Genomic DNA, 72,089 nt, shown 5'->3' with positions numbered 1-72,089 from the left:
TTATTTTGAATTTTGTGGATATTTTTTTTGGTTTAGAGTAACTTTTTTATTTGTAGGTATTGAGAATATTTCATGTTATTGAGGAAGTGAATATTGTGTTTTTAAATTATACATTAGAATTTTATAATTATAAAATTAAAAAAATTCCAATTAATTAGAAAAGTTGATCAAATATTAAGCTGATTTTCTGTTAAAAAGTTTAATCACATGATTATTATTTTTTAATATTTAGAAACCAAAATATTTCTATTCTATATTTTTTTATTTATTAATTTGTAAATAAATTTTAAATTAGTTACAAAAATTGATCATTTAATAAAATTATTATAGTTATTAAATTTTACAATTTTTTCTATATTTAATATCATTTTTTTGTTAGCCATCCGTTTTTTATTTTTATTTTTAAATGATCTGTTAATTTTGTTCTAAATAGTTTTTAATTTAATAAAATAGTGTAGTTATTACATTTTCAAGTATTAGGCCCTAGAAAAAAAAAGAAATATTGTAGTTATTAACAAAATAGTATATAGTCTTTATTCTTTTAGGTGTAAGCTAAAAAGATTGAATTATATAAAGAGTGTTACTTGTGTTTAGTTGTGATTAACTCTTCTAAGATATATAATAATTAGATTTTGTAACATATTTGGAATAAAATTTGAAGTGTAATTGTATTTTATTAATTTGTAAATAAAATTTAATTAATTATGAAAAGTGATCAACTAATAAAATTATTGTAATTCTTAAATTTTGTAAGAAATTTAAATATTTAATATAAATTTTTTTGTTAATCATCAGTTTTTTATTTTTATATTTGAATGATCGTTTCTTTTTGTGATGTTTTATAATTTAACAAAATAGTATAGTTGTTATAGTTTTTTTATATTAGACTCTATAAAAAGAGAGTAGTGTAGTTATTAACAAAATTTTGTTCTTTATTATTTTTTATAGATGTAACATGAAAAGGCAAAGTTATATAATGAGTAATAAAATCTGTTTCATCAATTCAGATATCTACATTGCATTTGTAACTCCAAGAATATCAGCGAACTATTTGGGCTTCTAGATCCACATAGGACGCTAATTTCTACCAAACCTGCCGAAGTTATCCAGTCATATATACAAAATAAGTTGGATGGAAATTCAAAAAAAAATTACTTTGGACCATTGTTAAATCGGTAAGTACATGTTTCCTTCAAGGTTTTATAGTTTTTTTATATGTTATTTTGTAAGATTTTTATTTTAGTGATTCTAACTCTTTTGTTTTGAAACTACAACAATCATTGGTAGTGATTTGTTATTTGTCCCAAAGATAATGATATCTTTTGGTTTTGTTCATTAACAAACCTCCCCAAAAAAATATTAAGGTCATACTTGAGGGGTAAGAAGCCTAAATCAAGATATATCATTTATAGTTTATTTATGTACCTTTTAACTTTATTTTTATAACTTACTTTTGTTGAAATTTCTTTTATCAGAGATGTTGAAAAATATGATTTATTAAGAGCTATTAAGAATAAGAAGCCTAATTGGAATATTGTCAAGGTAAGTGAGTTGTTTTGTACTACTCATATTTCTTTACCATAGTTGTACTACCCATAGTTATGCATATTTAATGGTTAATTTTCTGTACTACCCATGTTTCTTTACCATAGAAGTACTACCCATATTTATGCTACAATTTCTTTTACCATAGCTTCATATTTAATGGTTAATATTTTGTACCACTGTGGGATGAGACTGCATAATGGCTTGTCAATTCGAAACCTCCCCTAAGAGAATGCTCATTTGGATCAACTTAATGTTTCCAACATTATAAACTTAGGGGACAAATATATCCACGATCAATGAAATTCATCATACGCCTTTATTTCCTTAGGTAACATAGAGGATATTAGGAGATGGAAAGTCGAGAACAACGAAGAGTGTTCGGTTAAAACTACATATCGGGTGTGTGATTATGAACTAAACATTAAAATTAGAAGAAGATGGGACCTTATTTGGTGTCTCCAGATGCCTCATAAGTTCAATAATTTTTTATGATGTGTTTGTCGGTGTTGCTTACCTACTAGACTCACTCGACGCGGACTGTCCAACAGAGGTTGGGTCTACAAATTGTAGATAAGTGTGGCAACAGTAATATAGAAATTGCATTGTTATTCTGTCGTTTTGATGAAGATCAAACCAAATAATTTGCTATATTAGAGCAACAACTTTCGATTTAGCTGTAAGATGTGACTGTGGTTTCTTATTTCCTTCCTTTCTACAAGAATCTCATCTAGAAGCACATGTTTTCGCTCTTTGTGCTAAAGACTTAATATTTTTTAGTTCATTTTTATGACTTAATTTTCAATTTATAGTTGGAAAATAATATTATAGTTGATGGATAGACTTTGGTACAAGGATCACTTGATTTAACATAGTTATAACATTGAGTATTATTAATTTTGAATCTATTAAATCTCTTTTTATAGATGCATAAACAATATTGTGCAATTTGCATGTTCTTTTGATTGGCAAAAACCAGGGGGTGAGTCTCCTTTTGATGTCTGAGTTTATTCTAAGATAATGGTATTTGTCTATAACATCCATTTGAAATTTTTCTTGAGAATTGTTGCTATGAACATTTGCAACCAATATATTGTTGCCTATGTGATCTATGCTGAGTCTTCTTTTGATGTCTGAGTTTGTTCTGAGATAATGGTATGAAGCTCTGGTTTGACATTTGTCTATATATAACATCCATTTGAAAATTTTCTTGAGAATTGTTTCTATGCACATTTGAAACCAATATATTGTTTCCCTTGTGATCTATTGGAGGAAATGAAGAAAGATCTTTCTCTAGCATCGGGCTAAAAAATTAATCAGTAGATTGGTTAGCTTCTCCATTTGCTTTACATCTACTTCCTTAACATGAAATCTAAGAATATTACGTCATATGAATAAAAATTGATGTTGAAGGAGTATAACAACACTTTCATGACTTGGTTTATTGAAAGAGTTTCTAGAGAGAGTAGACATCAAAGACAATTAAATGGAGGTCATATATGCCTAATTTAATGTAATAACTTGGAGTGCATATGACATTACTAAATTTTTATTCTATACAAAATCAAAGGACAATCATAGTACCATACAAAATAGTGGTATTATGGTTGAAGTTAAATCCATGTACATCTCTAGTTCCAAAGATAACAATCTTGTACTAGCATCTAGAGCATACATTGGAGTCATTGAGGAGATTTTGTAGATTGATTATGTTATTTTTAAAGTGTCTTTATTATAGTGCAAGTGGATTGACAATAACTCTGATTTAGAAACCGATGAATTATGATTCACACGGATTGATCTTCGAAAGAAAAATTATATGAATAAAACATTCATCATGGAGTCCCAAGAAAAACTAGTTTTTTATGTCACTGGTACTTGTAACACAATATGATTCATTATTCTCTAAGGAAAACATATTCCTGATAGTGATGAAAATAAAGATTTAAATTTCGATATCCTTTCTTTCGCAACACATGTATGTCTCTCATCCGAAGAAAATAATTCAGACGATGTGCATGTTATTCGTCATGATCATCAAGAGGGGATATGAGAAAACTAGTAAGTAAATATTTTATTTCACTTAGTAATGCATATTTATTCAATTTGCTTTATTATTCTTTTTATTAATATTTATATTTTTCCAACATTTAGAGATGTCGAAGGATACCCTATGTTGCATGATTTTAGAAGTAAAAGTAAAAAAAAATTAAAACCACTGAAGTAAGTGTTATATGATGCATGTGATTGATATTAAAGTTAGAAGTTGTTGTTGAAGATTGGATTTTGAATGGTGTTGTTGTTGTTGCTACTGCTGCTAAGATTAATGGTTTAAAGATTTAATGTTGTTGTTGTTGTTGATTATCCTAATTGATTTTAAATGTAGTTCAAATTTTAGGTGCTCAATGACCGATTAAAAATCACATACAAGAATTTTTGGATGACCTAGAAGAAATTGCATTTTTGCTATTGATTTTGTTTACTAATCATTTATTTTAATTTTGTTGTAACATTACAAGGTGTGTGCCATTTTTTATTTGCAATTAGTGAAAATAATGAATATTTTTTGTATAATATTTTTGTTTTAGAAATTTTGTTTGTTAAATGGACAAAATGTACGATCTTTCTTTCTATTTCAAAATTGGGAACAAAAGATTTTGTAATACAAATTAAAATGAAATTACATAAAAATTTAAATAATAATTATTTTCTCTCGTTTAAATAATAAACTAAGATAATAATATTCTTTATTACCTAGATTTTCTTATAACCGGAATAAAATGTAGGGCGCACCATCCAAATTTAAAAATATTAAAAATATAATTATTGTGGATCGAATAGATGATCATTAAATTTTTTCATTGGGAGGAACCTCGACCGAAATAAAAGATGAAGCATATTTCATGTTGCCTTTCGCTATCTCAAACCGAGATTAACCTGAAGTAAATGGGATTTTTTTGTTGTAGTGTTACTTATGTAAATGGAATAGAATATATATATATATATATATATATATATATATATATATATACTCTTCAAAGCACACATGATATTGATATAAAGAGACGTAAAACAAATTTACATACATAAAACAGAAGACGTTCACTCGTCAAAACATAACACATATACAAAATAAAATTAAAATGAAACAAATAGTAGGAAAAAAAGCAACCTTTTCAGGACTGAAATAATCCATGTTCCAAGTTGGCTTGAATTGTCCTGTGCCTTTTCCATTTTGGTCATGATCTTCTTTAGCAAATCATAGAATGAAGTGGAACTCTGTTATTAAGGGGTTTGATAATTTCACTTGGAAAATCATCTAAAGTAATTGGATATGGCTTCAAATCTATATATTCACTAAATATAGACATTATGAAAATCTTGACTCGAAATTCTTTTATGAAAATGTAATAAGGATGTTTGTAAATCTCCAACTCTTTATGTCCTTTTTATAGGGATACATTTCAAATGGAGACACATTCTCATAAATAAAATTGACAATTTGATTAAATTTAATAATTTATTCTCTTTTCTATGCTACCCACAATATGTTATATTTGTATATTTTATTTTAATAAAAATATTTGTAATAATTTATATGTCATTATCTATTATATATAAAATATTAATATTAATTTCTCTATTATACTTTTATTATATTTATTATTTTTGTCATATTATTAATGAAAAACAGTGTTATAAAATAAAATAAACATGTTCTTTTCTTGTTCAAAGTTAACTCTCTTGCAAGATGGCAATTAATTTCAATTCGCATCTCATTCACATCATTTATATGTTTTTTGGTATAAACATGATATTCTCTGCTTATGATTGTAAAACTTTATAATGCCTTGAGTGAAAAATTAAAAATAAACCTAAAATTAAAACTTTATCTCTGCTTACAATTGCAAAAAATAAATAACTATAACAAATTATTCCTTTTTTTTAGAAGCAGCAATAGGGCTATATATAAAAAGGTGAGAGCAAGATTTGACACAAAAAATCTCAAATAAAAGAGTACAAATGGAATTTAGGCCACTGAAAAATAAAGAATATATGACTTTAAATCTTAAAAACAATTGTACAAAAAGTCAAAAGCTTATGAAAGAGACGGTAAGACACTGCAAGAAAATTGTGTATAGCGAAGAGTTTTTTTCTGTGGGGTTAACCACCTCACTAGAAAACATACTTTGTTGAGGAAATTTTTGGCAAATCAGAAATCCAAAAAAAAAACATTATTTATGAGGGGATATCCCTCATAATGAGAAAAAGATAAATAAATAAACAAGTGTAAAGGAGTCAACCATCGCAACACATGTGTTGGAGAACCAACATTTATTCAAATGTTTTAGGGGGTAAGTGAATGAAGGTTTACAAGGGGTAGCCCCAAGCAAACTATCACGTTTGTATTTTGGAGGGGATATATATATCGCCACACAATAGGGGATATAATTTTCTACCCTATTCGGTGAAAAGTAGTTGTGTCATCTGAACTACTTTGAATCTTGTGAGACGTTACCCTTAGTAAACTTTGACTGTTGAGTTTGCGAGGGATGCCTCCATGTAGTACCCTTGTGTTTTTGGTTGGATTCTGGTACAAATGATTTGTATCATAGATGTTTTATTGGCTGGGTTTATTCGAATCATTTTCCTGATGTTTCATCTCTGACATAATTGATTCGAATCAAATTTTATACTTGATTTGAATCATAACGCAGATTTTGTCAAAATGTTATTTTTGATTTCTTCATAACTTATGTGCCGTAACTTGGATTGGAGTAACTTTTCTTACGTTGTAAAGCTAACTTAGAGTCCTATGACTTAGTGGAGACTATGGTGTTTTTTCATTTCTTACCCATATATTTATTCGTTACGGTTGAATATTCAGACCTGAGTTGTTTCGATACGCTAGAATACAAAGTGGGCATTTATGACTATGTTGAATGCTATGAATATATATATATATATATATATATATATATATATATATATATATATATATATATATATATATATATATATATATATATATATATATATATATATATATATATATATATATATATATATATATTTAAATTTATAGTGTTTTTCTAATCATTTTAAATATATATTTATTATGTCAAACATTTTAAAAGAATCACAATACTTTTTTATCTAAGTTTTTACCAAAAGTAGATTTATTGTTTTTTAACTAAAAACATATATTATAAAATACACTTAGCTCTAAATTTTTAATATATACTTTAAATATTTTTTAAATATTTACTGTTAATAATTTAAAACAGATTTATTATACAAATGTAATAAAATATAAATTTATTTAAAAATGAGAATTAGTTCAAAACAAATACACTAGAGTAACTAAATTAAAAAATATAGATAATATATTTAAAAGATATATTTTGGGTTTTATAATTTTTTTCAAGACAATTTTTTAAATAAATTAGTTCATATTGAAAAAATAGATTATTTGTTTGTAAGAATGTAATGTAATAAAAATATAGTTTGAGTTATTTTCTTTGTATGTTAAAGAATTAATTTTGTTGTATGTTAATAAAAAATAATTTGTGGTATGCTAGTTTGTTATTATCTTGGTATTAATAAATTAGTTTTGTTGTATGCTAGTTTGTTGTAGGTTTGTTTGTTGTCTGCTAATTTGTTGTAGGTTAGTTTGTTGTATGTTTGTTTATTATTATCTTGGTATGTTAATAAATTAGTTTGAATTATTATCTTGGTATCTTAATAAATTAATTTATTACCTTTGTTGTATGTTAGTTTGTTAATTAATTACTAAGTTGTGTTTTTACTTTAAATGTATGTTATTTGTTAGTTAATATTTTTGTTATCGTTAAATATATATTAGTTATTTGATTTAATTGACCAAAATTAAAAACATTGGTAAATAGATCATATCCCCTTTTAAAAATTCAAATGACAACATTATTGTTCATTTGCAGTATGAAATTTTATCAGTACTACCATATTTTAAGGAAGGTGTTAAAGTGTTTATCACATTGGCGTTTGTTCATGAATGTTATTGAAATGAAATAGGAGTAAAATGTACGTGTTTAATGTATGGTTGCAGATATAAAATTAGTGATCCAAAGGAGGTGAAACGTCACTTGAAGAAAGTGGGTTTTAAGAAAAATAATTGGGTTTGGAAATCTTACGGAGAAGAATTGTCGCATGTTGAACCAGAGATAAATACAGAGGCTTTAAGAAGTCAATTTCATATGCAATACAAGGAACAATTTAATCTAATAGATGAAATGGTCGGTGATGCATTTGAGGTGAATGTTGCGTATGACGAACTTCAAGATTTTGATGTGGAAGAGCTCCTGAATAAGAAAGCTCAAAAGTTTTATTAGGTTTTGAAAGAAATTAATAGGCCATTGTTTGAGGGGTCCTCAAACTCTAGACTATCAATGTGTGTGAGACTATTGGCTGCTAAGTCAAACTAGAACGTATCTAATAAGTTTTTGAAATTCCTTGCTAAAATGATGTTTGATGCTACTTTTGTGAAATAAAACATGCCTACAAAGTGCTATGATAAGATGAGAATGGTGTCATAGTTGGGGTTAGAAGTAAAAAAATTGATTGTTGAATTGAAGATTGCATGTTGTTTTATGATAATGGATTTGGTACAAATGATGGATCATTGGAGGAATGTGAGTTTTGTAAGATTCCAGGGTATTTAGCTTGTGGTGAAGTCATATATTGAAAGCAAAAATGAGTGGCAGTCAAACACGCATTCTATTTGGAAATAATACCCATATTGCAGCAAAGTTGATTTTGAGTTGATTTTTGTTGGAAACGTTGTTGTGTTGATATTATTATTATGTTGTCGACAGTTTAGAGTCGTGTATGCCATGTACATTCATATGCATTAAGTCGGAGCGTTGCTCACACCACGTTGGCCTGGATTGGCAAATTTTAAGTTGAAAGTTGAAGGCTTATGCCTTGATGCCCACTAAAATGGCAATGATTTTAAGTTGGGAGTTTTACTCCGAATGGTACCACATGCATGACGAGTCGAGTCTCATTAGAGTTGCATTATGTTGGTTTGTTGTATGTGTATCAGTGGTATTGATCTGGAGTATGTATATGAGTTGTGTTGATATTGGGTGATTAATGAGTTAAATTACTTAACATAACATGATAAATTATAATGTTTGTTATATCGATTGAGGAACTCACCCTTACAACTATTTTTCAGGTAACGAGCAGTGAGTGAGTAGAAGCTAGTGCTTGGAGTCTAGTGTAGTCTCCGTTATGGGTCATGCTCTGATAGATGTAACGTCGGGACGGGATGTTTCAATTGTTTTGTTGTCGGTTGTTGAACCATTTTTCATGTAATATGTTATACGCTTTAATTGGTTGACATAATTTCTATCCGCTGCGTAGTTTTGAAATCTTTTATGGTTGATATAACAAAAGAGCATGACAGATGTTATTTTCGAAGATGTGACACCCTTGTTTTGTGTATTTACTCTGATATATACTTGTTGCTGTTATTAAATATTTGGGGTATTTTAGAAGGGTGTTACACTTTGTGCTGTTATGTATTGCATTCATTTCATTTACTGTTTGCATTTAATGTGTGCATTGATGTTTGCATTCATTCATATTCATCTGCTGTGCTGGCTGTGTTTCTCTGTTTGGGGTGGGAGTTACTCGAGGTAAAAGGCCCAATACCCAGGCTATGAGTGAAATCTAGGAAACCTAGGAATAGAGTGATTCATGGGAAGCGGGTGGTATGCGCCACTTAGCGGAACATTGATATCACGAGCAGTTCAGACTCTGATGGGGTATTATCGGTGCATACATCTGGTGTGCACAGGATGATATTCTTGAAAGGGTTGTTTATCCTGCGTTTCTCTCGACCTTACCCTGGCCCAGATGACACCCGTGAGTGGGAGGGGATCATTTTTACAGGTACAGTTGCTGACTTGTTGGTGACTTGTTGGTGACTCTGGGTACTGATGGTGACTGTGAATTATGGACATTTATTTCTGGGACGCCGAAGTTCTGTCCGTGGTTTATCAGCGGGTTCCGTTTATTTCGGATCCCCGGGTCGAATTTGAGAGTACCTGTTCAGAGGATCTGGCTGTCATCCGTTCAGCGGATATTCCTGTGATGATGATGATGTAACCTCCGGTTCCGTTTACTTCGGAACTTCCCCAAGTCGGATTTGTGGTGACTCAGTTGACTGTGACTGGTTCAGAGACTTATTGGGTCTACAGATGACTTGGTGGCACAGTGGCCTGCATTCATGCATTTGCATCATATCATTTCACATTCGTCTGCATTCAACTCATGTCTGTCCGTGCTCAGGGTCCATTATTTTTAATTGAGACTCAGGTTGAGAGACATCCAGATGTCAGAATGCTGTTAATAAATTTTATCTGTCTCGATGAAACCGGAATCAAAGGACAGAATATTCCTAGTACGGACAGACATTGCATGTGTGAGTCATACTAACCCATTTGCTGTTTTGTAGGTGTCAACCGGTGCGCATAGCTCGTTTGCTCAGATATCCTGCTAGGGGCAACAAATCCAAACTGATGGATCTTCCCAACACTGACATCCTTGAACTGAAAGAGATGGTGAGGGATTTGTTCAGTATTGTGCAAGGGCTTGCCTTGGGGTAGAAAGCCATGGCTGAGAGATTGGAAAAGATTGAGAAGTGGCTGATGGTGGAGAAAGTTCAAGGAAAAGCTCCATCATCCGAAGTGACAAATCCCTCTGACTCTGTAGCAAAGGAACCCTCTGGCGGTGGCCTGCTCAAAAAAGAGGTTGACTCAAGTGGTGTGCCAGTAAAGAAGGAACGTGGTAAGGATCGTTATCACCCTTATGTTGCTGCTGTAACCGCCCCTGTTGGTAATCCACTTGTACCACCGCAACAACCACCACCTCAACAAAAGGCACCGAGAGCTAGGAGCCAGGTGAAGAAGAAAAAGGAGGAGCGTCAGTTTGAGGAACCACCTGTGACCTACACCCTTCTGTTCAGGAGATTGAGGGATTTAGGGTTAGTCCGGCCAAGGATTTTGATTCCCATAGCACAACAGAAGAGGCATGCACACTATGATGAGAATGCCAGGTGCGAGTTCCATTCTGAGGCACCCGGACACAGTGTTGAGGGTTGTAGGGCTTTCAAGCATGTCGTCCAGGACATGGTAGACCCCAAGACCATCAGCATGGCACAGATCATGGATGAGGATGTCAACCCTGTACCCAGGAGGGGTCCTGTAAAGATGAAGATGGTGAAAAAGGTCAAGAGAGGAATGGGGGTGACTGAGGAAGATCAGTTAAAGGTTCCAATGGCCGTGGTCCCAAAACCTCTGGTACAGGATGGAGCTTTCCCTGTTGTTGATGATTGTTGTGCTGCCATTGCCACAGAGGGGTGTATAGGAATGAAAGATACGACCCAGGGGATGAAGGAAGGGGAAATGGACAGTGAAAAATCTGAAATGCCCAGTCAAGCAATCAAAACCATCAAGGTGGAGAATGCTGTTGTTGAGAAAGAGAAGAAGCTGTCCATTTCTTCTTATAAACAAGCTCTAGAGGTGGTGAAGAACAAAGAGGCCCGAGGCTGGGGCAGGATCATTGACATAGTGGTAAAGGCAGACATGTTCGGGATTGGCTATCCAGATCACGAGTCGTCTAGACCAGGCAGAGGACGTCGTCCGCCGTACATCTTTGTCAGTGCAGGAATGCTGGATTCTGATCATGCTCGTTCAGTGAGTGAAGAGACCGACCGAGACCGCGAGCTCGAGGCGTGGATAAAATCGTGCATACCAGAGAATTGGAAAGCCTCCAAGATCGCCACTGTTACCCATCCGGAAGAATAATATTTCTGTGTTTCAATTTTGTTTGCATGAAAGCCATACGTTTTGCCCGAAACGTAATGGTCCATTGTAAGGGCCATCTCATGTGTTTCATTGTGCAACATTTTGCATCAGTAATAAATGGATGTTTTGTGATTAAAAGCGGTGTTCCCTGTTTTCCACTTTTTGCAGTTTTAAAAAAAAATAAAAAAATAAAAACGGCAATGTTTTTATTCTCTTTCCTTTTGATTCATTTGGTACCAACCACAAACGTAACCATTCTCCTGATCTCATTGATAACAATTCGGTTACACCTCTGTATGACTTCGACAATCCGATCTATCATGCCGAAGAAGAAGGCGAAGAAGATTGTGATCTGCTGGAATTAGCCAGGTTGTTGAAACAAGAGGAGAAGGTGATTCAACCGCGCGAGGAGAAGGTCACGACTGTCCTCCAGTGAAGCAGAAACCGGTGCTGAAAGATGAGAACGTGTGTGGACTGTCGAGACATGAATAGAGCTAGTTCGAGAGATAAGTTCCCGGTACTTCATAGTGATGTATTGGTTGATAATATTGCTCAGTTCTCGGTGTTTACCTTCATGGATGGCTTTCTGGCCAAAATCAAGTGGAATTGTCGCCAGATGATATGGAGTAAACAATGCCCATCACACCAAAGAGTACCTTCTTGTTATAAGGTGAAGAAGGAGGCCGGTACCACGGATCAAAGGGCTACAGTGACTTTGTTTCATGATATGATTCATCGTGAAAGCAAACGCCATGTTGAGGACATGATGACAAAGTCCCGAGCAAGAGAGGGGCGTCCGGTGGACTTGATCAAGTTGTTTGACCAGGCTGAGACAACCCGGACTATTGAGTCCAAATCAGTGCACTTATGGAGTGTTGTCCGTCAAGCTACAGAGGCTTGTTGTGAGCAGATAAGAGGAATCGAGGTCGATCCTGAAAAAAAAAGAAAAAAAAATAAAAAAATAAAAAAATGCAGGAAACGCCTGAACAAAAAGAGATCAAACGGTCAGGTAGGATAATGATTGCCAAGGGGCATTGGAAAAAGAGTAAGTTGCAGGAACCTCTGATTCCGTTAATCTGGTATTTGACAACCCTCGAAGGGTCTATGAGGTGTGTATTGGGTCATCATGACGAGTCTTGTCGAAAAGAGCATGCAATTTACCTAAGCAAAAAGTTTATCGACTGTGAAACAATACACTCACTGCTCGAGAAAACTTGATGTACTTTGGCATAGGCTGCTCGCCGACTGAGACAGTATGCTGATTCATACCACTTTGTGGATGTCCAAAATGGATCTAATCAAGTATGTGCTTGAAAAGACAGCATGGACCGGACGGGTTGCGAGAGGGCAAATGGCGTCAATTGAATACGATGTTCGGTATACCTCCCAGAAAGCAATCAAGAGGAGTACTATATGATTATCTCGTCCAGCAACCCATTGAGGATTGTCAACCAAGGAAGTCTGAGTTCCCTGATGAGGACATCTCGAGGTGCTCAAATCGAAAGATTGAGAGTGACCGATCCCGGAGGAGGGGCCTGACCCTGAATCCGAACGGATTCTGATGTCTGATGGGGGAGAGTTTAAAGAAAATGAGTTAGTGCTTCCCCGATAACTGTTGAATGCACCAACGACGGTGGCTGAGCACAAAGTTTGTATCCCGGGTGCCGAACCTCGATGCGTACGGTTACTGGGGCAATGCCTTTCTCACTCAGATATGGGTGGTACTACCATTTGAGACTCAGGTTTTGTCATGGGGTCCCGTTGGACGTAAACTTGAAAAAGGATAAGTGGATAAGGACTCCGTATGACACGTTGAGCCTGACCGAGGAGAAAAGAGGCTGACAGTTACTTGTCATGGGGCAGTTGTACCCAGTGAATGAAGCGTGTTGTTGACCGAAGAGTGCGACCTCGTGCGTACCGTGTAAGAGAGTTGGTGTTGAAAAGGATCCTTCCTCCTCGAGACGATCGTGGGGCAAGTGGATATACAGTCATGAATCCCCAGCATGGTCAAGAAAGCTTTCTCCGACAGAGCTTTGTTCCTGATGACCATGAGTGGCGAGGATTTTCCGTCCCCTGCAGATGCGGACGCAGTTAGAAAATACTTCGTGAAAAAGAGACCCGCTGGACAAAAAGAATAAAAGAGTCCAGGCAAAAAAGGGGCATCCCGGCGAACCAAAAAAAAAAGGGGAGAAAAGGTTCGGGCAAAAGTTAGGGATAATAAAAAAACTGTACACCCGGCAAGTCGAAAACCCCACAAGGGCGACTTGGGCAAAAAAGGGTATCCCGGTGGACTGAAACCCGAAAGGGCGGTCCAGGCAAAAGAGGGATTGAAACGAACAACTGCGTCTGGCATGATCGTTTGTGCTTTGGTTAAGACATCATAGTTAGTCTCCGACTGAGATCGAATCAGAAGCGTCTTGTTCAGAAGGCCGAAAGTGCAGAAAGTCTTGAGGACATATGGGGTATAACCGAGTTGGAACCCGATGAGATCACGGTTTCACATTGCCATTAGGATAGATTTTTCCTTTTGTGCGCAATCACCTCTTTCCAGGGTTTGCTTCCTGTGTGTTGCTCAATTCTGAGCCATCCTTTTTTGTTTCAGTCAATAAATGCGTGTTCAGTCAAATAGTTTTGTTTTTGTTTTCATTACCGCTTTGATTACGAAAACATCCGTTCGTTTTGATAAGAATAGTTGCATTTTGAAACATAGAGGTCCCTTCAGATGCATGTTTATAAGATTGAAATCTGGAAATCTTATTCGGAAGTTTGAGTGACCTAGGTGTTGAAATATGGGGCACGCCTGGAGCACGCTTTTATCTGACGATCTATTGTGCAAATACTGTTAGATATCTTCATTCACCGGCAGGTTGTGATATGAAGCCTTTTGGAAAAAGAGATCCCCACATAATCCGACTAGGGGCAAAGTGGTTAGACGAACAGTGAAAAGACGGTGAAAGAAGGACGACGATCCTGGAGGGTTAATCAAGAAGACTCTTCAAAGTCTGAGGACTGGAAAGTTTGTATAAATCCCAGGAGTTCGATCTTTGTGAAGTACAGAGGTGCCGGGAATATAAGGTGATGAATCTGAAAAGTCCAGATAAGTTTGGGAGTTCTCAAAAGTGGAAAGTCGACACCGTAGTGGGATGGTGAACACTAGGGTTCGACGCATCGAAGGGCGGACCGTGTCCGATAGGTCGTATTTCCCCAATGGGTTTGAGAGGGTCATCTCCCTAGCAGATTCGAGATCGGTGCCTCCTCAGCAAGCCTGAAGGTTACCATATCCCCAGCGGAGTTGTGATTGTTTTCCAAGGCTGAAGCTGTCCTCCCAGCAAAGGTTGTGTTGATGGTTTTCCCTCAGCAAGGTCCACAAGCGGATAGGGTTCGGGGCAAACCATCCCCGGTAGAGATAAGCATGGGTTGCCTCCCTTAGCAGGGTAATATCCAAGCAAATTAGGTTCGATAGAGGTCATCCCCAACAAAGGTTGTCTTTCCCCAGCAGCGTGGAAATGGACGTGGTAAATCCTCAGCACAGTTCCTGGAGCTCCCCGGTGTTGTCTCTGGAGGAGACGTGTGTTTTATGCATTCATCATTTAGATAAGCATAGCATATTGCATCACTAGTGCATAGCATTTCCATGATCATGGGGCATTGCGCTGAAAAGAAACTCTCATGCATCTGCATTGCAAGCATATCCATTAGCCCTTAGCCGTGGTGACCGAGAATGGATTGTTGGAAAGAGTTTAGCATCGCTTGGATCGATTTTAGAATTGGGTCCCCCAGCAGGGTTGAGAGAAGTGTTTCCCCAACAAGTGACTCTTTAGTCGAGTGGGTATCCCCAGCATTGTTACTCCCCGAAGTTGGCAGCATCTTGCAAGCCTGGATCCATTCCCCTAGCAGATGTGGGTGTGTCTGATCTCTCCATGTAGAGTTAACCCCTTAAGCAGAGAGTGTCTGTCATTTCCTTCTGCGCTCCCCACTGAGTTATATCCTCGTGGATGACGGTTGCTTCCGTTCCCTCCCCTTGGGATGGGTTTTCCCTATTGAGTTTGTTCCTCATTAGGATGTCTTGATTCAGTTTGCCTTTTCGGATCGATCATGAATTGGCTTCCTTGTGGCTGTCTCTTGTGTTTCCCTGGGGCATAAATGAATAGTTGCTCACTAACCGGCACTCATTCATCTCATCCTCAGCGGAATTTATGGGCCTCTACCTTACTACTGGTAGTTGTAAGTCCTATTGTTGTGGTTTTCTACCTACTACCCGGTAGTTGTAAATCCTTTGTTCTCACTCTGTCCCTCACCAGATTGTTTGTTGGCCTCTACCTACAAACCGGTAGTTGTAAGTCCTATCTTTGTGGTTTTCTGCCTACTGCTGGTAGTTGTAAAATCCCACTTTCTTCCCCTTGGTGGAGTTAACCCTTCGTGCTCATCCTATCGATGACTGGTTACTTTTCTGCGGTCTTCTACCCACTAACTGGTAGATGTAATACCCTCTTTGCAGTTATGAGTACCCAGTTTACGGTATTGATATTCCTTTCCCCTCTTGGATACTGGCCTTGATCAAGCAGTATTGTCCCCAGTGGGTCTTCCCCTTCCCTTTGGGTATTTGCTCCGAGTTAGCAACTTTATCCTCTGATTGGTCATCTTTTGCATATCTAGTCCTGGTACCCTGATGCCTTTCTTTTCGGTCGATTTATCCATTTAACAACCTGTAACCCGGTTATGGATAATCTTCCATGCGAGTCTATTATCTACGTTTTGATGGCTATAGATAATATGTCTCATGCGCTCTTGGGTCGAAGTCGTCCTCCCCAGTCGAGTAAGATTCATATTCCTTGTGGAATCGGATGTCCATCCTCTAGCAAGACTGCTTTGCTAGCCCTCTTCAGGATGTTGAGTGTTTTGGAACACAAACCAGTTCACGCTGTGGTCGGTCACCTGTTTTCTGCCTACAACCCGGCATCCTTGGTGTTCCTTCCTGTCTGCTCGCTGTTGTGACCTTGATCCCCAGTGAGATCCCCTGCAAGTGTGTAGCCTTGCCTTGACACATGCAGATGTCATTATCCTGTCAGCACCCGCGTGTGTTGTTTCTTTGGTGTCGGTAAACACCATCTTTCGGTGCTTTCCCAGTCATGCGTAAGTGTCTGGTCTTTTTTGATGTCAGTCAACATCATCTTTCGATGTTCGTAACGTCGTCCTCCTTCCCTAGTGAAGAGTCCTCCTCTCCGTTGGTGTCGATAAACGTCGAGTTTTTCCCGATCATCCATTGATGATTTGGTTGTGTTCACTCTCCCTAGAAGAGTTCTCCTCTCCGTTGGTGTCGATAAACGTCGAGTTTTTCCCGATCATCCATTGATGATTTGGTTGTGTTCACTCTCCCTAGAAGAGTCCTCCTCTCCGTTGGTGTCGATAAACGTCGAGTTTTTCCTAGTCGTCCGATGACGTCTAGTTGCTTATTCCTTACAGATCGTTTGGTAGTACCAGATGGTTCCCCTCAGAGTTCTCCTCTCCGTTGGTGTCGATAAAAGTCGACTTTTTCCCGATCATCCATTGATGATTTGGTTGTGTTCACTCTCCCTAGAAGAGTCCTCCTCTCCGTTGGTGTCGATAAACGTCGAGTTTTTCCCGATCATCCATTGATGATTTGGTTGTGTTCGCTCTCCCCAGAAGAGTCCTCCTCTCCGTTGGTGACGATAAACGTCGAGTTTTTCCTATGCGTCCGTTGACGTCTAGTTGTTATTCCCTGTAGATTATTTGGTAATACCAGATGATTCCCCATGCAGTATCCTCCTCTCCGTTGGGGTCGATAAACGTCGAGTTTTTCCCAGTCGTCCTATGATGTCTAGTTGTGCCCTTCCCCATGCGGATTTACCTCTCCGTTGGTTTCGATAAACGTTGAGTTTTTCTCATTCGTCCGATGACGTCTAATTGTATACCCTATTCCCAGTCATTCATTAATGTCTGGTTGATTCCCAACCAGAATCCCCAGTAGACGTCCTATTCGGTTTCTGATTGTGGTGCCTTTCCCTCGTGAAGTGGCTTTCTCCTTCTCCGTTGGTGTCGATAAACGTCGAGCTTCTCCCTTTCGTCCGATGACGTCTGGTCGAGTCTCCCTTTCGTCCGTTGGCGTCTGGTTGAGTTTTCTCCTTCTCCGTTGGTGTCGATAAACGTCGAGCTTCTCCCTTTCGTCCTATGACGTCTGGTCGAGTCTTCCCATTCATCCGATGATGTCTGGTCTCCTTCTCCGTTGGTGTCGATAAACGTCGAGCTTCTCCCTGTCGTCCTATGATGTCTGGTCGAGTCTTCCCATTCATCCGATGATGTCTGGTCTCCTTCTCCGTTGGTGTCGATAAACGTCGAGCGTCTCCCTTTTGTCCGATGACGTCTGGTCGAGTATTCCCAGTTCATTCATTAATGTCTGGTTACCTCTCCGTTGGTTTTGGTAAACGTCGAGTTTTTCGGGGTCGTCCCAGCTGATTCACCTCTCCGTTGGTTTCGGTAAACGTTGAGTTTTTCCCATTACGTCCGCTGACGTATGGTTGTATCCTTTCCTGGTTATCCCCAGTAGAGTTGATTTACCTCTCCGTTGGTCTTGGTAAACGTTGAGTTTTTCCTAGTTGTCCGCTGGCATCTAGTTGAGATTTCTGTTCCCATTCATCGTGTTGAGATGTCTGGATGTGGTTGTGCTTTTGAAAGAAGAAAAACGAAAAATTCCCAGCAGTGTGCAAATTCTACGGTTCTTGGTATTCAATCCCTGTTTACCCTTAAAGTCTGACAGTCGTTGCTCTCATCCGTTCGGGTTCCCAGTTGATTGAATAGGGGCAGTTGTAGCACCTCAAATTTGCACCCTACCATTTGTATATGCATTTCATATTAGGTCATTAACATAACATGGTCCACTGCATAACATTGCATTGTCCATTTGCCCAAGTGCAAGCCCACTGACAAATTAGGTCAAACTGGTCAGGAGAATCAGTCAAACAAGCAAGCATGTGCCATTTCCATTGAGACAAAGCCCTAGGGTTGATTTATCAAGTTCATATGGTCTAAGGATCATTGTGAAGTGGTTTGGCCAAAGATTGGATGATCAAAGCTCAACAGTCAAGCTGAATTTCTTCAGAAACCATAGAAAGTCAACTGTGGTCAACTGTGGTCAACTGTGCCTGATTTTATGGATTGGAAGGTGTGAGATGGTTTGAAAGGCCTCATTCATGTCCATATAAGTCTCATTTGACATATCAAAGACCAAGGTTGAAGAATTGGAGGTCAGACAAGAAGTTTCCTAAAATGGCAGGTGACCTGTAATTTCAGCTGCCCAAAATGGAAAGTTTTTCTCCCCAAAGTTACTTCATCATAAAAGCTTCAAATGGAATTTTGCCCAACATGAAAGTTGAAGATCTTGATCTCACCATTCCAAAAAGTCCAAGAACTTGAAATTCCCATGTGTGGTTGGCAAGATATGATCCATTCATTTTCCAAAAATGCCCAAAATCAAAGTGCCATAACTTTCACATGGAATGGCCAAATTGGATGGTTTTTCTTTGAGAAAACCATATTTGATGTGTAATTTCATAATCCATCATCACATTTTGCCAAAAGTCTTCACATAAAAAGGTCAATTTTCAAGTGCAATAATTAAAAACCAAGGGCAAAATGGTCCAAATCTCAAAATACATGGAATTTTGGCATGGGACTTTTTGCAACACCTTCCAAATGGCATTTTTGACTTGTGTGAATTGAGTTTAGACTGATATGTGGACTGGTTTAAGAAAGGGCATTTTGGCCAAAGCTTGAAAATTGCACTTAACACTAATCCTTCCATTTTGCTAATTTGGATTAATTTGTGATTAAGGCATTGGTATATATTGCTAATTGTAACTGTTTTCAGTAATCACTAATCATTTTTCAAGATCCAAACAGAAAAATTTCACAATTCTCTCACTTTTTTCCCCTTTGAACTTTCACTTTTTTTCATTTTTTCATCAAGAATTCGTCAACCTTTGTGGCTTTTGGTAGTTGAATCTTCATCTGCAGGTAGATCCAAGGAACTGTTGCAAGCATTGGAGCAAAAAGATCCATCAAAATCGCACTGTCCAAGTTGATCAAAGGCACAACAGTCGGAGAATTCAAGAACTTGGAGCGTTGTTGAGCTGGATTTCCACTTGCATATTCTTCCTGCGCCAGTGAACTGCATCTGTTTTCATCATCCCAAGCAAAACGAGCACAAATTCATCAACTGCCACCATTAAAGGTTGGAAATCAAACTTCACCATTGCTTGAATTAGGATAGGGATTTGGTAGAGTATTCATTGTAAAGTAGCATAAAGCTTGTATCATGTATTTTCGTGGTGTATTGGCTGAGAAATCTTGGATTCAAGTTTAGATGCAAAAACTTCTTTCAATCGATTCGCTTCGTACGTGAATTTCTGGACGATTTCATCATGATATTTGGAATGTACATGCTTAGACCTTTCTATCCATATAGAGTTTGTGTATTTTGGTTGAGATTTGAGCATAACCGAATTCTGGAGAGGATGAACGCGAGGAACAGCGAAGAACATCTAATTTTCTGGAAAATTTCGCTATTTGATCCACTGCCATGGCCGCGCATTCAAATTTGGTGTTTCCCTCCGAATCCAGCGAATAGGAAGCTGCCAGCGTTTTAAGTGATACGGCTGCGTTTTTGGCATGGCTGAGGATTATTACGAAAATGCCACAGACTTAATTCATTTCATAATCCATTTTAAATAAATATTTCAATATTTCATAAAACTTCAAAAAATCCAAACAAATTCAATTTTAGTCCAAATTTAGTGGGAATTTTGTGTTAGATTCCAAATTGTCTCTAGTTTTTTATAGGCATGGTAGTCCAAGTTGTGCTTGGTGAATTTTTGACTTTGCATATTGATCTTTGACTTGTGTGCTTTTTGTGTATGTTTCACCATTTAATTCATGAAATACTCACACATTATCCAAATTAAATGAAATTTCACATGCTTGTTGTTGACTAATTGCTGGAGGTTTTGATGTATAGTTTGTGAATTTTGGATTTATGGTTTGCAAGTTATGATGTGTACAAGTTGAGTGTGACAATTTGTGTCACACTAGGTTAGGTCAATTTCATGATTTTATTTGATATGCCTCTGCTTTGCCAATTGACCTCAAATTTTGCATGTGATCTCCTCTGCATGTCTAGTTTTGCCATGAATTTTTGTAGGAATTGTTGAGCCATTTCCTATTTGATGGGCATTTTTGATTTCTGTTTAGCATTTTTTGGGTTTTGCTTGAGTGATTGACTTTCATGTCTTGTGAAATGCTCATACCATATCATATGAATGTGAAATTTGATGGAGTGATTCCTAACATGTTTGAGTTCACTTTGGCCTTGGTCCCATTCATTTCTCATTTGTTCTCACTGTTTTACAATTGATTGAAGTTAATGAACATTTTGTGACCTAGTTTAGGGTGTTTTTTGCATGCCATGACATGTTGAATTTAATTCCCCTACTTCCACTAGTCCAAATTACATGAAATTTGATATGCTACTCATTGAATATGTCCTGTTTAGAATAGAATTTTTGTGGAATTTGTTGAGCTGTTTTGATATTTGTTTGGATGTACTCATTCTGTTTACTCATTTGTGGTTCATATTTGCTTACTTTGAGTTAAATTGTGCATAAATTGAAATTAGTGCATAGTTTGGATGTGAGGCCAATTGGATCCTCTTATTAATTGAATTACCTTGGTTTTGACCAATTTTTACTTGCTGTTTCAAATTTTTCATCTCTTTGGACCCTAGTCTTGGACTAGTGGTCTTGTGCTCTCACATTTGAGATTTGTTTCAGGTTAATAGCACAAATGGCCTATGCTTGATGGTGTGCCTCCATTGGAGTTGACTTGTGGATTGTATATAGCTGATTTTGACTTTTTTTTGCAGGGTTTGACACTTGAGTTTGAGCCTTAATAGCTTGCACCTTTGTGCATCGGCTTGTGTTTGTCTATATATAGTTAACTGTGAACCATTTGCTGTTTTGGTCTTGTGATTAGTTTACTGATTGTGTTTGATTGATTCCAGGTACCATAGTTGCTAAGATTGCTTTGCTTTGCTTGATAAGCAATTTTCATTGAGGTATAATATTCTTGTCTCCATGTAGTCTGGAAGACCTGGCTTGTTATTTAGCCAGGCAACTGTCTGAAGTCCCTCTTTCGGGGCAATGTTTGTGTTTGTTTATTATTGTGCTAAGCAGGGAAGTCCTTCATAAAGGAAAATTGGCGGAACCCAAGGGATATGCAATCTATCCCCCGCTATTCTGTTGAGTCGTCCCTCTGCTCACACTGCTTGTGTTTGATGCATTGGGACACAAACCCAAGATCTTGTATAGTGTACAGTTGTGTCTGTGTCTTGAGCGTAGAAGGGTTCCCTCATTCTGGACCCACGCTCCTTTGTCTGATGCTCTCTCTGACCAGAGATAGAAGCAATGAGGCACACCCCTCATATCCTTTCATCTGCTTCACCTTGACCCTCAATGTCAAGGTTAAGAGCAACTCTCACCCGATTACAGTGTCTGTTTGTTGAGGTTGATATGACCCCTAAACTAAGACTTCACCTTTGTTTGAGCCCCACTTGTTGTGTATATAGTGTGTGCATGCTGTGTGCTTTAGATTGATTGCTTGTGCTTTCTAGTCAGGTTAGTGTGGCTTGCTTCCTGTGCAAGTCATGTTTAGGTTTAGCTCACTTCCTGTGTGAGATAGGTAGCAACCTTAACTTAGGGATGATTTTGCATGATAACATCTAGGCTCGAGTCGTAGTCTCCCTAGTTGTGTCTCCCTCTGTTATCTGGTTAGGCTAGCCTTGTGTCCCTTCGTAGGGGAACTACGTCGCCCTGATCCTCATACCAGATGAGGTACGTAGGCAGGAGATGAGCAGATCTCTCCGGGCGCCTGTGTCTTTGTTTTGTGTTGTTGTGTGCTTGGAAGCTGATGTAATTCCATCGAATGGCGTTCGGGTTCCAGTGTGGGTTTGATTGGTTCGGATGCTGATTTAAGTCCAGTGATTGGCATTCAGGCTCCACATTTGCCTCCTTGTGTGTGTTTTTGGTTCGGATGCTGATGTAAGTCCAGTGATTGGCATTCAGGCTCCATGTTTGCCTTTGCCTGTGTTGGTTTGTGTGCGTGTTAGCCGAGCTACGAATGCTCTGATTCTCCTTCGTCCAAAGGAGATACGTATGTATAGGATGCGACATCCTAGCGAGCATGTGTCGTCTCCCCAGTCCGAACTACTTAGACTCTGATATCTATGCCTGATAGACTAAGTAGGCCCAGGACGCGATGTCCTGCCGAGTCAGTCTCGTCTGTTTTCTTGTGTTTCTTTCAGCCAGTATGTGTGTATGTTTGAGAAGTGTTTTAGCAACCATTTTCCTTCCTATTGTGCGTGGATCCCGTCGAGTACGACGGATGCGTAGGGGTGCTAATACCTTCCCTTCGCATAACTGACTCCCGATCCCATTCTCTTTGGTCGCGAGACCATGCTTTTTCCAGGTTTACTCTGAGCATTTCCTTTCCCTCTTTTGGGATAAATAACGCACGGTGGCGGCTCTATTGTTCTTGTTTTCCCGCCGGTTTTTCGCGTAATGCGACAACATGCATGCGCCATCACACACACACACACACATATATATATATATATATATATATATATATATATATATATATATATATATATATATATATATATATATATATATTGTCGCAACCCGAAAAATACACGGTATGCGAAAAAACAACCGGCGAAGAAAAAGATGACAGAAGAGTCGCCACTGTGCGTTATTTATCCCAAAGGAGGGAAAGGAATCGCTCGAAGTAAACCTGGAGAAAGGAAAGGAAAAGACAAGGTCTCGCAACCAAATCTTGGGTTCGGGAGTCGATTATGCGAAGGGAAGGTATTAGCACCCCTACGCATCCGTAGTACTCTACGGGATCCACTCTTATTGTTCTTGTCTAAAGGGTGTGTGTTTATCTAATGTACTATTTACTAAAAGGGTCAAGAGAAAAATGACTCGCACAGATATCGCATCCATTGCATACGTATCTCATCTGAATATGAGAATCAGAGTCTTCGTAGCTCGACTACCTATGGGTGAAAGAGATGTGTGCTCGCCAAGGCATCACGCCTTATGCCTACATATCTCATCTGGAATGAGAATCAGAGCATAATGTAGTTCGGCTAACTACGAGAGTAAGGGTCTCGATTGCAACTAGGGCAAGAGAAAAGGAAGGTCTCGATCGCAACGAGGGCGAGAGAAAGGATCGCAACGAGGGCGAAGACAAACAAGGATTAGTTGTTAGTCGTTAGTCAAACTCGGCAAGACCTCGCATCTTGTGCCTACGTATCTCATCTGAACATGAGAATCAGAGTTGACGTAGTTCGGCTAACACGCACACAAACAAACACAGGCAAACGCGGAGCCTGACTGCCAATCACTGGACTTACATCAGCATCCGAACCAAAACACACACAAAGAGGCAAACGTGGAGCCCGACTGCCAATCACTGGACTTACATCAGCATCCGGACCAAAAACAAACCCACACTGGAACCCGAATGCCACTCGATGGACTCATATCAGCTTCCAAGCACACAACAACACACACAAGGGGGTTGAGACACAAAGGTTGAAAAAGAAAAAAGGGCCCGGAGAGACCTCGCACGGTCTCCTGCCTACGTACCTCATCTGGTATGAGAATCAGAGCGACGTAGTTCCCCTTCATAGGGGTTGCCATCTGAATATGGACTTAGAAAGGAGGACACCAGTTGTGTCAAAGGAGAGTGGGCAATGTGTTCACGTTCTAGCAGTAGGTGTCGCAGCTCGCTGAATCGAGTCTTAGGCAGTTACCTCTTTGCAATAGGACGGACTACATGCCACAAGATCGGAGACGCTCGGAAAGGTCTAGAAGTGGGGGAAGCTCTGCCCTAGAGTTGTCATGCAATATGTACTTAAGTGTTAGGATTTACAGATGGGAATATCTACCTAATGTTAGCATGCAAAAGAATAAGGGAATCCTACCTATGTTATCATACAAAGGGTTCTATCTAATGGGTGCTACCTAATCGGAACAAGAGTTGACGAGTGGAGCAAGGAGAAGTGTTAGGGATAAGGGTAGATGGCGATGCATGAAGCAATCGACTTACAAGGTTGATGGCGATGCGTAAAGCAATCGACTTACAAGGTTGATGGCGATGCATAAAGCAATCGACTTACAAAAGGGTGGATGAATACGTGCTGGTTCTGTTAGGTTTTGAAAAATGATTACTCGACGTTGGATCGAGGTTTTGATCTTGTTTTGAAATGGTTATCGAATGTTCATTTTAATTCTTGTATTAACAGGTGAATAAAGAATGAAAGAGTAATTTTTATACATTTCATGGGAGAGGGGTACATTTGTTATGAATGGGAGTTGTTCATGGCAAACAAACAATAATAATACATGCCTCATACACCATACAAGTAGGCCACAGTTAATCAAACAATTAAGATATAAACAAGTATATAATCGAATCAAATGATCGAAGAATGAAATAATGAAGTATTAAACAATGTATGAGTGTAAGTGCAAGGGACATGTCTCATTGTAAGGAAGCCCAAGAGTAAGCTATGTGAGGTTGACGGCGATGCTTAAAAAGCAATCGACTTACGAGGGTGTGAAAAAAGGGCTCGATATTAAATCGAGAAAAGTATGATTTTTATAAGTTTAAAAAATGGTTTTGCATGCATGATGAACTTAATAGACAACAAATCTATGATAATGAAACTATGAAAAATAATGAAGCATAAACATAACAAAAAAGGATATTAACAAAATACTAAAAGAATAAAAAATGCTAAAAGAAAAATAATATAACTAAAAGAAATAAAATGCCAAAAAAATGCCACTTGTAACACCCTTCTAAATACCCCAAATTATTATACTTAAAATAACAATATTTTCATCAGAGTAATTATGCCCTGAAGGGTGTCACACAATCATTTCATAAAAATCATTAAAATCTCCTGTCATGCTCATTTATTTAAATCAAAATAAGGTCTTTTGCATAATTCGCAGCGGAATCAATTCAACATCAATGTAAAACATGTAACACTATACATGTAAATCAATCAACAAACAATATCAAATTAATTAAAACATTCCCTCCCGATGTTACATCTATCAGAGCATGACCCGTAAGAACTACTCTAGACTCCAAGCAATTGCTTCTACTCAACTCATTTCTCGTTACCTGAAAAATAGGTGTAAGGGTGAGTTCCTCAATCAATATAATAAGCATTATAGAACAATATGTAATGCCAAGTAATTAACACATTAATTCACCCTAATCAGACTACGCATTCAGCAACAGCAATATTCGTTCAAATATCATACTCAACAGTAGATTCTCAACCATATTCAACATCAATAACACAACACACAATACACATGTAATACTGGAATACATCCATTCATATTATATGCCATACATTCATTATGCAATGAGACTCTATGCATGCGGTACCGACTACTTGTGAACATATAGTTCAACCTCACCGTCCAAATCCAGGCACGGCTACCAAGCTCACTAGTCCCACTCATTTGAGACATAGTGACTCACTCACTAATTCCTCACCATGGGAATTAGCTACCACCCCAAATGGGCCATGAAATGCACGCTAATCACCTAGCATGCAAACATCAACAACAACAATCAAAATGATTTACTCACTAATTCCTCACCATGGGAATTAGCTACCACCCCAAATGGGCCACAACATGCATGCTAATCATCTAGCAATGCAACATCAACAACAATCAAGAATAGACACATGCTCACACTCTAAGCCATAATACAGTCTATTCACAAACGTATACATTCACATCATCATGTATACCATCACACATTATCAACATAATTAATCACAAAAGCACATCATATCATGCCACATAATCAACCACAGTATTAGCCCGCTCTACTAATACCTATACCACTCAAAACAACGGGAAATGATCCCTACAACATCATATCTCAGCTAAGTACATCACTCAGCCTAAACAACCAAAAACTGCACAACAACAGTTCAGGAAAATCCCAACTCTGCCCATACGCGTACTGTCCATGCCATACGCGTATTGCCCAAACCTGGCCAACTCCATACGCGTAATGCCTACTCTCTTACGCGTATTGCGCATTTCCTCGCCCAACTCATACGCGTACCACCTATCCCATACGCGTACGCTACGCGTAACAACTTCCCATTACGCGTACCAACAGAGACCAATTCACGTTCAAAATGCCATCTTTTCCACCCATACGCGTAAGGCTTCCCCCCATACGCGTACCAACATCTCATACGCGTATTGCCTAGGGCCATACGCGTATGACCAGAGACCAAAGCTCTCAGATCTGCAATGGCTTTCTCTGCTACGAGACCTATCCAATTCAACCTTCTACAGTCCAAATTTCACACACAATTCATTCATATCATCTAACACGAATCATACACTTTCGATTTCACAAATTTCTAACCTTTCTACCTCTAATTCCTACGAATTTCGTCAATTATAATCCAAATTTTCGTTCATCTCAAAAGTTCACAAATTCAACATATATCATCCAATCAGAGGTAAAACAATGGTCTATTACTACCCAGTACATATCATCCCATAATACCCGTTAATCGATGATAAACCCCCCTTACCTGAGTAATCCGGCAAATTCCGCAGCTTCAAGCTCCTCCTCTTCTCTTGCTCTGCCTTTTGCCCTTTCTGCCTCTTTTCCCTTTTCACGTGAAAACCTTTTTCCAAAAATTGGGACTTTTTATTATTCCAACTTATATACTCCAATAATATTATTCCACTAAATAATTATCCCAATAATTATTATTCCAAAATAATAATAATAATAATTCAATTATTTAATTAAATCAATAAATATATTATTAACTTAATTTAAATAATTATTATATTATTATCGGGGTGTTACAACTCTCCCCCACTAAAAGAGTTTTCGTCCTCGAAAACATACCTCAAACGAACAACTCCGGATAAGACTCCTTCATTTGGCTCTCAAGTTCCCAAGTCACATTGCCACCTGCTGGTCCTCCCCAAGCTACCTTCACCAAGGCAATCTCTTTACCCCGCAACTGCTTCAACTCTCGATCCTCAATCCTCATAGGTGATGTTTCAACAGTCAGGTTATCTCTCACCTGTACATCATCTACTTGGACAACATGCGACGGATCATGAATGTATCTCCTCAACTGAGACACATGAAAAACATCACGCAAATTCGCAAGCGACGGCGGTAAAGCGATACGATAGGCTACCTCTCCTATCCTCTCCAAAATCTGATAAGGACCAATAAATCGAGGTGTCAACTTCTTCGACTTCAAAGCTCGACCAACACCGGTTATCGGAGTAACACGAAGAAACACATGGTCTCCCTCTTGAAACTCAAGTGACTTCCTCCTCTTATCATGATAACTCTTCTGACGACTTTGAGCAATTCTCATCTTATCCTGAATCATCTTAATCTTTTCTGTAGTTTGCTGAACAATCTCCGGTCCAACTACAGCACTCTCACCGGACTCATACCAACATAAAGGTGTCCGACATCTCCTACCATACAAAGCTTCAAACGGTGCCATACCAATGCTCGAATGAAAACTATTGTTGTAGGTAAACTCAATCAAAGGCAAATAACCGTCCCAAGCACCTCCCTTCTCCAAAACACAAGCTCTCAAAAGATCCTCTAACGACTAAATCGTCCTCTCAGTCTGACCATCAGTCTGCGGATGATATGCAGAACTCAATCTCAGCTTAGTTCCCAAAGCCCTCTGCAAACCTTCCCAGAACTTCGATGTAAATCTAGGATCTCTGTCCGAAACAATACTCGACGGAATACCATGCAAACTTATAATCTTCTCAATATACAACTCGGCTAATCTCTCTAACGGATAATCCATTCTGATCGGAATGAAATGAGCCGACTTTGTCAATCTGTCAACAATCACCCAAATGGCTTCAAAATTCTTATTTGTCCTCGGCAAACCAGAAACAAAATCCATACTGATACTATCCCACTTCCACTCTGGAATAGCCAACGGTTGCATTAGCCCAGACGGCTTCTGATGCTCAATCTTCGACTTCTGACAAGTCAAACAGGAATACACAAAACTTGCAATTTCTCTTTTCATTCCCGGCCACCAAAATAACCTTTTCAAATCATGATACATCTTCGTAGCTCCAGGATGAATACTCAAGCCACTACGATGTCCTTCCTCCAGGATACTCTTCTTAAGCTCAGTAACATCCGGAATACACACCCGATCACCAAATCTCAAAACACCATTCTCATCAACTCTGAATTCACCACCTTGACCTTGATTCACTAAAGTCAACTTATCAACCAAAAGCATATCGGATTTCTGACCCTCTCTGATCTCATCCAAAATACCACTTGTTAACTTCAACATTCCCAATTTAACACTATTGTGAGTACTCTCACACACCAAACTCAAGTCTCTAAACTGCTCAATTAAATCCAACTCTTTAACCATTAACATAGACATATGTAAGGATTTCCGACTCAACGCATCAGCCACTACATTTGCTTTACCCGGATGATAATTCAAACCAAAATCATAATCCTTCAGAAACTCTAACCATCTCCTCTGTCTCATATTCAGCTCTTTCTGATCAAACAAATACTTCAAACTTTTATGGTCACTGAAAACTTCAAATCTTGATCCATACAAATAATGCCTCCACAACTTCAAAACAAATACCACAGCTGCCAACTCTAAATCATGTGTCGGATAGTTCCTCTCATGAACCCTTAGCTGTCTCGAAGCATAAGCTATAACCTGCTTATTCTGCATCAACACACCACCTAAACCCAACAATGAAGCATCACAATAAACCTCGAATAGTTCCGACGAACTCGGTAATATCAGAATAGGAGCAGTAGTTAACCTTCTCTTTAACTCTTGGAAACCTTCTTCACATTTTGAATCCCAAACAAACGCTTGCCCCTTTCTAGTCAACATCGTCAACGGTAACGCCAACTTGGAAAATCCTTCAATAAACTTCCTATAATAACCAGCCAAACCAAGGAAACTTCGAATCTCAGCAACAGACTTAGGAGCTTCCCACTTAGATACCGCTTCTATCTTAGAAGGATCAACAGCAACACCACCTCTTGAAATCACATGACCAAGAAAACTAACTTCTTCTAACCAAAATTCACACTTAGACAGTTTAGCAAATAACTTCTTTTCTCGCAGAACTCCCAAAACCACTCTCAAATGTTCGGCATGCTCTTCTTCAGATTTCGAATACACCAAAATGTCATCAATAAACACCACAACAAACTGATCTAGATACGGATGAAAAATCCTATTCATATACTCCATAAATACTCCAGGCGCATTAGTCACACCAAAAGGCATTACAGAATACTCATAATGTCCATACCTCGTTCTGAAAGCAGTCTTCTGAATATCTTCAGTTTTCACACGTATCTGATGATACCCAGATCTCAAATCTATCTTGCTGAACACACTCGCACCAACCAACTGATCCATCAAATCATCAATCCTCGGCAAAGGATACCGATTCTTGATCGTCACTTTATTCAGTTGCCTGTAGTCCACACACAACCTCATAGTACCTTCTTTCTTCTTAACCAACAACACTGGTGCACCCCACGGTGACACACTCGGACGAATAAATTTCTTATCCAACAGATCTTCCAACTGACTCTTCAATTCAGCTAGCTCAACAGCAGACATACGATAAGGAGCCATCGATATCGGTCTAGTACCAGGTACCAAATCAATTGAGAACTCAACTTCACGCTCTGGCGGCAATTCATTCACCTCTTCCGGAAACACATCAGGAAAGTCACACACCACAGCTAGATCGCCAATCACCAGTTTATCTTTAGCCTCCAAAGTCGCTAACAGCATAAACAACTCTGCCCCATCTGCTACTTCCTCATTCACCTGCCTCGCTGAAAGGAACAAACTCTTTCCTTCCTCAATCTCAGGGAATATCACAGTCTTATCAAAACAGTTGATATAGACTCGGTTAAACACCAACCAGTTCATACCCAAGATAACATCAATCTGCACTAACGGAAGACACACAAGGTCTATCCCAAAATTCCTACCAAAAATACTCAAAGGGCAACTTAAACAAACTGAAGTAGTAGTCACTGAACCCTTCGCAGGAGTATCAATCACCATACTTCCCAACATCTCAGATATCTCTAACTTAAGCCTCACAGCACAATCCACAGATATAAAAGAATGAGTCGCACCTGTGTCAATAATAGCTACAAGAGGAAAGCCATTAATATAACACGTACCTCGAATCAAACGATCATCTGCAGAAGTCTCAGAACCCGATAAAGCAAAAACCTTGCCTCCTGACTGATTCTCTTTCTTCAGCTTAGGACATTGTGGACTGATATGACCCAACTCTCCACAGTTGAAACAAGTCACAGTCTTCAACCGGCAATCTGCAGCCAAATGACCACCTTTTCCACATTTGAAACACTTCTTCTCATTACTGGTACACTCATGGATACGATGTCCAGCTTGACCACATCTGTAACACTTGGCAGGAGCACTAGAGTCTCCCCCACTAGGCCTCTTCATCCCACTCTGCCTCTGAAAACCTTTGCCAGCTGCATACGGTTTTCCACGATCAATCTGATTCTTGCCTTTCCTATCAACTCTCTGCTGATAGCTCTCAGCTCTGGTCTTGGAATCCTGTTCAAAAATCCTGCAACAGTCAACCAAATCAGAAAACACTCTAATCCTTTGATACCCAATAGCCTGCTTGATCTCGGGACGCAACCCGTTCTGAAACTTCACACACTTGGAAAATTCCCCAGCAGCCTCAGCATAGGGAGTATAATACTTCGACAGCTCTGTGAACTTAGCAGCATACTCCGTAACAGACCTGTTACCCTGCTTCAATTCCAAGAACTCTATCTCCTTCTTTCCTCTGACATCCTCGGGAAAATACTTCCTCAGAAATCTCTCTCTGAACACAGCCCAAGAAATCTCAGCATCTCCAGTAGTTTCCAACTCAGTGCGGGTAGCAACCCACCAATCATCAGCTTCTTCTGACAGCATATGTGTACCGAACCTGACCTTCTGGTTATCAGCACACTCAGTTACTCTGAAGATCCTCTCGATCTCCTTCAACCACTTCTGAGCGCCATCTGGATCGTATGCTCCCTTGAACATTGGAGGATTGTTCTTCTGGAACTCACTCAGTTGACGAGCAGCTCCCATTCCCATAACATTTGGATTCCCTCCAAGTACTCCAGCTAGCATACCCAGAGCCTCAGCAATCGCAGCATCATCTCTACCTCTTCCAGCCATCTCTATTCTGAAAACCCAAACAAGCTAAACAATAAGTACTGATAGGGTTACACAACACCTATCCCGTACAGGGGAAACAGAATAACTACGACTCGACACGACCGACTATGCTCTGATACCACTAATGTAACACCCTTCTAAATACCCCAAATTATTATACTTAAAATAACAATATTTTCATCAGAGTAATTATGCCCTGAAGGGTGTCACACAATCATTTCATAAAAATCATTAAAATCTCCTGTCATGCTCATTTATTTAAATCAAAATAAGGTCTTTTGCATAATTCGCAGCGGAATCAATTCAACATCAATGTAAAACATGTAACACTATACATGTAAATCAATCAACAAACAATATCAAATTAATTAAAACATTCCCTCCCGATGTTACATCTATCAGAGCATGACCCGTAAGAACTACTCTAGACTCCAAGCAATTGCTTCTACTCAACTCATTTCTCGTTACCTGAAAAATAGGTGTAAGGGTGAGTTCCTCAATCAATATAATAAGCATTATAGAACAATATGTAATGCCAAGTAATTAACACATTAATTCACCCTAATCAGACTACGCATTCAGCAACAGCAATATTCGTTCAAATATCATACTCAACAGTAGATTCTCAACCATATTCAACATCAATAACACAACACACAATACACATGTAATACTGGAATACATCCATTCATATTATATGCCATACATTCATTATGCAATGAGACTCTATGCATGCGGTACCGACTACTTGTGAACATATAGTTCAACCTCACCGTCCAAATCCAGGCACGGCTACCAAGCTCACTAGTCCCACTCATTTGAGACATAGTGACTCACTCACTAATTCCTCACCATGGGAATTAGCTACCACCCCAAATGGGCCATGAAATGCACGCTAATCACCTAGCATGCAAACATCAACAACAACAATCAAAATGATTTACTCACTAATTCCTCACCATGGGAATTAGCTACCACCCCAAATGGGCCACAACATGCATGCTAATCATCTAGCAATGCAACATCAACAACAATCAAGAATAGACACATGCTCACACTCTAAGCCATAATACAGTCTATTCACAAACGTATACATTCACATCATCATGTATACCATCACACATTATCAACATAATTAATCACAAAAGCACATCATATCATGCCACATAATCAACCACAGTATTAGCCCGCTCTACTAATACCTATACCACTCAAAACAACGGGAAATGATCCCTACAACATCATATCTCAGCTAAGTACATCACTCAGCCTAAACAACCAAAAACTGCACAACAACAGTTCAGGAAAATCCCAACTCTGCCCATACGCGTACTGTCCATGCCATACGCGTATTGCCCAAACCTGGCCAACTCCATACGCGTAATGCCTACTCTCTTACGCGTATTGCGCATTTCCTCGCCCAACTCATACGCGTACCACCTATCCCATACGCGTACGCTACGCGTAACAACTTCCCATTACGCGTACCAACAGAGACCAATTCACGTTCAAAATGCCATCTTTTCCACCCATACGCGTAAGGCTTCCCCCCATACGCGTACCAACATCTCATACGCGTATTGCCTAGGGCCATACGCGTATGACCAGAGACCAAAGCTCTCAGATCTGCAATGGCTTTCTCTGCTACGAGACCTATCCAATTCAACCTTCTACAGTCCAAATTTCACACACAATTCATTCATATCATCTAACACGAATCATACACTTTCGATTTCACAAATTTCTAACCTTTCTACCTCTAATTCCTACGAATTTCGTCAATTATAATCCAAATTTTCGTTCATCTCAAAAGTTCACAAATTCAACATATATCATCCAATCAGAGGTAAAACAATGGTCTATTACTACCCAGTACATATCATCCCATAATACCCGTTAATCGATGATAAACCCCCCTTACCTGAGTAATCCGGCAAATTCCGCAGCTTCAAGCTCCTCCTCTTCTCTTGCTCTGCCTTTTGCCCTTTCTGCCTCTTTTCCCTTTTCACGTGAAAACCTTTTTCCAAAAATTGGGACTTTTTATTATTCCAACTTATATACTCCAATAATATTATTCCACTAAATAATTATCCCAATAATTATTATTCCAAAATAATAATAATAATAATTCAATTATTTAATTAAATCATAATTCAATTATTTAATTAAATCAATAAATATATTATTAACTTAATTTAAATAATTATTATATTATTATCGGGGTGTTACACCACTCATGAGTATTGAACCCACCCCACTCAAGAATAAGATACTACCCTTCTCCACCAGACCACTCATCATCAGTTGTCATCTAGATAACAGCTTAAACATATAAACCAGACTAGATTGGAATAAAAAAACAAAAAAAGGAACATAAAATAACAAAAATGAAGGTCTGTTGGTTTCTTTTTTAATGGGGGTAAGTTAAAAATATGAAAATAATTATTAACTAAACCTAAGAATTCTAAAACCTTTAATATTTCTGAGAACCTATTTTATTTAAAAATGAAATAAAATAAATAAAAAAAAATAAAAAGGAAATGATTTGGGGGAGGGCACGAAATCCAGGTTTCGTTTGTCTTCCTCGCGAAGACAGAGTTCTTTCTCTCTCAAACTCTCATCGCGTCTCTCCTTCACGTCCGCTCACTCAAAATCACTCGTCCCCAACCTTTACTCTCTCCGTCCCTCAATCGTTCCTCACCTCGGTCATCGTTTTCAACGAACTCGCCTTCCTCAATCTCTCTCACTTCTCACAACCTCAAACCCAAAGACGCGACAGTAAAGAGATTCAGAGGGAAAACAAAGTGGTGCTCACCTTTGGATGTGATTCGGCGGTGGCAGCTAGCTTGCAATGAGCTCTCTTTGTTAGGTTTCAAAGTTCCCCGCCGTTTTTTGCAAAAAGGTTCGTCCCCTTTATCGTATTAGGTTTTCTTTTGGTGGTCGCCTCCTCCTCTTTCTGTTGCTTGCCTCTCACCTTCTTTCTCTCACCAACTCCCTTCCCCTTTTATGTTCACAGATTAGGGTTTGAAAAGGTATCTTTGATGTCCAAAAGAAGCGTTCCTGCAGAATTCCTTTTTTGATGCTCAGAATTTGGTCCATCTCGTTTGATACTTGGATCTGGAACAGGTAACCTGAGCATGTGCCTTCCTCTTTGTTTTTGTCTCTATGCCAAATTGGGATATTTCTGAAATTTAACTGCCTTGCTGATTAATCGTACATTTTTTACTGCAGTGAATTTCTTGTAACAGGGAGGTTGTGGATGCTGCATTTGGCCTTGCGTTGGTTCTACAATGTTGCTGCAGTAACCTTTGCTCATGTTCTTGTTTCGAAGTAGGTCTTCAACCTTGCTATACAACATTGATAGGCATCACAACATATCCCAAATCCAATTCTACAGCTCTCATCAACTTCTCATTAGTTAGTACAGATTCAAATCTACCTAAAATGGTTCACATTTACATCCGAGACAGAAGGCGAAAAGCGCAAATGAAGTACACAAGTTGTTGGCATTGCTTTCCCGTATTGCTGCTAAGAATGAGCTTGAGCATGCTCAGATTTGTGACTGTACTCGTAATCAAGATGAACAAAAACACGCTCGATCTCAGGCAAGAGTTCGAGCTTCTCTTGCAATGATTCACCAATATCGTGAGCCTCTTGCAAAGGCCTGCCTGCTGGTAAGACGATATCAACCTCCACAAAGTAGTGAGACCCAAATGTGTAAGCCCGGACAGTGTCGATGTGCCTTACAGCCTTGTGGTGGTTCCAGCAAAGGTATGTAAGTTTCTGAAGATACTCTGGTGCAGCTGATCTTCCAACCAAGGAATTCACATTTTCCAACACTGTCATTGACCATGAGCGAATTATGTATAAAGCCCGAATGATAGCACCGACCGGATCCATCCAATCATCAAAATAATTGGCCAAAAGTGCAGCAATGAGACTGATCAAATTAGTGATCACATCAAAAAGTGATCTTGAGCATGAGCCTTAACAATCTCATTAGTGAAAGAGCGACAATAAATCATCAGCATGAATTTCACCAAAGTCAACTGAGAGCATGATACCCATAACCCAGCACTCCTGATCCCTGGTCAAGTGGAAGTTATTATCAGTGTGTATTAATGTGCGGACGGACTCCAAAATTATTTGCAGTCCTAGTGTTGCCATGACAGAGGCAAAAACAAGAATTCCCAATGGTTGCATCCGCTTCTTTCCAATAGGGTACTGATCAAATTTGCTTTACTCATCACCAAGTTCTGTCATATGCTCTTCAAGGTACAGTTGGGAGTCTACTGGAGAATCGTTGTGGTATCCATCACGGTATGATAACCGTTGTCCATGGTGCTTCGGAGGGCGTAACTTAAAGAATGGTGGTTTAGAGGTTGTTTCGAAGTTGTCAACTCTGAGGTACGAACTTGTTAAGATGGTTCATCTGCAATTATTGTCTCTGTGCTTGGTGAAATTGCGTGGCTGTTGAACTCGAGAGGCAGCAATATCCCACATTCACCTATTATGTACTTCAAAGACCAAACTGTTTTGCCGTAAGAGCGGGGTTCATACTGGTCATGGCTATGGTGGACAGTCACCTGCTCTTTGTAGGCGTGAGCTTTCTATTCAATCGTTACAACCTCCTTCGAATGACAGCCTTGCTGTTATTTGCCATGCTTTAGCGTGTCGCTGGTATACAACTCGGTTCAACGGTGCGATTTTGGTACGGCTCAAGCACAACTTCGGTACGATTTAGAGTTTGTTTTGTGTTTTAAATTGAAGTCAGCTTGTGAACATTGTGCCTGCTGCTAACTTTGTTGTTTGTTGCAGGTTCTATTTGTTTTGTTGTGTTGGAGAGCAGTTGTCACGAGTTTGTTACGAAGCAACTGATGTTTAAGAGTTGCGAGGCTTTTCGTATGCATCAGAGATTGCGGTATGACTCCATTTGTGGGAGGATTCCAATAAGGCCACACAATAACGTCAAAAATCCCAAAAGAAGTAAATCATAATGGTAAGAAGATGGTTTTCGCAAATTGAACTCTTTCTGTTGAGAAAGCTGAGATGCGACACTATGATCGAAGTAATAAAGTACGGCGATCATAGGTGCTGGTATAAATGCTCCGATTATGAAAACAACAGGAACTTGAACCATATCCTTAACAACCGTCCAATTGTCATAGGCACCGGGCGACCACGGATTCGGGCTAAAGAGGCGTCTCGGAATACCATTTGGAACACTTGCAGTTGGCATGTAGGACACACCTGTCCAAACTAGGACCATAAGCGGCACACCGTAGTCGGCTATAAGACTACGAAGCCAACCACTGCCAAAGCGCCATGATCTCGCTTTTCTGCTTTTTAATGCGGTGAGGAGAAGGCCAAATGAAAGGACCAAAGCAAACATCCCATTAGCAAACCTCCACGACGGTAAAAACTCAACCGATTTCGTATCTTCTCTCTTTGGTATGCGGAACTCATCCACAAGTCCTTTGATAGCTTGATTTAAGAAGCTTATGAAGAATTCTCTGTCGTGTAAGCTCTTTTTCTCTTTGTTAGGCTTTGCTTTTGTGGCAACAAGTACTTTAACTGAGTCTTGACCATCCACCTCCTTTGTGTAACCATCCTGACATCACCCTGTGCCAATCTTGACAAAGCAAAATGGATCTGTTAGTTCTTGTTGAATGTGACCGTTATGGACAGAACCTTTCTTGAGATTGAATTTAGGAACTTCGAGGCCATCAAATAATGGATTGGATCCATCTGATATACCATAAGGTTTGTTTGAAGTAATTACAGTTATATTCATATACTTCATTTTAGCAAATTCATTTTCTCCTTTGTTTCTATTAGAGTTCCTCATGATTGAAGCTGCTACACCAACTGTGAAAGAATCCCACATAAAATATCTCGTATAAAAATTACTGTCAAACCAAGTATCGCGTGTCATTTTCAAGGACTTGAGACTGTATTGTGCTTCGTACGTGTCTTGACTCTTTTCAAATTCGTCGAAGAATTGTTCATTGGTGGGGATTGTGTTTTGGTGTATCACGATTTTCCATTGATTATGATGTAGCAGTGTTAACTGATGCAAATTGTTGGCAATGCTGCAGGATCGGTGCCGACTACAACGCTCAATTGCGTACTGGTTTGAGGTAGCTCCCGTCATAACAAATGGTAAGCTTCCGAAAGCGGTTTCGGTTTTGATCACTGCTCTGGTTTGATGCCTATTCCATCATGGGCGAATTCCATCGGTAAACCGGCAAATTAATGCATTTCCTTAAACTCGTTTTGTTCCCGCAGGTTCGGCGATTCCCTGCAGAGTAGCTCTTGGTCATGAGTTGGCATTTTATGCAGAGTTCACACATGTTGGATTATTTAACCAAGGAGCAATAACTAGCAATGGTATTATTGGACATCATGGAACTTGCATAGGCGGTACCTGCAAGTCTGATACAGGGATACATGGTGATTTTAACTTGAACAAATTTGAGGATGGTGTTCTGTCATCTGCTGCAGTAGGAAGTGTTTGATATGGTTGGTCGCATCATCGCTTCTGGATGGAATCAGTACAGAGAGATCTGTGGTAGCTAGCTGTGGAAACTGATAGTTGATATCCTTAGCAAGTTTGAGTCTATTGGCCCAAGATTCAGCGGTTGGACTACCTATCACACTGCAAATCCTCCGACTTGAAAGTGACGGACATAAGACCATTCATTAGATGCTGCAAAACCTTGTGCTCATCTTCAGAAGAGAATAAAGCAGGATGCAATTTGTTTTCTGCAGCCAACACAACCTTTAGTTCTGTATCTCGACTTTCAATTGTTAATGAACCTGTGTGTTGTTTTTTCAATCTTGGAGATAGAAGCACGGAACAGCTCCAAATGAGTGCAAACGAGATTAACAAGATCCCTTATCAAAAAATCAATCAAATTTATATTTCTCATGCGTCCTGAAATTTCACCAAGTACACCAATAATTAGTTGCACCAACTCCTCAGGAGCCTCTTTGTCCGGTGTTAAGCGAGAGTACCAAAGACCTGTTACCCACTCAGAAACCAGATGTCTAGTGAAGTGATCAATTGCATCCTCAACAACAGGTGAATTCACTTTTGCTCGCCACTCAAATTTTGCAACTGCTTTAGGATTCTCGGTAGGCTTCTTTGAAGACTGAATATTGGTGGAGCTTGATTTATTGTTGTATGCTGCAGCTTTTCTAGCTTTTTCTGTAGCTTCCTTTATTTGTTGCCATTCTGAACTGGTATTTTTATAACAGCTGCTTCCTCTCTCGGAAAAGCATCAGCACTCCCTTGGCCATTGAAAAAGGCAAAAAAAAAAAAGACAACACCTCCAGAATTCACGGTTACCTCAAGAGCTTTGTTGATTTCATTCTCAGATTGTTCCTTGCTACTGCTGTTATGTTAGTTTGAATTGGATTTGTATCTTTTTTTGTTTAGAGTATTTCAATAGGTCATATCGTAGTGACGTATGTAATGTGACATTGGTATTGTAACTTGGTTGAGCAAGAAGTATGATTGAAATTTGAATGTATGGTTTGAATATGTAACAGAAAAAAATATACATTGAAACAGCAAGCATTTGATGTTCCACCAAATTTCCACACATCATTAGCCCCAGTTTGTTTCCATTCACTATAGGATTTAAGGGCCAATACACCATTCCCAATCCTCGATGATTTTTCCCCTTGTTCTAGATCAGAAGCTTCAAAGATAGGAATTCCAATTTCCTGAACAGCCACTAGAAAGTTCCTAACATTTTCAAAAAATACTGGAATGCCGATGACGGTGCTCCATCAAGGATTAACCCAGAATCAACCGGACTCTCCACAACCTTACATACAACAACAAGTTGAACCTTGCTAATAACATTACAAAGAATGATTCCACTCCTCAAACCAAGCCTAAACTCTTCCTCAGAAGGCTCCGCCGGTAAATCCTTAGTTGCAACAATTCCAACCATTTTCCTCAACCACCCCGCGGCTTCATATCTTCTCAATGCAGCTTCTTCTGATTTTCTAGATTCCAAATCAAGATCTTTGAGATGAGTGCCATGTTGTTGAAGAACATCCTCAATAATAGATGTAACTTTATGAATGAATTTTCAAACATAGAAAGATACAGATTCTATTCTTCTTCATTGTAACCTTTTCCTTAAATCGATCATTTCCCCCAAATGCAGTCCTAGAGCCTCTTACTCAATTCTTACGCAAAGCAAACAAAACTCAAAGATGTGTAAAACATATCGCTACACCTCCTTTTACACAATTTGATCAAACACATGTTTATGGGTGTAAGCTCTTTAACGCAGCCTGACCAGTTATTACACCAAAGTAATAACTGATTTTATCACATGATAAAGGATTCCATGTCCTGCTTGACCAAGGGAAAATAATCACTCTATCTCAAGACAATACGACGAGGCCCAAAGGTTTGTGGAACAGCAGGTGATAACAAGTCTCAGCGAAACAAGTCGGTGGATGGATTTATGACCAGATGAAATGATCATGAAAAAAAAGAATGCAAACGAATGGTTGATGAAAAAAATTCAGGGCCAAAATCGGGGTATGACAGTTGCCCCTATTTAAGCGTCTTCAACTAGAGAATATGAAGCAGGATGTTCTTCACATGATCATAGTGGGAGATGGTTAAATACTAAGAAGACCCGGATTTTGATCATGAATCCCTATGAAACAATGCCTGTCAGCATCGTCAAAGAAGCAATCTCAAAAGAAGAATCCGTCTGATACGGTGAAAATCGGACTGAGTACCGAAACAGAAAGTTGACCTGAATACCAAAATAAATGGTAACACAGGAATACCCATGGCCTGAACGCCGCACTAAGCATCAGAATATGAGAGTATCAATGTTGGTCTGATCACCGGAAATCTGGTCTGAACACCACTTCGGTCTAGATACCGGAAACTGGCCTGAATGCCACAAGTTGCATCGACTTGATCGTCGGAAACTTCTTCGATCTGAAAATCGGAAACTAACTTGAATGCCACTTCGGTCTGGATACCAAAAAAACTGGCCTGAATGCCACTTCGGTCTGGATACCGGGAACTGGCCTGAATGCCACTTCGGTCTGGATACCGGGAACTGACCTGAATGCCACTTCGGTCTGGATACCGGGAACTGACCTGAATGCCACTTCGGTCTGGATACCGGAAAAAACTGGCCTGAATGCCACTTCGGTCTGGATACCGGAAACTGGCCTGAATGCCACTTCGGTCTGGATACCGGGAAAACTGGCCTGAATGCCACTTCGGTCTGGATACCGGAAAAAACTGGCCTGAATGCCACTTCGGTCTAGATACCGGAAAAACTGGCCTGAATGCCACTTCGGTCTGGATACCGGAAACTTCTTTGATCTGAAAATCGGGAAAGACTGGCTTGAATGCCACTTCGGTCTGGATACCGGGAAAACTTGGCCTGAATGCCCTAAGTACATCGACTTGATCGTCGGAAACTTCTTCGATCTGAAAATCGGAAACTGGCCTGAATGCCACTTCGGTCTGGATACCGCCTCGGTCTGAACACCGGAAAATTCTTCATGTCTATCAGCAACGGCGAAGATAACAAGACAGTGATAAATGAGCCGGCACGCATGCCAAAGACCCATGCTGGGGATAACAATCGAAAGATTGACCAAAGAGTGCATGAGATATATTATCTATAGCCGTCAAAACGTAGATAATACACTCGCATGGAAGATTATCCATAACCGGGTTGTAGGTTGTTAAATGGATAAACGACCGAAAAGAAAGGCAACGGGGTACCAGACTAGGTATGCAAAAGATGACCAATCAAAAGAGGATAAAGTTGCTTACTCGGAGCAAGTATCCAAGAAGAAGGGGAAGACCCAATGGGGACAATACTGCTTGATCAAGGCAAGTATCCAAAGGGGACAAGACTATCAATACCACAAAGAGGGGATTACATCTACCGGTTTGTAGGCAGAAAACCACAGAAAAGCAACCAGTCATCGACCAGGATGAGCACAAAGGGTTAACTCTGCTAGGGGATGAAAGTGGGATTTTACAACTACCAGTTAGTAGGTAGAAAACCACAAAGATAGGACTTACAACTACCGGTTCGTTGGTAGAAGCCAAAAATTCCGCTGAGGATGAGATGAATGAGTGTCGGTTAGTGAGCAACCATTCATTTATGCCCCAGAGAAGTACAAGAGACAGCGAACAAGAAGCCAATTTAGGATCGATCCAAGAAGGCAAACTGAATCAAGACTCATCCTAATGAGGAAAGAACTCAATAGGGAAAACCCATCCCATTATGGAGGGAACGGAAGCAACCGTCATCCACGAGGATGTATCTCGGTGGGGAGCGTAGAAGGAATGGTGGACATTTTCTGCTTAAGGGGTCGACTCTATATGGAGAGATCAGACACGCCCACATATGCTAGGGGAATTGAACCAAGCTTGCAAAATGATGCCAACTTCGGGGAGTAACACTGCTGGGGATACCCACTCAACTAAGGAGTCACTTGTCGGGAAAACACCAACTTTTCAACCATGCTGATGAACCCAATTCTGAAGCCGATCCAATGGCGCGATGTTGAACTCTTTCCAACAACCCAATCTCGGCTGATCACCACGGCCTAGGGCTAATGGACATGTTTGCAATGTTGATGCATGATTTTTTTTTGTTTTACACAATGCCCCATGATCGTGGAAATGCTATGCACTAATGATGCAATATGCTATGCTTATCTAAATGATGAATGCATAAACACACGTCTCCTCCAGAGACAAACACCGGGGAACTCCAGGAACTGTGCTGAGGATCTTATAATCACGTCAACTTCCACCCTGCTGGGGAAAGACAAACCTTGCTGAGGATGCACTCCATCGAACCCGAACTGCTTGGAGATTAACCTCCTAGGGGAGGCAACCCATTCTTATCTCTACTGGGGATGATTTTCTCTGAACCCGATCCGCTTGGGGATCTTGCTGAGGGAAAACCATCAACACAAACCCTACTGGGAAGACAGTAACCTTCAGGCTCGCTGAGGAGACACTGATCTCAAATCTGTTAGGGAGGTAACCCTCTCACACCCACTGGGGAAATACAGCTTATTGGACACGGAACACCTGTCGAGTCGCCGAACAACGGCCTTCATCATCCACCTACCGTGTCGACTTTCCACTTTTGAGAACACCCAGACTCGCCTAGACTCCTCTGATTCATCCCACGAAGATTGAATTCCTGGGATTCATACAAACTTTCCAGTCCTTAGACTTTGAAGATGATTAATCCTCCAGGGTCGCCGTCACAACTCTGTCACGGGCTTTTCACCATTTGTCTATCCATTGCCCCTGGTCGGGCTCTGCAGGGATCTCCTTTGTCAAAAGGTTTCATACCACTACATGCCAACGAATGAAGATATATCTAACATCACCTGCACAAGAGATTGTTAGATAAAAGCGTGCCCCAGGCGCGCCCCATATTTCAACACCTAGGTCACCCAAACTTCCGAATAAGATTTCCAGATTTCAATCTTATAAGCACGCATCGAAAGGGACGTCTATGTTTCAAAATGCAACTATTCTTATCAAAACGAATGGATGTTTTCGTAATCAAAACGGTAATGAAAACAAAAACAAAATTATTTGACTGAACACGCATTTATTGACTGAAACAAAAAGGTGGCTCAGAACTGAGTGACGCACAGGAGACAAACCCTGGAAAGAGGTGATTGCGCACAAAAGGAAAAAAAATATCTATCCTAATGGCGATGTGAAACCGTGATCTCATCGGGTTCCAACTCGGTTACACCTCATATGTCCTCAAGACTTTCCGCACTTTCTGTCTTCTGAACAAGACGCTTCCGATCGATCTCTGTCGGAGATTATCCAAGTCATATCTCAAGCACAAACGATCATGTTGGACGCAGTTGTTCGTTTCAATCCCTCTTTTGGCTGGACCGTCCTTTCGGATTTTCGATCCGCCGGGATACCCTTTTTTGCCCAAGTCGCCTTTGTGGGGTTTTCGACTTGCCGGGTGTACAGTTCTTTTCTTTTATTATCCCTAACTTTTGCCCGAACCTTTCTTCTTTTTTTTCTTGGTTCGCCGGGATGCCCCTTTTTGCCTGGACTCCTTTTTTTTTTTTGTCCAGCGGGTCTCTTTCACGAAGTATCTTCTAACTGCGTCCGCATTCCCAGGGGATGGAAAATCCTCATCATCCGTGGTCGTCAGCGACAAGGCTCTGTCAGAGAAAACCATTTTTGACCACGAACGGACATTCATAACTGTTTATCCACTTGCCCCACGATCGTCTTGAGGAGGAAGGATCCTTTTCAACACCACATCTCTTCCATGCTACCCACGAGGTCGCACTTCTCGGTCAACAAAACGCTTCATTTACTGGGTACAACTGCCCCATGACAAGTAACTGTCAGCCTCTTTTCTCAACCAGGCTCAACGCGTTATACCGAGTCCTCATCCACTCGCCCTTTTCTAACTTCTCATCCATCCGGACTCTTTACAATGAAATCTAGCCTCCAGCAGGCAAGATCACTTCCATCCCATACCGCATGAGGAAGGCGTTGCCCCAGTAGATGCACGTACCAAAGTACGACACTCAGGATACCAACTTCGTACTCAGCCACTATCATTGGTGCGTTCACATGTTATCGGGGAAGCACTAGCTCACTCTCTTTAAACTCTCCTCATCAGACATCAAAACCCGTTCGGATTCGGGGTCAGGCCCCTCCTCCGGGATCGGTCACTCTCAATCTTTCGATTCGAGTACCTCGAGATGTCCTCATCAGGGACTTCAGACTTCCTTGGTTGACGATCATCAGTGGGGTGTTGGGCGAGATAACCATACAATACCCTCCTCTTGGTTGCTTTCTAGGAGGTATACTGAATATCGCATTCAGTCGACATCACTTGCCCTCTCACAACCCGTCCGTTCGATGCTAGCTCCTCCAGCACATACTTGATCAGATCCATTTTGGACATCCACAAGGTGGTATGAACCAGCATACACTGTCTCAATCGGCGAGCAGCCTATGCCAAAGTACATCAAGTTTTCTCGAGTAGTGAGTGTATTGTTTCACAGTCGATAAACTTTTTGCTTAGGTAAATTGCGTGCTCTTTTCGACAAGACTAGTCATACTGACTCAATACGCACCTCATAGACCCCTTAAGGGTTGTCAGGTACCAGATTAGCAGTCGTTTCTTCCCCGGAAGGTATCAAAATCAAAGGTTCCTGCTACTCCTTTTTTGTCTTTCCATGCCCCTTGGCCGTCATCATTACACCTGACCGTTTGATTTTTTTTTTTTTTTTTTTTTTTTTTTTTTTGCAGGATCAACCTTGATTCCTCTTTCGTTCGCAACATGCCTCAGCAGCTTGCTGGACAACACTCCATAAGTGCGCTAATTCGAACTCAACAGTATGAGTTATCTCTACCTGTCAAACAACTTGATCCACCGGATGCCCCTCTTCTGCTTGGGACTTTGCCATCATGTTATCAACATGGCATTTGCTTTCACAATGAATCATATCATGAAACAAAGTCACCCTAGACTTCTGATACTTGGCACCGGCCTTCTCGATACTGAACGACATCACCTTATAACCAGAAGGTGCCCCTTGTGTGATGGACATGGTTTACGTCATATCATTTGGCAACAGTTCAATCTGGTCTCGGCCAAGAAGCCATCCATGAAGATAAACTGAGCATTATAATCAACTAATACCTCGTTGTGACGTACCGGGAATTCATCTTTCAGATTAGCTCAGCTCACGTCTCGACAGTCCACACACATTCTCATCTTTCAGCACCGGTTTCCGCTTCCCTGGAGGACAGTCTTCTCTCCATGGTAACTCGTGCCTCCACAACATTGGTATCTTACCTTGGTGTATCTAGATACAACCAGGCGCACATATACCATCCTGTTCTTGACTTGCCTCTGAAGCGGCCTCAATATTCGCTTTCTAACCTCGGCGGTGCTTGGAGCAACAATTCTGAGCAATCATCGTGCGGTTGAATCATCTTCTCCTCTGGTTTCAACGACCTAGCTAATTCCAGCGGATCACAATCTTCTTCGCCTTCTCCTTCGGCATGATAGATCGAATTTTCGAAGTCATACAAAGGTGTAACCAAATTGTTATCGATGAGATCAGGAGGGTAATCACTTTTGAGGATGGAACGAGACAAGTTCAAAAGAAAAACGAAAAACATTGCCATTTTTATTTTTTTTAAACTGTAAAAAATGAAAAACAGGGAACACCGCTTTTAATCACAAAAACATCCATTTATTACTGATGCAAAACGTTGCAAAATGAAACACATGAGATGGCCCTTACAATGGACCAGTACGTTTCGGGCAAAACGTATGGCTTTCATGCAAACAGAATTAAAACAGAAATACTACACTTCCGGATGAGCGACAGTGATGCTTTTGGAGGCCTCCCAGTTGCCTGGTACGCACGATCAGACTCCAGCATGATCAGAATCCAGCATTCCTGCACTGACAAAGATGTACGGTGGGCGACGTCCTCTGTTTGGTCTAAACGACTCTTGATCTGGATAACCAATCCCGAACATGTCTGCCTTTACCACTATATCGATGATCCTGCCCCAACCTCGGGCCTCTTGGTTCTTCACCACCTCTAGAGCTTGTTTATAAGAAGAAATGGATAGCTTCTTCTCTTTCTCGACAACAAGAGCGCTCTCCACCTGGACGGTTTCGATTGCTTGACTGGGTATTTCAAGTTTTCCAATGTCCATTTCTACTTCTTTCATCTTCTGGGTCGTGTCTCCCATCAATACACACCCCTCTGTGGCAACGGCCGCACAACAATTATCAACCACAGGGAAGACTCCATCCTGCACCAGAGGTTTTGGAACCACAACCAGGGGAACCTTTAGCTGATCTTCCTCAGTCATCTTCATTCCTTTCTTGACCTTTTTCACCATCTTCACTTTTACAGGACCCTGCCTGGGTACCGGGTTGACATCCCAATTCATTATCTGGGCCAAGCTGATGGTCTTGGAGTCCACCATGTCCTGGACGACATGCTTGAAAGCTCTACAATCCTCAACACTGTGCCCGGGTGCCTCAGAATGGAATTCACAACTGGCATTCTCATCATAGTGTGCAGGCCTCTTCTGTTGTGCTATGGGAATCAAAATCCTTGGCTGGACTAACCCCAAATCCCTCAATCTCCTGAACAGAAGGGTGTAGGTCACAGGTGGCTCCTCAAACTGACGATCCTCCTTCTTTTTCTTCACCTGGCTCCTAGCTCTCGGTGCCTTCTGTTGAGGTGGTGGTTGTTGCGGGGGTACGGGTGAGTTACCAACAAGAGTGGTTACAGCAACAGCATAAGGATGATAACGATCCTTACTGCGTTCTCTCTTTGCTGGCACACCACTTGACTCAACCTCCTTTTTGAGCGGACTACTGTCAGAGAGTTTCTTTGCTACCGAGCCAGAGGGATTTGTTACATCGGATGATGGAGCCTTTCCCTGAACTTTCTCCTTGATCATCCAGCTCTCAATCCTTTCCAATCTCTCAAACATGGCTTTCTGTCCCAAGGCAAGCCCTTGCCCAATACTGAACAATCCCCTCATCATCTCTTTCAGTTCAAGGATGTCGGCGTTGGGAAGATCCATCAGCTTGGATTTGTTGAGTCTGACTGTATGTCTGAATGGAAGAACTATGCGCACCGGTTGACACCTTCAAAACAGTAAATGGGTTAGTATGACTCACGCATGCAATGTCTATCCGTACCAGGAATATTCCTTTGATTTTGGTTTCACAGAGACAAATAATTTTTCATCAATAACATTCTGACATCTGGATATCTCTCAACCAGAATCTTAATCAAAAAGTGGACCCTGAGTACGGATAGACACGAGTTAAATGCATATGAATGCGATGCAAATGTATGAATGCAAGTCACTGCGCCACCAAGTCATCTGAAGACCCATTCTCTGAACTAGTCACAGTCATCGGGACTAAGTCACCATAAATCCGACTTGGGGAGTTCCAAAATAAATGGAACTGGAGATTACATCACTATCATCACAGGAACATCCACTGAACGGATGACAGTCAGATCCTCTGAACAGGTACTTTCAAAATCAACCCGGGGATCCGAAATAAACGGAACCCATTGATAAACCACGGACAGAACTCCGGCGTCCCAGAAATAAATGTCCATAAATTCGGCTGAACCAAAGTCACCATCACAGCACCACTGGCAGAAACCGTATCTATAGAGATCAAACCCTCCCCTCACTGGTAGGTTCTAAGAACAGAAGTTTGTCAGCTTCAGCCCTTCAGTCGAGAATAATACGTTTACCACTGAAGGCTTGGCATTATTACGGGATAAAAGACCTCTGCTGACTCCCCTCAACAGGATATCCTAAAGCAAGTTCCCAGTCTCGGGGTCCTCGGATTGAGCAGCGAGAATGTGCCCACCAGAGCTAACACAAACGCATCTCGGAGGAGAGGCCTCGACTGAGTTCTCGGGAAATGGTCACCAGAGTCGACGATTTCTAGAGGAATATCTGTCATTATGGAACACCCATAGGACAAAATATATCCAACAGAAACCTCGTTTGGAATGTGGGTCTCATGAACGACTTAACGTAGCAACATACCACGCAAGCCTCATGACTATCCACTCTAACACCTATGTGTACACTCAAGCCTGGGTAGTGGGCTTATCTCTCATAGAACAGTCCCAACCCAACAAACAAACAACCCACAGAACCCACAGATACAACAAACATATGTACATGAATGCAATAAGATAAAGCAGGTAAATGCAGAAAATAAATAACTGTACAGAAGAATAAACACCCAACAAACAAGAAACCTACAAAAGCTAGGAGGGACTCGCTTAGGGAAACTAGTCCCTAGCAGAGTCGCCAGCTGTCGCAACCCGAAAAATACACGGTATGCGAAAAAACAACCGGCGAAGAAAAAGATGACAGAAGAGTCGCCACCGTGCGTTATTTATCCCAAAGGAGGGAAAGGAAACGCTCGAAGTAAACCTGGAGAAAGGAAAGGAAAAGACAAGGTCTCGCAACCAAATATTGGGTTCGGGAGTCGATTATGCGAAGGGAAGGTATTAGCACCCCTACGCATCCGTAGTACTCTACGGGATCCACTCTTGTTGTTCTTGTCTAAAGGGTGTGTGTTTATCTAATGTACTATTTACTAAAAGGGTCAAGAGAAAAATGACTCGCACAGATATCGCATCCATTGCATACGTATCTCATCTGAATATGAGAATCAGAGTCTTCGTAGCTCGACTACCTATGGGTGAAAGAGATGTGTGCTCGCCAAGGCATCACGCCTTATGCCTACATATCTCATCTGGAATGAGAATCAGAGCATAATGTAGTTCGGCTAACTACGAGAGTAAGGGTCTCGATTGCAACTAGGGCAAGAGAAAAGGAAGGTCTTGATCGCAACGAGGGCGAGAGAAAGGATCGCAACGAGGGCGAAGACAAACAAGGATTAGTTGTTAGTCGTTAGTCAAACTCGGCAAGACCTCGCATCTTGTGCCTACGTATCTCATCTGAACATGAGAATCAGAGTTGACGTAGTTCGGCTAACACGCACACAAACAAACACAGGCAAACGTGGAGCCTGACTGCCAATCACTGGACTTACATCAGCATCCGAACCAAAACACACACAAAGAGGCAAACGTGGAGCCCGACTGCCAATCATTGGACTTACATCAGCATCCGGACCAAAAACAAACCCACACTGGAACCCGAATGCCACTCGATGGACTCACATCAGCTTCCAAGCACACAACAACACACACAAGGGGGTTGAGACACAAAGGTTGAAAAAGAAAAAAGGGCCCGGAGAGACCTCGCACGGTCTCCTGCCTACGTACCTCATCTGGTATGAGAATCAGGGCGACGTAGTTCCCCTTCATAGGGGTTGCCATCTAAATATGGACTTAGAAAGGAGGACACCAGTTGTGTCAAAGGAGAGTGGGCAATGTGTTCACGTCCTAGCAGTAGGTGTCGCAGCTCGCTGAATCGAGTCTTAGGCAGTTACCTCTTTGCAAAGGACGGACTACATGCCACAAGATCGGAGACGCTCGGAAAGGTCTAGAAGTGGGGGAAGCTCTGCCCTAGAGTTGTCATGCAATATGTACTTAAGTGTTAGGATTTACAGATGGGAATATCTACCTAATGTTAGCATGCAAAAGAATAAGGGAATCCTACCTATGTTATCATACAAAGGGTTCTATCTAATGGGTGCTACCTAATCGGAACAAGAGTTGACGAGTGGAGCAAGGAGAAGTGTTAGGGATAAGGGTAGATGGCGATGCATGAAGCAATCGACTTACAAGGTTGATGGCGATGCGTAAAGCAATCGACTTACAAGGTTGATGGCGATGCATAAAGCAATCGACTTACAAAAGGGTGGATGAATACGTGCTGGTTCTGTTAGGTTTTGAAAAATGATTACTCGACGTTGGATCGAGGTTTTGATCTTGTTTTGAAATGGTTATCGAATGTTCATTTTAATTCTTGTATTAACAGGTGAATAAAGAATGAAAGAGTAAATTTTATACATTTCATGGGAGAGGGGTACATTTGTTATGAATGGGAGTTGTTCATGGCAAACAAACAATAATAATACATGCCTCATACACCATACAAGTAGGCCACAGTTAATCAAACAATTAAGATATAAACAAGTATATAATCGAATCAAATGATCGAAGAATGAAATAATGAAGTATTAAACAATGTATGAGTGTAAGTGCAAGGGACATGTCTCATTGTAAGGAAGCCCAAGAGTAAGCTATGTGAGGTTGACGGCGATGCTTAAAAAGCAATCGACTTACGAGGGTGTGAAAAAGGGCTCGATATTAAATCGAGAAAAGTATGATTTTTATAAGTTTAAAAAATGGTTTTGCATGCATGATGAACTTAATAGACAACAAATCTATGATAATGAAACTATGAAAAATAATGAAGCATAAACATAACAAAAAAGGATATTAACAAAATACTAAAAGAATAAAAAATGCTAAAAGAAAAATAATATAACTAAAAGAAATAAAATGCCAAAAAAATGCCACTCATGAGTATTGAACCCACCCCACTCAAGAATAAGATACTACCCTTCTCCACCAGACCACTCATCATCAGTTGTCATCTAGATAACAACTTAAACATATAAACCAGACTAGATTGGAATAAAAAAACAAAAAAAGGAACATAAAATAACAAAAGTGAAGGTCTGTTGGTTTCTTTTTTAATGGGGGGTAAGTTAAAAATATGAATATAATTATTAACTAAACCTAAGAATTCTAAAACCTTTAATATTTCTGAGAACCTATTTTATTTAAAAATGAAATAAAATAAATAAAAAAAAATAAAAAGGAAATGATTTGGGGGAGGGCACGAAATCCAGGTTTCGTTTGTCTTCCTCGCGAAGACAGAGTTCTTTCTCTCTCAAACTCTCATCGCGTCTCTCCTTCACGCCCGCTCACTCAAAATCACTCGTCCCCAACCTTTACTCTCTCCGTCCCTCAATCGTTCCTCACCTCGGTCATCGTTTTCAACGAACTCGCCTTCCTCAATCTCTCTCACTTCTCACAACCTCAAACCCAAAGACGCGACAGTAAAGAGATTCAGAGGGAAAACAAAGTGGTGCTCACCTTTGGATGTGATTCGGCGGTGGCAGCTAGCTTGCAATGAGCTCTCTTTGTTAGGTTTCAAAGTTCCCCGCCGTTTTTTGCAAAAAGGTTCGTCCCCTTTATCGTATTAGGTTTTCTTTTGGTGGTCGCCTCCTCCTCTTTCTGTTGCTTGCCTCTCACCTTCTTTCTCTCACCAACTCCCTTCCCCTTTTATGTTCACAGATTAGGGTTTGAAAAGGTATCTTTGATGTCCAAAAGAAGCGTTCCTGCAGAATTCCTTTTTTGATGCTCAGAATTTGGTCCATCTCGTTTGATACTTGGATCTGGAACAGGTAACCTGAGCATGTGCCTTCCTCTTTGTTTTTGTCTCTATGCCAAATTGGGATATTTCTGAAATTTAACTGCCTTGCTGATTAATCGTACATTTTTTACTGCAGTGAATTTCTTGTAACAGGGAGGTTGTGGATGCTGCATTTGGCCTTGCGTTGGTTCTACAATGTTGCTGCAGTAACCTTTGCTCATGTTCTTGTTTCGAAGTAGGTCTTCAACCTTGCTATACAACATTGATAGGCATCACAACATATCCCAAATCCAATTCTACAGCTCTCATCAACTTCTCATTAGTTAGTACAGATTCAAATCTACCTAAAACGGTTCACATTTACATCCGAGACAGAAGGCGAAAAGCGCAAATGAAGTACACAAGTTGTTGGCATTGCTTTCCCGTATTGCTGCTAAGAATGAGCTTGAGCATGCTCAGATTTGTGACTGTACTCGTAATCAAGATGAACAAAAACACGCTCGATCTCAGGCAAGAGTTCGAGCTTCTCTTGCAATGATTCACCAATATCGTGAGCCTCTTGCAAAGGCCTGCCTGCTGGTAAGACGATATCAACCTCCACAAAGTAGTGAGACCCAAATGTGTAAGCCCGGACAGTGTCGATGTGCCTTACAGCCTTGTGGTGGTTCCAGCAAAGGTATGTAAGTTTCTGAAGATACTCTGGTGCAGCTGATCTTCCAATCAAGGAATTCACGTTTTCCAACACTGTCATTGACCATGAGCGAATTATGTATAAAGCCCGAATGATAGCACCGACCGGATCCATCCAATCATCAAAATAATTGGCCAAAAGTGCAGCAATGAGACTGATCAAATTAGTGATCACATCAAAAAGTGATCTTGAGCATGAGCCTTAACAATCTCATTAGTGAAAGAGCGACAATAAATCATCAGCTTGAATTTCACCAAAGTCAACTGAGAGCATGATACCTGTAGCACCTCAAATTTGCACCTCCCATTGGTACATTCATTTCATTTTTAGGTTATTAACATTTGCATATCATCATGAGCATGCATTTCATCTACACAAGCAAGGTTCAACACAAGATGGCAGTGACTTGAATTCAGAGCTTTATGTTTACACCTAGTGGCAACTAGGATTTCTCAATGAATTCGGGGTGGCCCTAATCGAAGCCTAGTGTGGAGATGTTTGGGTATTATGATTAAATCTGGTGTCAATGGTGGTTTCTGGAGGTGCCAAGACCCTGTGTTAAAGGCCTTTAATTGATCATGGTTCCATACCCTAATCAGGTCACGCTCCTATATTGTGGCCTCCTAATCCTAGTTCGGCTGGTACATCATCATTCAAGATGCTTGATCTCTTTGCTTGGTTAACTGGCATTCAACAGCTTCTGGTTCCTGGTTCATTCCTGTGGAGTTCTTGGTTGTGTTTCTATTCACCATGCTCATGATCATTGGCTCCAGTGTTTGGTTTATGTGGGTTGTGGTTCAGCGCCTTTTGATCCTTTCTAAGTCCTTTGTTTCATGATTGTCTTGGGTTATCCCTCATGATTAGTTCATTCAATGTCGTAATTTCCATTGTTCACTCTATTCCAATACATGTTCGAGATGCATTTATTCTTATCAAAACATCAAATTAATTCATTTCAAGGGCCATTTGAATAAGGAAGCATCATCCATTACATGATCATAAAAAGCTCATTACAAAAAAAAAAATACAAAGAATGAGCGTGTTGACCAACTGTTGACTCTGGTCAACCGTTGACTTTTTGGTCAACTCTGACCAAAGTCAACTCAACCCCATAAATTCCAATCCTATTTTAAAAGTCCATCTTGATCCTGGAGTTTGCTATTTGTCCATAATGCTTCAAAATACAGTTTGGCCATTTGTTTGTGTGTTCTGACCAACCCACTTCGTGTATCCGTTGCTGGTCATTGCACCTCCCAAACCTGCAAAATACAAGGCATACAAGGCCAAAGGCATGGCAGTATTACAATGTGTATAGCTCAAGTTAAAGTATCTACCTTGGCTAAGCTCTGATTTGAACATGATAGGCCAAGCCTGCAAAACCAGTGGTGTGCCATAACGCTACATCAAGATCAAAACCAAGAGGGGCTTACTGAGAAGCTTGCATCCGGTTCTGTTGCTGAACGATCTTTTCGTGGAACTCAATACCCGTCAGATTGACAGCAGTGGTGCTAGAAGTGAAATGCTTATCATCATTAATGGAATGCAGAATCTTGTTGCAGAATGCAGCTGATACATATTGAATTAATCTGGACGGTAATGCAAGCTGCGGGATACCGAAATGCAAAGGACTTCTATTATTCACCAGCAATCAAACCATACTCACATCAGTTCAAGCAAAACTGTCAAAAACCACTCCGCAAACCAGTGATCCACCTGCTACATTAGCCAGCCTACAAGCCAAGGCATGAAGACCAATCAAATCATAAATCCATACTGTCATGTGCTGTGTGCATTGATTATGGACCTAAGGATGCAGCCAGTTGCAGGATGGCAATGGTCACAAACCTACTGCAGACCTGAAAACTACTCCACAAAAAGCTTGATGCAGAGTTGATGAGTCCTGCTAATAAATAGGAAATCAAGGGCCAATTTACGCCAACATATGAAGACTGCAAAAACATCCTGTAGAGCAATACATGTCAACAGCAAAAGGGACAAGGGTGTTGCATCATATTTCAAGGCACCAACTAGAACGGACGAGGCACCATTTGCAGTGTGCATGAACCATACCACTCCTGTGAAAATGACTCGCCCTGGTACGCACGAAGAGCTTAGACTTAATAAAAGGGCAGCTGGTGGTGAGTCGTCAAATGATAGGTCTTATTCCGGCATGCTTTCTCAATCTCAATCTGTCTAGAGCCAGATTACAACCAATGCTCGACCACAACGAAAGAGGTGCGTAACTCGTTATCACATTGCTCGTAACAGCCTACACCAACAGTTCACAATAACGGGTATTCGTTCCCCATTTCGGCAACTTCTCTGATAGCAACTGCAGCAATCAAAGGATCCACAACAGCACCCTCACTCACAAGCGCCCCTACAACCAAGTTATCCGAGCATACCAACACAGACCTATAATCCAAAAATTGCAGTTCAGTTCAAATCAATGAGTTTCAAAGTAATAAACAGTTCATGAAAGAGCAGTTCAGGAAGTTAAGCAACAATCCAAATCAGTTTGGTTCAATAACAGTTATCCACAGTTGGATCAAAGAACTTAAAGCAAAGGGATTAGAGAGTTAAACTTGTGAAAAAATAACACGTGACTTAATTCACGATGTAGAAACTCACCTTCTCGTTCACTCAGGTGCCAGCTGGATGATTCATACTTAATTCTCCAATTTGCCCTTGGGATTGTGCTATATAAGCTGCAATCATTGCCAATCATTGGGTTCGAACGATTTTCCCCTGATTCCCAGAAGCTTCTGCACTCAATCCTCACCTTCAGCACACGCTCATCCTCCATTGTTGTGGGAGCTTCATCATTCGAAGCTCCACACGGCAGAGCTAAGCCACCACTTCAACCTCCTCTTCCACCTCGGTTCTTCAACCACATTCACTGTACCAACCTTCGATCATCCTCGCAGAATCTTCAACCACCGTAACAGATTCACGACACCTTCACCGTCAACAATCAACATCTCACCGGAATCGCTCCAAGAAAGGAAGAAGAAGAAGAGTTGACTGAAGATCCAATCGTCGCTTCATACGGTAAGTCCCTAATTCGATTCAGATATCACTTGTTACTGTTTATTCATATGGAGACGAATTGAGTCGAATTTAATAGTACGAGCTTTGCCGATAATGGATCGATTCGAATTCGAATCCGATAACTGATTAAAGAACGAATCCTCTGTCGAATGATTATTGAGCCGTCGCGAGATGTGGATGAGAGCGCGCATTGATCGTATTCGTTTTTCTCTTCGCTTGGACCGAGCCATCACCTATGGCGATTACGATGACAAATCGGATTCATCTTCTTCCTCCTAGAGCCACGACGACGGCGCGATCAATGATATGGCGGAGAACGCGACGATGGCTCTGGCTTTTGTTCCATTTGCGTTTTGTGGAATCTTCTTTTCTACCATGCATGTGTCCTCTGTTTCCGATCGTTGAAGATCCTGCTTGGGCCCAGACCATAGCGAGTTTCTCCCATACACCATCCAATGACCAGTACACCCCCATGCGATTGGGCTTATTATTTTCCAGTTAGGTCCATCCTGATTTGCTGTGTAGATTTAATTGTTAATCTTGATTTAGAAGTTTAATAGGTGATGTTTGATTAGGAGTTTTTAGAGACTTATTAGAAATGTTGATTTTAGGATTAAGTATGTAGAATATTAGATAATGATTTAGAAAAAAACTGAAAATATTAGAGTTAATTAGATAGAGATTTTAGTTAGACATTGTTATAAGCATTTCTAGAGATAATTAGGATTAGAATATCTTTAGATATGCTGTTAGAATTAGAAATAATTTTAGAATTAATTTTAGAAATACTAGGATTCAAACGACTTTAGGATTAGAGATTAATTGTGAAAATATTAAAAAGAAATATTAGGTAATCTCTTGGTTTTTCTAAATTGTTAAATCTAGTTTAGATTTTAGTTGACTTTTAATTAGAATGTTATAAATAGATTTTAATCCAATATTAATCCATTAACTGTGAAATGACCATTCTACCCCTAGGCTTAGAGATAACTCGATCTTGCATGCTCCCTTAATTTTAGGACATGTCATCTCTTGATTAAATGAGTTTCATGTGGAGTATCAGCTTCTGTTCTGGATTTTTTCCCTCTGTTGACCCTAGGCTTCGACCTAGTGGTTTGGACTTATCATTTGAATTGTGATTTCAGGTTCAAGAATGCATCTACATGAGTGATGATGCTCCTTCATTTGAGCTTAACCATTTGTTGTTGTTGGCTAACAATTGTGTGTTTTGTAGGCCTTAATGGGGGATTCCCTTGTGTTCATGGATCGCTCATTGTTGTCTGATTGGATTTGTCTGTTTGTGTGATATTGACTGTTGATTGTTTGTTTGAATTGTGTACTGACTGGTTAGCTATTTACACAGGTACATTAAGTTGCTAATATTGCTTTGCTTGCTAAGCAATTTGCACCGAGGTATGACGTTTCTGACTTCATGTAGTCTGGAGACCCGGCTGTTACCGGGCCGGGCAAACTGTCTGAAGTCCTCCTTAAGAGGCAATGCTTGTGTATGTTTATATTTGTCCCAAGCAGGTAAAGTCCTCACTTGAGGCAATTGGTGGAAGGTAGGGATAAGCAATCTATCCCCCACTATTCTGTGAGTCTTCTCCTTGCTCCCATTACATGGTTGTAGCATTGAGATCCAAGCCCAAGATCTTGTACATTGTACAGTCGAGTCTATGTCCTGAGCGTAGAAGGGTCCCCCCATTCTGGACCCACGCTCCCTTGTCTGATGCTCTCTCTGACTTGAGATAGAAGCAATGAGGCACACCCCTCATCACCTTTCATCTAGCTTCACCTTAGCCCCTCAATGGCAAGGTTAAGAGCTAACCTGACCCCGATACAGAGGCTTGTTTGTTGAGGTTGATCTGACCCCTCGACTAAAGCCTAGCCCTGATGTTTGAGCCCCTTGTTGGTGTGTTTATTTCATGCTGTATATGTTTGTGTGGTGTGATTGTATCCCCTAGGTTTGCTAGACTCCGCGTAGTCTCGTTTGCATGTCAATTAAGGTAGCACGGTTCCTTCGTATAGGACTTCCTTTCTTGCTTGAGCTTTCCTAAAACACAAACAAACATTATCCCCTCTTAAGGATACGTCAACTCCTTCTACTACAGGTGAGTAAGTCTCCAATGGTCGAGCATCCGGTAGATTGCGTAGTGACGTTGTCCACTTAAAAAACACAAACCAACAGGAATAGTTTAGCCGAACTACGGCAACTCTGATTCTCATGTTCAGGTGAGATACGTAGGCACGAGACGCGATGTCTTGCCGAGTTTGACTAACAACTAACACTAATTCTTTTCTCTCGCCCTCGTTGCGATTGAGACCTTCCCGTTCTCTTGCCCTGGTTGCAATCGAGACTCTTCTTCTTGTTGTGTGCTTGGAAGCTGATGTAAGTCCATCGAGTGGCATTCGGATTCCAGTGTGCGTGTGTTTTGGTTCGGATGCTGATGTAAGCCCAGTGATTGGCATTCAGGCTCCACGTTTGCCTCCTTGTGTGTGTTTTGGTTCGGATGCTGATGTAAGCCCAGTGATTGGCATTCAGGCTCCACGTTTGCCTTTGCCTGTGTTTGTTTGTGTGCGTGTTAGCCGAGCTACGAATGCTCTGATTCTCCTTCGTCCAAAGGAGATACGTATGCATAGGATGCGACATCCTAGCGAGCATGTTTTTCCCCAGTCCGAACTACTTTGACTCTGATGTCTATGCTTGATAGACTAAGTAGGCCCAGGATGCGATATCCTGCCGAGTCAGTTTTCAGTCTGTTTTCTTGTGTCTCCTTCAGCCAGTGTGTGTGTGTTTGAGCAGTGCTTTAGCAACCATTTTCCTTCCTATTGTGCGTGGATCCCGTCGAGTACGACGGATGCGTAGGGTGCTAATACCTTCCCTTCGCATAACCGACTCCCGATCCCATTCTCTTTGGTCGCGAGACCACGTCTTTTCCCAGGTTTACTCTGAGCGTTTCCTTTCCCTCTTTTTGGGATAAATAACGCACGGTGGCGGCTCTGTTGTTCTTGTTTTCCCGCCGGTTTTTCGCGTAATGCGACAGCTGGCGACTCTGCTGGGGATACGAGAGAAGTTGACCTGTGCTGGTCCTTCTTCCCTAAGCGAGTCTCTCCTAGCGCTCTCTAGGTTAGGGCTTTGGTTGTTTTATGCTGCTTTATTTATTGCATTCATGTCGTTTACTGTTTGCTTTCAATGTGTGCATTAATGTTTGCATTCATTCATTTTATCTGCTGTGCTGGCTGTGTTTTCTCTGATTGGGGGTGGGATTTACTCGAGGTAAAAGGCCCAATACCCAGGCTATGAGTGAAATCTAGGAAACCTAGGAATAGAGTGATTCATGGGAAGCGGGTGGTATGGCGCCACTTAGCGGAACATTGATATCACGAGCAGTTCAGACCCTGGTGGGATATTATCGGTGCATACATCGGGTGTGCACAGGATGATATTCTGCGAAAGGTTATTTATGCTGCGTTTCTCTCGACCTTACCCTGGCCTAGATGACACCCGTGAGTGGGAGGGAATGATTATTACAGGTACAGTTGCTGACTGGTTGGTGACTTGTTGGTGACTCTTGGTACTGATGATGAATGTGAATTATGGACATTTATTTCTGGGACGCCGGAGTTCTGTCCGTGGTTTATCAAAGGGTTCCGTTTATTTCGGATCCCCGGGTTGAATTTGAGAGTACCTGTTCAGAGGATCTGACTGTCATCCGTTCAGTGGATGTTTCTGTGATGATGGTGATGTAATATCCAATTCCGTTTATGTCGGAACTCCCCAAGTCGGATTTATGGTGACTTAGTCCCGATGATGGGACTGGTTCAGAGAAGTGATGGGTTTTCAGAGGAATTGGTGGCACAGTAACCTGCATTCATGCATTTGCATTGGTCTCATTTCGCATTCATCTGCATTCAACCCATGTCTGTCCGTATTCAGGGTCCATTTTTGATTAAGATTCTGGTTGAGAGATATCCAGATGTCAGAATATTGTTCATAAAATTTTATCTGTCTCGATGAAACCGGAATCCAAGGACAGAATATTCCTAGTACGGACAGACATTGCATGTGTGAGTCATACTAACCCTTTTGCTGTTTTGTAGGTGTCAACCGGTGCGCGTAGCTTGTTTGCTCAGATATCCTGCTAGGGGCAACAAATCCGAACTGATGGGTCTTCCCAACGCCGACATCCTTGAGCTGAAAGAGATGATGAAGGGATTGTTCAGTATTGTGCAAGGGCTTGCCTTGGGACAGAAGGCCATGGCCGAAAGATTGGAAAGGATCGAAAAGTGGCTGATGGTGGAGAAAGTTCAGGGAAAAGCTCAGTCATCCGAGGTGGCAAATCCCTCTGGCACTGTGACAAAGAAACTTTCTGACAGTGGTCCTTTCAAGAGGGAGGTTAAGCCAGTTGGTGTGCCGGTAAAAAGGGAACGTAGTCAGGATCGTTATCACCCTTATGCTTCCACTGTAACCATCCCTGTTGGTAATCCACCTGCTCAACAGCAACAACCACCACCTCAACAGAAGGCGCCAAGGGTTAGGAGCCAGGTGAAGAAGAAAAAGGAGGAACGTCAGTTTGAGGAGCCACCTGTGACTTATGCCCTCCTGTTCCAGAGGTTGATGGATCTGGGTTTGGTACGGCCGAGGATATTGATTCCCATAGAGCGGCAGAATAGGCCTCCAAACTATGATGAGAATGCTAGTTGTGTGTTTCATTCTGAGATGCCCGGACATAGCATTGAGGGCTGTAGAGCTTTTAAGCATGTTATCCAGGACATGGTGGACTCTAAGACCATCAACTTAGCACAGATCATGAAGGGGGATGTCAACCCTGTGCCCAGGCGGGGTCCTGTGAAAGTCAAGATGGTGAAGAAAGCCAGAAAGGGGATGGAGGTGACTGAGAAGGATCAGCTAAAAGTTCCAATGGATGTGGTCCCAAAACTTCTGATGCAGGATAGAGCCGTCCCTGCTATTGATAATACTTGTGCAACCGTCGCCACAGGGGGAGGTATGCTGACAAGGGATACCACCCAGAGGATCAAGGAAGAGGAAATAGACAAGGAAAAATTTGAAACACCCAGTCAAGCAATCGAAACCGCCAAGGTGGAGAATGCTGTTGAGAAGGAGAAGAAGTTGTCCATTTCTTCTTATAAACAAGCTTTGGAGGTGGTGAAGAACAAAGAGGCCCGAGGCTGGGGAAGGATCATTGACATAGTGGTAAAGGCAGACATGTTCGGGATTGGTTATCCAGATCAAGAGTCGTCTAGACCAAACAGAGGACGTCGTCCACCGTACATCTTCGTCAGTGCAGGAATGCTGAATTCTGATCAAGCTTGTTCAGTGAGTGAGGAGATCGACCGTGACCGCGAGCTAGAATTGTGGATAAAGTCGTGCGTACCAGGCAACTGGAAGGCCTCCAAAAGCACCACTGTCGCTCATCCGGAAGTGTAGTATTTCTGTGTTTTGATTTTGTTTGCATGAAAGCCATACGTTTTGCCCGAAACGTACTGGTCCATTGTAAGGGCCACCTCATGTGTTTCATTTTGCAACATTTTGCATCAGTAATAAATGGATGTTTTTGTGATCAAAAGCGGTGTTCCTTGTTTTTTCTTTTTTTGCAGTTTTAAAAAATAAAAATGGCAATGTTTTTCGTTTTTCTTTTGAACTTGTCTTGTTCCAACCACAAAAGTGATTACCCTCCTGATCTCATCGATAACAATTTGGTTACACCTCTATATGACTTCGACAATCCAAGCTATCATGCCGAAGAAAAAGGCGAAGAAGATTGTGATCTGCTGAAATTAGCTAGGTTGTTGAAACAAGAGGAGAAGGTGATTCAACCACACGAGGGGCGATTCAAGATTGTGATCCCAAGTACCGCCGAGGTCAGAAGGGAAATGAAAGTTGAGGCCGCTTCAGAGGCAAGTCAAGAACAGAAGGGTAGCCCTGTCGAAAGAGCAGGTTGATATCTTCACCTGGTTGCATCAAGATACACCAGGGGGGAGTACCCATGTTGTGGGGCACAAGCTACCATGGAGAGAAGACCGTCCTCTAGTGAAGCAGAACGCCGGTGCCACGTACCACAGGTCAAGAGTGACTTTGTGTCATGATATGATTCATCGTGGAATCAAATGCCATGTTGATGACATGATGACAAAGCCCCAAGCAGAAGAGGGGCACCCGGTGGACTTGATCAAGTTGTTTGACCGGTGGAGATAACTCATACTGTTGAGTCTAAGTCAGTGCACTTATGGAGTGCTGTCCAGCAAGCTGCCGAGGCATGTTGTGAATGAAAGAGGAATCGAGGTTTTTCCTGCAAAAAAAAAAAAGGAAAAAAAACAGTGCAAGAAACGCCTGAACCAAAAACAAACAAAAAAAGAGAGAAAAGAAATCAAATGGTCAGGTGGAACGATGACTGCCAAGGGGCATGGAAAGAAAAAATGAGTAGCAGGAACCTCTGATTCTGATGCCTTCCTTGGAAGAAACAACTGTTAATCTGGTACTTGACAACCCTCAAGGGGTCTACGAGGTGTGTATGTGTCAGCATGACTAGCCTCGTCGAAAAGAACATGCAATTTACCTAAGCAAAGAGTTTATCGACTGTGAAACAATACACTCACTGCTCGAGAAAACTTGATGTACTTTGGCATAGGCTGCTCGCCGACTGAGACAGTATGCTGGTTCATACCACCTTGTGGATGTCCAAAATGGATCTGATCAAGTATGTGCTTGAGGAGATAGCGTTGAACGGACGGGTTGCGAGAGGGCAAATGGTGTCGACTGAATACGATATTCGGTATACCTCCCAGAAAGCAATCAAGAAGAGGGTATTGTATGGTTATCTCGCCCAACAACCCATCGATGATTCTCAACCAAGGAAGTTTGAAGTCCCTGATGAGGACATCTCGAGGTACTCAAATCGAAAGATTGAGAGTGACCGATCCCGGAGGAGGGGCCTGACCCTGAATCCGAACGGATTCTGATGTCTGATGGGGAGAGTTTAAAGTGAATGAGCTAGTGCTTCCCCGGTAACATTTGAACGCACCAATGATGGTGGCTGAGTACGAAGTTGGTATCCGGAGTGTCGTACTTCGATACGTACATCTACTGGGGCAACGCCTTCCTCATTCAGTATGGGATGGAAGTGATATTGCCTGCTGGAGGCCAAATCTCATCGTGGAGAGTCCGGATGGATGAGAAGAGGGCGAGTGGATGAGGACTCGGCACGACGCATTGAGCCTGATTGAGAAAAGAGTTCGACAGTTACTTGTCATGGGGCAGTTGTACCCAGTAAATGAAGCGTGTTGTTAACCGAGACGTGTGACCTCGTGGGTAGCATGGAAGAGATGTGATGTTGAAAAGGATCCTTCCTCCTCAACGATCGTGGGGCAAGTGGATGAACAAATTATGAAGGTTCGTTCGTGGTCAAAAAAAAAAAAAGTCTCCTCCGACAGAGCTTTGTTGTTGACGACCACGAATGATGAAGATTTTCCATTCCCTGTGAGTGCGGACGCAGTCAGAAAATACTTCGTGAAGAAAGAGACCCGCTGGACAAAAAGAATAAAAGAGTCCAGGCAAAAAAGGGCATCCCGGCGAACCAAGAAAAAAAGAGAAAAGGTTCGGGCAAAAGTTAGGGATAATGAGAAAAACTGTACACCCGACAAGTCGAAAACCCCACAAGGGCGACTTGGGCAAAAAAGGGTATCCCGGTGGACTGAAACCTGAAAGGGCGGTCCAGCCAAAAGAGGGATTGAAACGAACAACTGCGTCCAGCATGATCGTTTGTACTTGAGATATGACTTGGATAGTCTCCGACAGAAATCGATTGGAAGCGTCTTGTTCAGAAGGCCGAAAGTGAGGAAAGTCTTGAGGACATATGAGGTGTAACCGAGTTGGAACCCAATGAGATCACGGTTCCGCATTGCCAATAGGATAGATTTTTTCCTTTGTGCGCAATCACCTCTTTCCAGGGTTTGCTTCCTGTGTGTTGCTCGATTCTGAGCCATCCTTTGTGTTTCAGTCAATAAAAGTGGGTGTTCAGTCAAATAGTTTTGTTTTTGTTTTCATTACCGCTTTGATTACGAAAACATCCGTTCGTTTTGATAAGAATATTTGCATTTTGAAACATAGGGGTCCCTTCCGATGCATGCTTATAAGATTGAAATCTGGAAATCTTATTCGGAGGTTTGAGTGACCTAGGTGTTGAAGCGTTGGCACGCCTGGGGCACGCTTTTATCTAACAATCTCTTGTGCAGGTACTGTTAGATATCTTCATTCGCTGGCAAGCGGTGATATAGAGCCTTTTGACAAAAGATCCCCACAGAGTCCAACCAGGGGCAAGGGATAGACGAACAATGAAAGGACGACGAAAGAAGGACGACGATCCTGGAAGGTTTAATCAAGAAGACTCTTCAAAGTCTAAGGACCGGAAAGTTTGTTTGGATCCCAGGAATTCGATCTTCGTGGGATGAATCAGAAGAGTCCAGGCGAGCCTGGGAGTTCTCAAAAGTAGAAAGTCAACACTGTGGTAGAATGGTGAACACCAGTGTTCGACGAATCGAAGGGCGGCCCGTGTCCGATAGGCCGTATTTCCCCAAATGGATTTGAGACTGTCATCTCCCTAGCAGATTCGAGGTCGGTGCCTCCTCAGCAAGCCTGAAGGTTACCATACCCTTAGCGGAGTTGTGACTGTTTCCCAAGTCTGAAGCTGTCTTTCCCCAGCAGGGTGGAAGTTGACGTGGTAATGAGATCCTCAGTGCAGTTCCTGGAGTTCCTCAGTGTTGTCTCTAGAGGAGACGCGTGTTTATGCATTCATCATGTAGATAAGCATAACATATTGCATCATTAGTGCGTGGCATTTCCATAATCATGGGGCATTACGCTAAAAAAAAAAAAACTCATGCATCTGCATTGCAAGCATATCCATTAGCCCGAGGCCGTGGTGAATTGACCAAGAATGGGTCGTTGGAAAGAGTTTGGCATCGCTTGGATCGACTTCAGAATTGGGTTCCCCAGCAGGGTTGAGAGAAGTGACCCCGCAAGTGAGTGGGTATCCCCAGCATTGTTACTCCCCAATTGGTAGCATCTTGCCAGCTTGGAGCCTTTTCCCTTAGCAGATGTGGGTGTGTCTGACCTCTCCATGTAGAGTCTACCCCTTAAGCAGAAAAGTGTCTACCATTTCCTTCTGCGCTCCCCACTGAGTTGTGTCCTCGTGGATGACGGTTGTTTCCGTTCCCTCCCTCACGGGATGGGTTTTCCCTAGTGAGTTCTTTCCTCATTAGGATGTCTTGGTTCAGTTTGCCTTTTTGGATCGATCCTGAATTGGCTTCCTTGTGGCTGTCTTCTGTTTTTCCCTGGGGCATAAATGAATAGTTGCTCACTAACCGGCACTCATTCATCTTATCCTCAGTGGAATTTGTTGGCCTCTACCTACGACCCGGTAGTTGTAAGTCCTATCTTTGTGGTTTTCTACCCAACCGGTAGTTGTAAAATCCCACTTTCATCCCCTAGCAGAGGTAGCCTTTGTGGTTCATTCTGTCGGTGGTTTTCTACCTGCGAACCGGTAGTTGTAAAATCCCACTTTCATCCCCTTGGTGGAGTTAACCCTGTGTGCTCATCTTATCGATGACTGGTTACTTTTCCGTGGTTTTCTGCCTACAAACCGGTAGATGTAATCCCCTCTTTGCAGTTATCAGTATCCAGTTTGCGGTATTGATATTCTTTTCCCCTCTGGATACTTGCCTTGATCAAGCAGTATTGTCCCCAGTGGGTCTTCCCCTTCCTTTGGGTATTTGCTCCGAGTTAGCAACTTCATCCTTTTTTGATTGGTCATCTTTTGCATACCTATTCCTGGTACCCTGATGCCTTTCTTTTCGGTCGTTTATCCATTTAACAACCTGCAATCCGGTTATGGATAATCTTCCATGCGAGTGTGTTATCTACGTTTTGACGACTAGATAATATGTCTCATGCACTCTCTGGTCAGTCTTTTGATTGTTTTCTCCAGCAGAGTAAGATTCGTATTCCCTATGGAATCGAATGTCCATCCTTTAACAAGACTGCTTTTCTAGCCCTCTTCAGGATGTCGAGTGTTTTGGGACAACAAACCAATTCACGCTTTGGTCGGTCACCTGTTTCATACCTACAACCCGGTATCCATGGTGTTCCTTCCTGTTTGCTCACTGTCGTGACCTTGTTCCCCAGTGAGATCCCCTTCAAGTGTGTAGCCTTGCCTTGACATGTGTAGATGTCGTCCTGTCAGCACCCGCGTGCGTTGCTTCTTTGGTGTCGGTAAACACCATCCTTCGGTGTTTTCCCAGTCATGCGTAGTGTCTGGTATTCTTTGGTGTCTGTAAACATCATCTTTCGATGTTCGTAACGTCGTCCCTTCCCTAGCGAAGTTCCTCCTCTCCGTTGGTGTCGATAAACGTCGAGTTTTTCCCTATCATCCGTTGATGATTTGGTTGCGTCCTCCTCTTCCCTAGTGAAGTTTCCTCCTCTCCGTTGGTGTCGATAAACGTCGAGTTTTTCCTATGCGTCCGTTGGCGTATAGTTGATATCTTTCCCCACGGGGTCGTCCCCAGAAGAATCCTCCTCTCCGTTGGTGTCGATAAACGTCGAGTTTTTCCTAGCCGTCCGCTGACGTCTAGTTGTTTATTCCCTACAGATCATTTGGTAATGCCAGATGACTCCCCTCAGAGTCTCCTCCTCTCCGTTGGTGTCGATAAACGTCGAGTTTTTCCTATTCGTCCTATGATGTCTAGTTGTACCTTTCCCCAAGTGGATCTACCTCCCCGTTGGTTTCGATAAACGTTGTGTTTTTCTCATTCGTCCATGAACGTCTGATTGTATACCCTATTCCCAGTTCATTCATTAATGTCTGGTTGACTTCCCAACCAGAATTCCCAGTAGACGTCCTATTCGGTTTCCGGTTGTGGTGCCTTTCCCTCGTGAAGTGGCTTTCTCCTTCTCCCTTTCGTCCTATGACGTCTTGGCTGAGTTTCCTCCTTCTCCGTTGGTGTCGATAAACGTTGAGTCTCCCTTTCGTCCTATGACGTCTTGGCTGAGTTTCCTCCTTCTCCGTTGGTGTCGATAAACGTTGAGTCTCCCTTTCGTCCTATGACGTCTTGGCTGAGTTTCCTCCTTCTCCGTTGGTGTCGATAAACGTTGAGTCTCCCTTTCGTCCTATGACGTCTTGGCTGAGTTTTCTCCTCCTCCGTTGGTGTCGATAAACGTCGAGCTTCTCCCTTTCGTCCTATGACGTCTGGTCGAGTCTTCCAATCATTCATTAATGACTGGTTACCTCTCCGTTGGTCTTGGTAAACGTTGAGTTTTTCCCCATTTCGTCCGCTGACGTATGGTTGTATCACTATCCTTCCCATTCATCCGATGATGTCTGGTTACCTCTCCGTTGGTCTTGGTAAACGCTGAGTTTTTCCCACTGCGTCCGCTGACGTATGGTTGTATCCTTTCCTGGTTATCCCCAGTAGAGTTGATTTACCTCTCCGTTGGTCTTGGTAAACGTTGAGTTTTTCCCATTCCGTCCGCTGACGTATGGTTGTATATCTCTTTCCATTCATCCGATGATGTTTGGTTACCTCTCCGTTGGTCTTGGTAAACGTTGAGTTTTTCCTAGTTGTCCGTTGGCATCTAATTGAGATGATTTCTGTTCCCATTCATCGTGTGTCGATGTCTGGATGTGGTTGTGCCGCCGAAAAGAAAGAAGAAAAGAAAAAAAAAAAATTTCTCAGCAGTGTGCAAATTTCTACGGTACTTGGTATTCAATCCCTGTTTACCCTGAAAGTCTGACAGCCGTTGCTCTCATCCATTCGGGTTCCCAGCTGATTGAATAGGGGCAGCTGTAGCACCTCAAATTTGCACCTCCCATTGGTACATTCATTTCATTTTTAGGTTATTAACATTTGCATATCATCATGAGCATGCATTTCATCTACACAAGCAAGGTTCAACACAAGATGGCAGTGACTTGAATTCAGAGCTTTATGTTTACACCTAGTGGCAACTAGGATTTCTCAGTGAATTCGGGGTGGCCCTAATCGAAGCCTAGTGTGGAGATGTTTGGGTATTATGATTAAATCTGGTGTCAATGGTGGTTTCTGGAGGTGCCAAGACCCTGTGTTAAAGGCCTTTAATTGATCATGGTTCCATACCCTAATCAGGTCACGCTCCTATATTGTGGCCTCCTAATCCTAGTTCGGCTGGTACATCATCATTCAAGATGCTTGATCTCTTTGCTTGGTTAACTGGCATTCAACAGCTTCTGGTTCCTGGTTCATTCCTGTGGAGTTCTTGGTTGTGTTTCTATTCACCATGCTCATGATCATTGGCTCCAGTGTTTGGTTTATGTGGGTTGTGGTTCAGCGCCTTTTGATCCTTTCTAAGTCCTTTGTTTCATGATTGTCTTGGGTTATCCCTCATGATTAGTTCATTCAATGTCGTAATTTCCATTGTTCACTCTATTCCAATACATGTTCGAGATGCATTTATTCTTATCAAAACATCAAATTAATTCATTTCAAGGGCCATTTGAATAAGGAAGCATCATCCATTACATGATCATAAAAAGCTCATTACAAAAAAAAAAAAATACAAAGAATGAGCGTGTTGACCAACTGTTGACTCTGGTCAACCGTTGACTTTTTGGTCAACTCTGACCAAAGTCAACTCAACCCCATAAATTCCAATCCTATTTTAAAAGTCCATCTTGATCCTGGAGTTTGCTATTTGTCCATAATGCTTCAAAATACAGTTTGGCCATTTGTTTGTGTGTTCTGACCAACCCACTTCGTGTATCCGTTGCTGGTCATTGCACCTCCCAAACCTGCAAAATACAAGGCATACAAGGCCAAAGGCATGGCAGTATTACAATGTGTATAGCTCAAGTTAAAGTATCTACCTTGGCTAAGCTCTGATTTGAACATGATAGGCCAAGCCTGCAAAACCAGTGGTGTGCCATAACGCTACATCAAGATCAAAACCAAGAGGGGCTTACTGAGAAGCTTGCATCCGGTTCTGTTGCTGAACGATCTTTTCGTGGAACTCAATACCCGTCAGATTGACAGCAGTGGTGCTAGAAGTGAAATGCTTATCATCATTAATGGAATGCAGAATCTTGTTGCAGAATGCAGCTGATACATATTGAATTAATCTGGACGGTAATGCAAGCTGCGGGATACCGAAATGCAAAGGACTTCTATTATTCACCAGCAATCAAACCATACTCACATCAGTTCAAGCAAAACTGTCAAAAACCACTCCGCAAACCAGTGATCCACCTGCTACATTAGCCAGCCTACAAGCCAAGGCATGAAGACCAATCAAATCATAAATCCATACTGTCATGTGCTGTGTGCATTGATTATGGACCTAAGGATGCAGCCAGTTGCAGGATGGCAATGGTCACAAACCTACTGCAGACCTGAAAACTACTCCACAAAAAGCTTGATGCAGAGTTGATGAGTCCTGCTAATAAATAGGAAATCAAGGGCCAATTTACGCCAACATATGAAGACTGCAAAAACATCCTGTAGAGCAATACATGTCAACAGCAAAAGGGACAAGGGTGTTGCATCATATTTCAAGGCACCAACTAGAACGGACGAGGCACCATTTGCAGTGTGCATGAACCATACCACTCCTGTGAAAATGACTCGCCCTGGTACGCACGAAGAGCTTAGACTTAATAAAAGGGCAGCTGGTGGTGAGTCGTCAAATGATAGGTCTTATTCCGGCATGCTTTCTCAATCTCAATCTGTCTAGAGCCAGATTACAACCAATGCTCGACCACAATGAAAGAGGTGCGCAACTCGTTATCACATTGCTCGTAACAGCCTACACCAACAGTTCACAATAACGGGTATTCGTTCCCCATTTCGGCAACTTCTCTGATAGCAACTGCAGCAATCAAAGGATCCACAACAGCACCCTCACTCACAAGCGCCCCTACAACCAAGTTATCCGAGCATACCAACACAGACCTATAATCCAAAAAAATGCAGTTCAGTTCAAATCAATGAGTTTCAAAGTAATAAACAGTTCATGAAAGAGCAGTTCAGGAAGTTAAGCAACAATCCAAATCAGTTTGGTTCAATAACAGTTATCCACAGTTGGATCAAAGAACTTAAAGCAAAGGGATTAGAGAGTTAAACTTGTGAAAAAATAACACGTGACTTAATTCACGATGTAGAAACTCACCTTCTCGTTCACTCAGGTGCCAGCTGGATGATTCATACTTAATTCTCCAATTTGCCCTTGGGATTGTGCTATATAAGCTGCAATCATTGCCAATCATTGGGTTCGAACGATTTTCCCCTGATTCCCAGAAGCTTCTGCACTCAATCCTCACCTTCAGCACACGCTCATCCTCCATTGTTGTGGGAGCTTCATCATTCGAAGCTCCACACGGCAGAGCTAAGCCACCACTTCAACCTCCTCTTCCACCTCGGTTCTTCAACCACATTCACTGTACCAACCTTCGATCATCCTCGCAGAATCTTCAACCACCGTAACAGATTCACGACACCTTCACCGTCAACAATCAACATCTCACCGGAATCGCTCCAAGAAAGGAAGAAGAAGAAGAGTTGACTGAAGATCCAATCGTCGCTTCATACGGTAAGTCCCTAATTCGATTCAGATATCACTTGTTACTGTTTGTTCATATGGAGACGAATTGAGTCGAATTTAATAGTACGAGCTTTGCCGATAATGGATCGATTCGAATTCGAATCCGATAACTGATTAAAGAACGAATCCTCTGTCGAATGATTATTGAGCCGTCGCGAGATGTGGATGAGAGCGCGCATTGATCGTATTCGTTTTTCTCTTCGCTTGGACCGAGCCATCACCTATGGCGATTACGATGACAAATCGGATTCATCTTCTTCCTCCTAGAGCCACGACGACGGCACGATCAATGATATGGCGGAGAACGCGACGGTGGCTCTGGCTTTTGTTCCATTTGCGTTTTGTGGAATCTTCTTTTCTACCATGCATGTGTCCTCTGTTTCCGATCGTTGAAGATCCTGCTTGGGCCCAGACCATAGCGAGTTTCTCCCATACACCATCCAATGACCAGTACACCCCCATGCGATTGGGCTTATTATTTTCCAGTTAGGTCCATCCTGATTTGCTGTGTAGATTTAATTGTTAATCTTGATTTAGAAGTTTAATAGGTGATGTTTGATTAGGAGTTTTTAGAGACTTATTAGAAATGTTGATTTTAGGATTAAGTATGTAGAATATTAGATAATGATTTAGAAAAAAACTGAAAATATTAGAGTTAATTAGATAGAGATTTTAGTTAGACATTGTTATAAGCATTTCTAGAGATAATTAGGATTAGAATATCTTTAGATATGCTGTTAGAATTAGAAATAATTTTAGAATTAATTTTAGAAATACTAGGATTCAAACGACTTTAGGATTAGAGATTAATTGTGAAAATATTAAAAAGAAATATTAGGTAATCTCTTGGTTTTTCTAAATTGTTAAATCTAGTTTAGATTTTAGTTGACTTTTAATTAGAATGTTATAAATAGATTTTAATCCAATATTAATCCATTAACTGTGAAATGACCATTCTACCCCTAGGCTTAGAGATAACTCGATCTTGCATGCTCCCTTAATTTTAGGACATGTCATCTCTTGATTAAATGAGTTTCATGTGGAGTATCAGCTTCTGTTCTGGATTTTTTCCCTCTGTTGACCCTAGGCTTCGACCTAGTGGTTTGGACTTATCATTTGAATTGTGATTTCAGGTTCAAGAATGCATCTACATGAGTGATGATGCTCCTTCATTTGAGCTTAACCATTTGTTGTTGTTGGCTAACAATTGTGTGTTTTGTAGGCCTTAATGGGGGATTCCCTTGTGTTCATGGATCGCTCATTGTTGTCTGATTGGATTTGTCTGTTTGTGTGATATTGACTGTTGATTGTTTGTTTGAATTGTGTACTGACTGGTTAGCTATTTACACAGGTACATTAAGTTGCTAATATTGCTTTGCTTGCTAAGCAATTTGCACCGAGGTATGACGTTTCTGACTTCATGTAGTCTGGAGACCCGGCTGTTACCGGGCCGGGCAAACTGTCTGAAGTCCTCCTTAAGAGGCAATGCTTGTGTATGTTTATATTTGTCCCAAGCAGGTAAAGTCCTCACTTGAGGCAATTGGTGGAAGGTAGGGATAAGCAATCTATCCCCCACTATTCTGTGAGTCTTCTCCTTGCTCCCATTACATGGTTGTAGCATTGAGATCCAAGCCCAAGATCTTGTACATTGTACAGTCGAGTCTATGTCCTGAGCGTAGAAGGGTCCCCCCATTCTGGACCCACGCTCCCTTGTCTGATGCTCTCTCTGACTTGAGATAGAAGCAATGAGGCACACCCCTCATCACCTTTCATCTAGCTTCACCTTATCCCCTCAATGGCAAGGTTAAGAGCTAACCTGACCCCGATACAGAGGCTTGTTTGTTGAGGTTGATATGACCCCTCGACTAAAGCCTAGCCCTGATGTTTGAGCCCCTTGTTGGTGTGTTTATTTCATGCTGTAT

At 41.1% G+C, this 72,089-nt stretch overlaps 1 long non-coding RNA gene and 2 pseudogenes across 1 annotated transcript; all 3 read right to left on the bottom strand.

Moving 5' to 3' along the window:
- Positions 1 to 32,065: 32,065 nt before the first annotated feature.
- LOC127137630 (uncharacterized) lies at positions 32,066 to 34,938 on the bottom strand. Its single transcript, XR_007808716.1, has 3 exons — positions 34,637 to 34,938; positions 33,743 to 33,838; positions 32,066 to 32,289 (listed from the first exon to the last, which is right to left on the bottom strand). It is a non-coding gene; the product is annotated as an uncharacterized LOC127137630 (long non-coding RNA).
- Positions 34,939 to 35,054: 116 nt separating this feature from the next.
- On the bottom strand, positions 35,055 to 36,551 carry LOC127137597 (metal tolerance protein 11-like; annotated as a pseudogene).
- Positions 36,552 to 51,920: 15,369 nt separating this feature from the next.
- On the bottom strand, positions 51,921 to 52,745 carry LOC127137619 (metal tolerance protein 11-like; annotated as a pseudogene).
- Between the last annotated feature and the right edge of the window lie 19,344 nt (positions 52,746 to 72,089).

This window comes from Lathyrus oleraceus, chromosome 1 (genome assembly GCF_024323335.1).
Source record: "Lathyrus oleraceus cultivar Zhongwan6 chromosome 1, CAAS_Psat_ZW6_1.0, whole genome shotgun sequence".
In the NCBI taxonomy this organism is placed as follows: Eukaryota; Viridiplantae; Streptophyta; class Magnoliopsida; order Fabales; family Fabaceae; genus Lathyrus; species Lathyrus oleraceus.
Note: the sequence above shows the minus strand (reverse complement) of the source record. Positions and strands in the feature narration are given on the sequence as shown.